Here is a 72,089-nt window from a genome sequence, read left to right on the forward strand (position 1 = left end):
CATTGATTTGAGATAGAATTCCTGGAGTTGCTGGAGATGCATAGAGCCTGGGAATGCCTGGTCTATGCAAAGGATCTATATCCGAGAATTCTATACACGCTCTTTGGAATTCGTCCCGAACCTCAGCGGAAACCTCAGCTGGACGGTGGAGAAGAGTGCTTCGGCGAGTACTGAACCTGTTGCCTGCAGTACGGCGTGATGTTGTTGATGCCGCCGCCTCTGCCCCCATCGACTCTCGGTCACCAGTTTCCCCGATGACTTCAAGTCGAACACGTTCCCTGATGGTGGCCGGGATTGTGTCGCTGCGAGTAATAAAGCGGTACTGGTCTGCGACTCACTGCACAGTCACGTGCGCGAATTGCGGGAAACGCTCGACGAATCTCTGGTGCAGCAAGGGGCGGTAAGATGTTGTACCCGCCCCCGCCGTTATTTCGTAGTAGGAGCGGATGATGAAGAGGTTCATTTCTTCAGTCCATTTCATCCGCTTCCTACGCGAACCTGCTGAAGTGGTCGCCACAGGTTGTGGCGAAACAGCTGCAGCAGGCGGAGCTGTGCTCCTGGTCGTCGTGGCGCCTAGACGTCGAACCGTCCCACGACTAGCGGTTTCGACGCCGTGCTGTCCATTACGAGAGCCCGACCCAGTCATCAAGTCAGACGACTCCCGCCGGTTATCCGTACCGGACCTTAAATTTCTCCTTCTTCTCATTTTTGGTGGTGCATTTTATCCCTAGCTGCCAGGTGTGTAGATAGCTTCCTTAGTGAGTAATCTGCAAGTCTGCAAAGTTCCTGCACTTTCCTCACCTACCCCCTGAGACGCTGCGGTGGCGTACAGCCATTCAGACTGAAGCTATCCATCCCTCCTCCTTTCACAACCGGGCTTGGGACCGGCTTCGGCGGAGTTTATTATTATTATTATTACTATTATAAAATTGAAATTTCTTCAAGGAAGTTGAGTGTTACTAATAGCAGGTTTTGCACCAAACTTTCCAAAATAATTCTCAATCTGTTGTATTCCTTACACGAACTTAGGGGCATTCCAAGTAAATTCGGAGAGTATTTTGGAGCCTAGGTATCAATTAGTGGGTCGTCATGATTTTTTGCAGATTTTACAGATTTGACCTTTTTTAAACGCCCCACTCAACACAATTAGTATCAAAGCTACTTCGGAAAGTTATGTCAACCCACGTATGACCTCCTTGTTCGTATAGACAATCACGGGAATCATTTAAGACGAATGAACTTTCTATCAGAGATAGTGGCTTGCGGCTAGGACCCAAACTAAAATAACAAAAATATCAATAACAAATATGGCGACACAACCGGCTATAGTCAAAATTTTAAGAAGAAGCTATAATCCACCACACTCACCGCATCTGGAAGCTAAAATGGGAGATTCCACTATAAATCCCTTTGCAAAACGCGCAAAGCTAAGACAATCACCTACTGAAAAAATAGAAAGGCCCACTGCCCCAAAGGTGAAGACGACTGGAAGTAGAAAAGGGTAGTAGACGCTAAGAGTCCTCTTGGCTAAAAAGAAAAGACGCCATTGAATTTAAGTTCGGAAAATGCGCCATGAGAAAAGATGACAAACTCCGAGCTGCGTGACATCGCTTTTTCGGGAAAAAAAGGGTGACGAACTCCCCAATCGGGCGGAAATGGAAGTCATCTCTCCTTGGATGTCAAAAATGGTATAACGGAGATGGAAGAACCTTATTGCAGACCAGCGAAACTCCTGGATGACAGCCGAAGGGGAGCAGGATGGAGGTAAAAGCACATCGCTAGTGCACCCTCTAGTTGCACAAAACGCAGTGCCCTCTGCCCACCAGGAGGCGAGGAGAAAACATCGTCGATCTGCCAATGAAGACGCAGCAGGAGGAATTCCACGAGGTGGTAACCAAACGGATCAAACAGCGTCGAAAACAATAGAAAATTCAGCAACAACAACCTAAGTTGAATAGCACCGTAGTGGCTCCACTGCAGCAAAGTCGAAGTCTACTATCACGGCAACATCAGCGCCAACGAAAAAGAGAAGGGGAAAACCACGGTCAGAGGTCATTCTCATCAAACCGAACAGAAAGGGATCTTTCACGAAAGTTCTTCGAGAAGCCCGTAGCAGCGCCAAACCAGAAGACTGTAGGGTAGATGTCAAATTTATCCGGTGGACTCGAACCGGCGATATATTATACTTGTTGAGCTTAGACCGAAGATCTATAAGAAAAGTACATTCTTCAAGGCAGTTCAGAGCGTTCTAGGTACAAAAGCAATAGTTACCAACCTAGAAGCCATGTGAATCCAAGGCATCCAAGGCATCTAGATTATCTCACTAATACGGAGGAGGCAATAAAAATTATCCCGATGTGAACAACAACAAGGTGGGTGTTACCTCTGTCAACTCCAGAGGACAGAAATTGGCGATTGTCAAACTTGGCTTGTCCCTTCTCAGCGAACAGCTTCGAGATAGGAGCTCACCGTCGTGGTATGCCAATATATCTGGCACTGCTGCCATCTGGGTGAAAGGTGCGATTAACTTGCTAGAGCGGGCCCATGGTCGAGGATACCGCTTCGATTGGGTTCGTTGTGCGGAAGTGACTTTCGTTCGGCGTTTACTTCACACCGAACGAATCAATACAAGCTTTTCGGAATAGGCTCGCCACCTTGAACGACAAGATTAAAAACACGGAAGGGAAAATTCTAGTCGGAGGAGATTTTAACGCCAGAGCCCTCGAATGCGGTATGCATCAACCAGATTCTCGAGGCACACAAATTCTGGAGATGGGTGCCAGAACAGGACCTATGGTTTTAAATACCGGTAGAACTCCGACATTCCAACCCCTTGGTTGCGAAATCACTGTCTCTGATGGACAGAATCGCTAGATCATTCAACCATGAGGCTTATCACCGCATATTTTAATGCATCGGCCCCCAAAAGGAAATTACATTCCGGGAAATTGCCGTGCACGGATGGACGGCTGAAATTGAAAACCTAAAAAGGAACTGCCTCAGACTTCGGCGGATTGCTGAGCGCGCAAGAGGCCAAGACGAAGGGACGCTTAGATCCGCAGAGTATAAGCGGGGGAAAAGGAACTTTGTCATGAAATCAACAGGGAGAAGACACGCTGCAGGAGCTAATCAAGGATGTAGACAGAGAGCTAGGGACCTCGGGTATAAGCTGGTTACCAACACTTTTTCCTGTTCACCCCATACGCACTAACGCTGCCGATGATGGAGTGAGCACTGAGGAATACCAACTCTTCACTGCAAACGAACTAGAGGAGTCGGTCCTGTCCATGAAGGGCAAAAAAGCAGCAAAAGCGGACGGTATTCCCAGCGAAGTATTGAAACTAGTATGTAAATACAAGCCGAACATGCAATTCGACCCATTTGACGCATTTCTGACAGTGGGTATTTTTTGCTCTCGCTGGAAGATTGCGAAACCTTTGCTGGTAAGCAAGGGCAAAGGCGACCACGAGGTGCCATCACCGCATCGTCCGCTCAATATGTTGGACACAACGGGGAAACTGCTTTAGAACCTCATCAAGCCACGACTGACTGACGCAATATGCGCGGCGGGAGACTACTCACCGACTCAATATATCATAGTTTTAGAGCGGGACGATCGACAATTGTCATTAAGGAGCTGGTCCAAGCGGTAGCCGGTCCAAGCGAATGGTACTCCTTGTGACCCTCGACGTAAGAAAGGCCTTCAATTCCGCGAGGTGAGCGACATGCTTGAGTCACTAAGAAATCGTTTCCATACTCCATGCTACCTATTGTGGCTATTAAGGAACTTTTTAAAGGATCGTGCCCTACTCTTCGAGAGCCGGAAAGGACTTGCCGAATGAAGCTAACATCGGGGGCAACTGAGAGATGTACCTTTGGTCCGGATATTTGGAATGCCTTATACGATAGTCTTCTACGAGATGCCTGATAAATCGCATCTGAAACAATGATGTTGCGGCACTGATTACCGCACACACGCTTGAACAAGCCCAGCGCACACTGGCAATTGTAATGCGGCGAGAAAGCAGATGGAATGTGGATTCTCTCTACCTCTGGAAAAGACCGAAGTCGTTGTGCTGACCAAGGAGAGGGTTCCCACAGTACTCCCTGTTCAAGTGAGTAAAACCATGGTCTTATCGAAGCCGGCGGTGAAGTACCTGGACATGATGATAGACACGAAGATGAGCTCCTTCGAGCAGATTCGCAACGCAGCAGACGATTAGCTATGATATTAATTATAATAATCGTTGGCACAACAATCCATATTGGATCAGGGCCTTGAAGTGTGTTAGAGCACTTCATTCAAGACCGTAACGGTACGCTACAGTACACTGTAGGAGGCAATGTGGTCAGCATTGACGATTAGCTATTAGCCGGCTGAATTCCAATGTCGGAGGTCTCCTATCCAGCAGGCGATGCTAATTGAAAAGTGCGGTTCAGTCCGTCCTCCTCTACGGTTTCGAAGTATGGGCCGACTCCCTTGGTAAATATACCATAATCGCCTAGCTCAAGTACAAAGAAGAGGGCACTGCGAGTTGTGTCCGCCTATCCTACCGTCTCTGAGCCAGCTGAAATTGGCATCGCGGGAGTTATTCCGATCGCTCTCCATGCTGCCTATATTCCTCAGAAAAGGCGAGAGAAATAAAGAAACTATCTCTTGTGAAGATCGAGCTCGTACATGGCAGCAACCTCTCAAAAAAGAATCGAAAGGTAGATGGACCGCGCATCTCATAAAAGACGTGCGGCCCTGGTTCAATCCAAAACACGGTGAGGTTAACTATCACCTAACTAAGCTACTCAACGGACACAGGTATTTTTAATCCTACCTGAATATCATCGGAAAATCACGGTCGCCCAACTACATTTATTGCAAGGATGATGCTTGTCACACCTTTTCTTCTGCAGAAGGTGGCAGCACTGTCGCCGTTGCCGTTCGATGGAAGGGTACCATGCTGCAGAGCGAGGACACGTTAAGCCGAGTTTCAACGTTACACTCAAGGCATTCTTCAAGCGAAAAAGAGAGAGATGGATAGGAGTGATGCCAGGGTAGCTGAGGCTCCCACGGGGTTTTATTCCTATACTGAATAGACCTAACCTGAGGTTATGTGTCAAACGGTTGGGGGTTAAAGTCCTAGATGCTCCAGGGGGTGTTTTACCCGGTAGTCTCTCTGAGACAGGAGTCCGGCACTTTTTTACTTCCCTAATCAAAAAAAAGCTCGATCCTTGGATTCACCAGTTGCAGAATTCAACCTCATTATCTACACGAAAAAGATGGAATTCTCGCCGGCAGATTTTTTAAAGTGACTCACAATTAGTTTTTTTCAAATCACTTCGTTCCTCGGTCAAATCCTTAATACGTAAGTCCAGAAACGAATATTTGTCCAGCGTGGAAGACTCACTAAAGCGCGGAAACCTGAAACCTTTCTGGTCCCACATTCGCAACTCCCGCTGCCCTGCCCAGTTATCCCCTCCGTCCATTAAATTCTCTGGCTTCTCAGCTAACTCCCCCCAACTATCTTGTGATTTACTCTGCCGCCACTTTTCGTCAGTCTGTGTTCCCCCTCCTTCCTCCGAATCCCTCCCGATAGTGGATGTAGCCTGCACCGCATCGCCTACTATTCCCCTTCTTACCCCTATCCTTGTCGAATACCTCACTGGCAAACTTGATGCCAATGTTGGACCTGGCTACGATGGTCTTCCAAACCTCTTTTTGCTCAAAACTGGTAAGTCCATCTCTCTTCCCTTATCTCTTATTTTCAAGAAAAGCCTCGGAGAGAATCATTTTCCCAGCTTGTGGAAAGAGGCTCTCATTATCCCCATTCACAAAAGTGGCGATCGTTCGCTTGCCGAGAATTACCGTCCCATTTCCCTCCTCTCCTCCTGTTCCAAAATCCTGGAAAGATATGTCAGCAACTGGTTGTCCGCCCACTTTGGCCAATACATAATGAAAGAGCAACACGGCTTCGTTAAACATAGGTCCACTACCTCCAACCTGCTTGGCTTTACCAACTTTGTCGCCAAATGCCAAAATTCACGGCAAGAAGTGCATACCATTTACACTGACTTCGCGAAAGCCTTCGATACTGTAAATCACAAGATACAAGAACGTTCCCATACAAATTGTTTTATGCTGTATCCTGCCGCGTCTCTTTTGACGGTTGTACTTCCCGCTCCTTCTCCCCCTTTTCTGGCGTCCCACAGGGATTTATTCTGGGTCCTTTGTTATTTTTATTTTGTATTAACGACCTTCTCCCCCTCCTTACTTGTCCTTGTTTGCTCTATGCAGACGACCTTAAACTGTTTTCCGCTATATCGTCGCCTATGGACTGTGTTTCCCTTCAATCTATCCTGGACACTCTGGTTCATTGGTGTTCGACTAATGGTTTAGCGCTAAACGTCAGAAAGTGTCACTCTATGTGCTACTCCCTAAAATCCTCACCCACTTCTTTCTCCTACTGTCTTAACGGACATTCCTTATCCTGCTTAAATTCCACTCAAGACCTCGGAGTCACTTTCGACAATAAGCTCCGCTTTGACACCCACTGCCTCGATGTCATCAATCGAGCAGCAAAATTGTCAGGTTTTATACTTCGCTCCTCCTCTGATTTTGAATCCATCCAACCCTCCGTAGCTCTCTTCAATTGCCTCGTGAGGAATACCCTCGAGTATAGCTCCGTGATCTGGTCACCCTCCCGTAACTGTGATTGTCTTGCAATTGAAAATGTGCAACGTAAATTCACCCGTTCCCCCTTCTTTAAGAAAAGCTTCCCTCGTGTGGATTATCCCTCCCGCCTCCGCTTTCTAAACCTTCCCTTCCTACAACAGCGTAGATCCTATCTGGATCTATGTACATTCTTTAAACTTTCCTCGGGTCTGATGGACTGCTCCGCCGCTGACGAGATCACCTGACGTCCTGCGTCTTATAACACACGTAACACAGACATTTTCAACGCGTCCTTCGCAGAGCTTGAAGTCTACTTTCATTCCCCGATTCCTAGGCTTTGCCGAAATTATAATGCAGAACAGCTTGGTCCTTTTAACTTCCCTACTTTAAGTAGTTTTAAACGTAGGATAAGTTTTTTGCTTTCTCCTCCTTCTGAGGGCAATAATTAATTGGAATTTACTCTGTTTGTTGTCCGTTAAATTAAATAAATAAATAAATAAATTAGCCCTAATTAGCCCCGAATTGTTAGCGACTGTTTCAAAGTCCTGGCTAATTCCTGAAAATCAACTATTTGCCGAGCTGTCAGGCGCAGCAGGATTTGAAGGCATACAACTACCTAGAAAGAAAAAAATTCACCCTCTTCTTCCCCCGGGCGTCTCCCAACTTATTTTTGTCTTCCATTCAAAATAAGGGAAACTCAGTGTTAATTTTTTTACGTAACTTTTTATTTTCTTTGTTTTCTTTTTTAAAAAAAATAATAACATTAACACTTTTCAGTTTTTTTCTTTATCTTTACATAAATCTTTCTTAATCATATCATAGATATCACTTAACGATTTATAGTAGAACTTAAAAATCATCCCCTCGCACTTTACAATAGTCGGATCGTCTCCTCACACTTTAGTTGGCATTCATAGATACTATTCTGATATTGGGGAATGGGAGGACCCACCAGAAGTAGGGTTTAGAACAGTTGGCGAGAAGAGGAAAGCTGTGAGGAAGTCGTGGAGTAGTTAGGAAAAAAGGATCGGAATTAACAGGTACCGATGACCCGAAGGTTGGGTTGGAAGATACACAATAGGATGTGGATACGAAAAGTGGATAATTGTACGGGATCAGTGTTGTCTTACATAAGAGAAAAAGATATAAATATCTTTTGAATGTTAATTAGTCAGACTCTCGGTGGAACACGAGGGTACCTCTCGATACCTTCGTTATTATTCTGAAGGTTTCGCTCCTTATTTGACTGAGAATCCATCACCAGTTGGATCCAAGATCCATGGGTAGTTGTTGGGGCATTCCATACACGTGAAGAGACGCAGGGTCTCACCTGGTAATTCCCTGGTGGTCAGAGGGCAGGCATTTGGCAACGAGCAGTAGGGTTGTCCTTTGACGTCGCACTTTTCTTTCCATTCTTGGAAGTCACGCAATGAGTTCAATTCAGTTGGGTTTTGCATCCATTGGATGACTTGGAGCATGGTAACAAAGAAGACATCGTTGCGTCCCAACATTTCTTCAATGAATTTGATCAATTCTTCGCGGTATTCCTTCTTTGATTTCAACCATGAGGCGTGGAAGTGCAATCCCAATGGAGCACGGTTGCTATTGTAGTGACGGTTGAAGTTGTGACGCAGAAGACGTCCGAATTGTTCACCACTTTGGATATTCGAGCAAGAGTCTACCATGTGACAACCAGGAAGCGATTCGTCGAAGGTTGGGTCATCACGACGATCCAATTCATTCATGACCATTTCCCAAACAGGGTGGCTACGGGACGGGCAGTTGTGGGCGTTGCCGTTACACTTGTGTGGCATACGGAAGTAGAGGGTGTATGGCCAGATTGGCACACGACCCAATGAGGCAGTGATGGAAGCATCATAGACGAAGAATTGGTCAGCCATCATTTCGAATTGTTTGTTGCCACCGACACGCAAGTATGGAGCACGCATGCCAATGATGGAACCATCGGTAATGTTAGCGAAACGTTCAATAATCAAACGAGCTCCAGCCATTTCAGCAAGCCAGTCGTCATAGGTACCCTGACTCCAGTAGTTTGGATCGTCCTTGTGGGTAAGTGAGAAGATGGAAATTTCATGACCACGACGATGCAAGTCCTGAACAGCTGAGTAGTTGGTGTACTTGTGGGATACAAAGAAGGTTCCCTTGATGGAACAACCGTTGGGGTTCTGTCGTTGTCCGTTGAAGATTTCTTCGTACAGATCAATGTTGTCTACGTTAACGGCTCCGTTGAAGGTGATGGTGATCATCTGTGGTACTTGTTGTGGTTCAATAGCTCCGGGAATTCGGGTACCGTCAGCTGAGCAGAAGCAATCAGGAAGTACGCACTGAGTAGGGTCGCATTCAGGAGCGCGGTTTGGATCATCATCGACAGCTGCAAGGAGACGAATATGATTATATACACTCGTTCATTAGGAGTAAGGAGTTCAATACTTACAGCAAGCATTTTCATCGGATTCGTCCTTGCAGTCGGGTTTTCCGTTACAGAACACTTCCTTCTCCAGACATTCACCATCTCCACAGGAAAGTTTGCCTTCTGGACAGATGGGTTCATCGGTCTTCAGAATTGGCAGTGCTTTGCGTGGCTCTAAGTTTTTTTTGTTGAAGGATAGAAATATTAGATTAGTGTCCTTTGGTTCGTTTAAGGGTGGAAAATTTGATGCAGTGTATGGTTTGTGTACAGGTGGAGGTATGTATGGAAGTGATGGAAAAGGAGCATGCAGAATGTGATTAATTACATGAAGTGTTTTCAAAGCTGAGTTTGTCCTTTTATTTGCGGTTTATGGTAGAGTTTGTTGGGTTTATTGTGTAAAGTGACTTCTTCAATGTATTTTTCAGGTTATTCTAAACAGAGTTTCCAAGGATGTTTGCTTCCTTTACACAATAGAGCCATTTGTTAATATTTAACACAGAAAGCCTTTATTAGGATTAGTGGTTTTTGCAAAGTTTGGTGACTTTTAAAAGGAGCGTAGTCGCAAATGCCGCTTTTGTGTAGAAATATTGGTAATCGGCGGAACTAGGACTTTCATTAGGACCACATTTTGGGTCCTACATACAACATAGATCTCGAACTTTGTTTTGAAGTCGACATTTGGAACCTTGCTCCGGGAGTTCTAGTATCTACGTCTTACTGTAAGTTGTTCTGTCTGAAAGTGTATTGTCTGTTGGATTTGTGTGCGATTTCAAAGGATTCACTTCTGTATAGTGTTGTCATAATGTTTCGTTTCTCTGCATTTGTAAACCTCTACCAACTTGTCTTCAGTTTTGTGAAAGCTACTTGGATCAAAGCTGAGATTTGCTGATTTTCTGCTTCTTTACAGAGTTACTTGTGGCTTCAACTGATTAGGCTTTAAGCATGAGGAGTGGGGAGGAACAGCAACGCACTGCTGGTGTCGGGGAAGGGATTGACAAGGTATAGGGATACATGTCAGAAGAATTATCTTCCATGGGGAACTTAGGGACTGTGAGTGCATAGTAGTTCTCTCTTCTCTGTTTTGATTCTCAGCGAGTCCTACCTGTCAGTAGACGGTAGGCATGGAGCAAGTAAGGAGTATTCGTTTGAAGCAGATTTGAAGCCAACAAGATACAGCAATGTCATAATGTGCCTCTAGGTATTGAATTTGTAATCCCAAACCAATTTTCGTAATTTCAGGTTTAGCTTTTAGTGCAGAAAATTTCAAGTTCAAACTAGTGAGTCTTAAAAAATTTTGACGAAACGTCCACTTCAAAGTCCAAACTCCAGGGGATCGTCAAATCTCCTGAGCTTGTCCTTAAAGGGATCCTTTCGAATCATGTTAATACCAAACCAATTTCTAATCTAGTTCAAAACTCAAGCAAATTTTCTGAATAAATTTATGTTTATCTGAATCTTTTTTGTATGATTTTTGTATATTTTTTTTTTTTTTTTAATTTTTAAAGTCTTTGGCTGTTGGTTTGAGACTTACTTTCTTTCTGATCGCAATTCGTTACTTTTGCTTTCCAGTCACATGTCTGTTTTTCAATGTCGAATGATAAGCCCGAGGGGCATGTAATCTGTTTCAGTCCGGATTTTGTACATCTTTTTTTTTTTTTATAAATCATTGGATTTTTAAGATTTTGGATTTCATTTTAATGAAGGATACATTCCGCATTCGTATGATATTTGGATATAAATATGTTGGATACATGCATTTTGGAGTAAGATATTTGTATTAAACACAGATGGAGGACATTTTTTGGTTTAAATCGACGAACGATGAATGATATTTTTTGATCGAATTTTTTTTTGAAAAGAGAAAATAGAAAAAGATACATTTAGAAATTATAGCTAGAACAGTCAATTGATAGTAAGTTAAATAAAGATAGTAAGAGTAGAATAATGATAATAAGATATTATGTTCCCTGGTAAAGAGTTCGAATCAAATTGCTGTTCAGTGGAATAGAAACGTCGAAAAATCGTTGGTCCAAAACATGCCAAAAATATCTAGAACCAATGAAAGCTATGAATGATTGGGCCCTTACTACTCAGCAACTCAATAAAAAAAATTTTGATTTTTAATCACTGAACAGCAATCACATCCCCTACGCCTTATCCTGAGCGATACCTCCTGCCAAAACTTTTGACATTACCAAAATCTCTAGAGAACATGACTTTCTTGTTAGTCACAAAATTATTTTTTTTTTTTTAATTTTGGTCATTCCGTTGACGTGCAAATCCCTCGAAAGAAGTAAAGTAGACATAAAATAGGACATTCCAAGTACAAAGATGTCGTTAGAGACATACTGACGAAACCAAATAATGAAATGAAGTAGAAGAGGAAGGTTGAAGGATTTTTATGCGATCGAACGATTTTTAATATTTCACTGATCCCTTTGCTGCACACTTACTTTCCACTGTATCACAGTTCTTTACGTTTGCCTTCCAATCGCATGTTTGACGCAATATATCGAATGACAAACCAAGTGGACAACGGACAGATGCCAATCGAACTACTCCATTTTCACCTGCGTTATCGCACCTATTTTTATTTGGTGAAAAATATTTATTTTTTGTTGTTTGTTTTATTTGATTATTTGTTGACATTTTGTCAATATTCCTATGTATGAAAATCCTTAATTAAACTAAAACTACGGAAAATATTCCAAATAATCTGACAAAGCCATGCTTTCAGGGAAAATTTGAAGCAAATGATGGGACCCTTGCGGAACACCAAATTAAGAGTGTTAAATTATTCAATTTAGGATGAAAAGAAAGGAAATTTATTGAACTAAGAGGGACCCTTTACTCCAATGCTTAGTGTCTATTACAGTAGGTCAAAATTCTGACCCTGAAAACTGAGCGAATAGTGTAACCAAATGTTCAACAGAATTGCACTTCGGTAAGGGACCAACCCTGGGGATAAAAGTGCGGAGGAAATATACATGCATAAGAAAAGGATGCCGACAAGACCTATCTAACACATTGAAAATAAGGGCCCTGAATAATGTTTTCTTTCATGCTATTTTTTCCCTTGTTGACCGGTAATGAGACTCCGATGCGATTACCTTATCATCAATAGGAGTAACTGCAAAACTAGGAACAAGCCCAATGACTGAAACAGTTGACGAAATTACAAGCCAAACACTCTGGCTGTTAATTGCCCTGAATTTATCTCGAGAGTGACCTTACTGTCCTGAAAACCCGGGAACTACCATCTAGCAAAAGGGGATTCCTCCCAGCCCCGAAGTTTCCTCAATGGGCCGAAATAGAAGTTTAAATGAAAAAAGGATAATAAGTGAGGTCTTCATTAAGTTCTACTTCGAACCGAGATTTTCCGCACGGATTTTCATCCCAGGCCCAGATTTTCTTCCAGCAGTCCTGCTGAAGGAAAAATATAAGGACTAATAACTTCTCTGGAGAAAGACATATATCTCATCGGACTCGATTTCAATTCCGCCCTGAGAGTAGCATGACAGAAAGTGATTCTCATGCGCTGGATTAGTTGGACCAAGAGAGCTCTCTAAATATCCCGAAATATTCGGAAACGGCAATGGAGTTCACTTTGGAGAGCAGAAGTCTAACCTTGAAGCCCTAGAATTACTTCTTTACCGGGTAACGTAGTCCACGTGGGTAACACCCGACACGCCGATATTAGTGTTTCCTGTTCACTCCTTAGTAGAGTATAGGGAATCGACACAGTCAGACTGTGCTTCAGTTCGAGTATTATCATACTTAACGCTGTGCTAGTGACAGACCTTCAACCATCGCGCCGTCACACATCGATATCCTCGCAAATAATAGGAGAAACAAGAAGATTCAGGAAAGGAAAGGAGAACAGCCAGAAAACCCACTAGGAGGGGGGAGGGGGGGGGGGGGGGAGAAGGGCGCTGGCACTACCAAAGGAACTGATGTCCAATCAAAAAGCACATGACAGCTGGAGTAAGGTTGAGCCATGAACGGCTTAAAACAGGAGGAGAAAATGAGGTTCTGCCCCATCGCGATCATCATCTCTAGCACTAGTGGTAGATCCCACGCAGACATACTAAGAGAGGTGAAGCTGGTTTTGACCTTAGATACTTGGGGGGGAATATTAGCAGGGTCTGGAACACTGGAGTTGAAAAGATTCGACAAGAGCAAAGCTTCTCCAGCCGAGTCAAATGCCACTAGTTGAGAGTGCTGTAGGGCGTCCTCAAAAGCATAAAATCGCTATAGAGCACAAAGACCCAGACGAGGTCACTTCTTAGGCAGCAATCTGCATGCAGTCAAAGCTGCACAACTCACAGCAGGCATCCATTGTGAGTCCCAAAGAGGCATATATATGTACATAGGCGGTGACCATCTGCAGCAGAAGCAGCGCGCAGGCTGCTGGACGTTGGAAAGATCGATGGGTTGTTTGTCACCTTAGAAAACAGATTTCTTTGAAAAGGTGCTTTAAGTGTCTCATGTCGGGACACCTGGCATAGTAATCCGGGCACACATAAGTGAGGTTGATCGATCTAACCTTTGCAAACTGTGTGGGGAAAAGGGTCATACCGCCCAGCAATGTAACAAAGATCAAAAGTGCATACTATGCGACAGAAAAGAATGCCGAGACAGCAGGGTTCAAAAATGCACTAACTACGGTGGGAAAATGAAGTTGAAATCACCTAGAGATCGGACGTGCAAGTCGCTTTAATAAACGAAGTTCATAAAAACTCGGTAAGGCATGAGTTGCCGATGTTACAGGTGGAGCGTCTGAGACAAGTAGCTTCGTGTGGGCAGAAATATACGGTATATACGTCTATACTGTAGCTGCTATGCTCCTACAAGCCAGGCTTTGGCTGAGTTCAAGGACACTTTGGAGAGATCGATCTTATATACGAAAGGAGGGAAACCAAGAGCCATTGCCGGTGACTTGAACGCGTGGGCTACAGAATGGGGAAGTTCACTGACTAATATAAGGGCGTTCAGACCTGACTTTCGTTAATCCTTGACTAGCTCACGACATGTCTTGGGACGTGAGTGAACACTATACCCACAGTGATCACCAGGCAGTTGTCTTTGAGTTAAAAAAGAATCCAAACGATAGGGGACCTGCACCTCTTAGAGTGAAGGGAATGTCAGGTGTGATTGGACCAGCACCCTAGATCAGGCATACCCTGGGAGGAAGCCGTTCCTATCACATCTAAGAGAGCATGTGTACGATCTTTTACTGAAAATTGTTCGAGATTTGTTTCCTCAGCAGCTAAGCTGAACTCGGAACATGTCGTCTTCCATTATCCTAGATTCCCAGAGGAAAGGAAGAATCTAGACGAGATATTGGGAAGAACAGCAACACCAGAAAGTCCAGTAGGAGAGATGCATGCATTTCAGGGTACCTAAAATACAGTCAACCCCATGCCGACTCAGTGCAGGTTGAGAGAGGCGAAGGAGGCAAGAAAGGCACAGTTGTGAACGCAGCGAATGGACAAAAGGAAAGGCTAGAGTCATGTCCACTCCGCGAGGTAATCCTTTGCTTTGGTTCTGCAAGGAAAAGGACAAAACTTGAGGAGGGTGGATTTGTGGATGAAAATCCCGCACGCTGTAACGCATCAGCAATTTCTCAAGATTTCCACCTGTGAAAAGAAAGGGTACTGAATACTCCCTTATATTCATTTGTGAGCGCCGAATAAGTTCGAGCATCATTTAAAGAAAACCACCTGGTTTATGCCTAATTTGGCGGAAGCAAGGATAATTTAATTTTGGATTGAGAGAGACCTGAGTAAGGCACAATCTGCTGAAATATCTCAGGCCTCGGCAAGCAGTAAATAATTGCATTGTCTTGTCAACTATAAGCTGAAAGGAGTGAAAAAGCCCATCGTCACGAGAATTCGGACTTAGACTTACTCAGGCCAAATTAAAAATGAATAGTGACGGAGGGAATTGCGTCCATTCCTTAGACAAGAAAGGAAGTGTCCATGACTATGAGCCCATTTCTCCTGTCATTGTCGGTCACGGCAAAAGCATTGATTTCATATCTGCTATAGAATAATCCAATCCAATTATCCCATGAATCCCACGTTGGTCACCTTCTAATTTACGGATACATAGCTGACCTACATTTATAAAATTCAAACGATGAACAATTGACGGTTCGATTTCCTAGAATGCAACCCTAACTTAGGCTTAGTTGCCATGAATAAGCGTAGATTTTTTAGCCTGGTCAAGGATATTAAAACCCCAACTAAAAAAGTAGGTTGACCAATTTGTAATAAAATTATCTGTACTCTTATGAATGTGCCTTCCCGCGAACCCGAGGAGGGTTATCAAACCTGAGTCGTCAAGGGATTCGTCTGAAGTGCCTCTTGCCATCAGAGGTGATCTTGGACCATAGGAACCGGAATCACCCTCTGAGAGCATATACTCCTAAGAAATTCTGACGAATGTGCCTTATTTGCGGTTGGTCCTTTCGTAGGAGTGTCATGGTGGGTATGATTAACGATTATGATATTACGGGTAGGGCTTCTTGTGGCCTCAAGCGTGGAGTTGCGCCTTAAACCCGAGGCTTTACTCCTTAAATGCGGCATGGGTGTTAGATAGGCCTCGCATCCACTGGCATGAATGCAGAGCCTGTCCTCTATATAAATCAGTACCGTGGTGCTGGACTGGGCTCTGATTGCGGTCCCAAAATTATGGAATTATGCTTATACGGCACTCACGTCAAACCAACCCATACCTTCATGCACTCTTATAAAATCAATTTTGACTTCCAATAATTCCCACTACTTTTTACTAATTTCTTAGTTATTATTTGAGAAAGCAAACATGCCGGATCTGAATTGTCTATTTGTGAATCTTTCCAGCACTGTTGAGGAATTTCAAGTCCTTACAAAATTCTTTGAATAATTCCGAACTCATTTAAAAGTAATATTGTCAATAAGATTTTTCCTGATCCCGGTAGTACCACTATCTTTTTTGCTATGGGAACTAACCGATGCTGTGACAGAATTTGGTGCTTATTTAACAAAGAACCGCCCACAATTTTAGATATTTACCTGTTTCCTCTCAAAATCTACTATTTTTCCCTCATAATCCCCAACATTTATCTAAAAAAAAAAAGTCAAGCGACGACGGCTTTACGGTTTCTTACCAGGGCAGAGCAGCGTGACCGTAGCGGCTACGGTCACGCTGCTCCCAGGGCAGAGGTGAGGCAGCGTCTGACGATTTGCCTCTGCCCTGGTAAGAAACCGTAAAGCCGTCGTCGCTTGACTTTTTTTTTTTTTAAAAAGTTTGGGTGCAAGCCCTAGCGAGGGGTCCGTGGACCAGAAAAGAAGGAGTAAGTTGCTCCTCAATTGGTCCGGTCCTGCATTAAGTTGATGCGGACTTAGGACCCCCTTCATTCTCAAAACGAATTTATCTAAACTTTTTAAACTTAAGCGGTTTGTGGTTCCTTTTTATCTGCCCATGGTATTATAAACGAGCAAAATAACTTAAACTAGATTTGATCAATTTCTGCTTGAAAGAAAAGACTTTAATCACTTTATCTAAAATTTTTTAAGGTCAGGAGGGCTATTGATTCTTACCTGACTACATCACGGCAATCGCCCTCAGTGCTCAATCTGAAATACTCATCTCCTGGCCGATCCTGGCACAGTTCGTCGACATTTGGAGCATCTGAATTTTCATCATCATCTTGACGTTTAACACGTACCGATGCGGTTGCTAAAATTTAAAATAAAATAATAATATTTTAATAAAATAATTCCGATTTCATTTAGACAAAGGATATCACTTGAAAAATGTGCAAATTATTGAAAAAATGTCTCCTTAAAAAGTGAGCAAATTTTGACAGTTTAAACTGAAATTACTTGAAAGTGCCAATCAATCCAGAGTGCTAGGAATCTCAAAAAGGGGGTGGGGAGGCTAGTGAAGAGCAATTCTCCCGGGGTCGAAATTTTCCAGGGCACTCAGATAGGGACTAAGAAAATTAGGTTTTGTGGGTAATGCCATAAAACGCCAGCACCCCTAGTGGACAATCCCCCTTTACCCTAGGTTTCGCCAATTGCCGAAATCCCGGCCACGCCATGTAAAACTTTTTTTGAACTTCGCAACACCAACTTTCGATTTTTCTCAGCTCTGGAACATTTCCTTAAAATTGACTATTTTCTGTAACTTAGCTTCAGAGTCAAAAAAAAGGAAATACCCAGTGGGACGAAAAACCGAAGAGGAAAGAAGAGGATTTGTTGCAAGCTGACTCCCCAGTTGCTTGAATATTTAAAAGTGGTTTGTTTTTCGGAAGCCATCTTAAATCTGTTACCGCAATTCAAACCGAGAGAATCGAAGAAAAGGGTTTGTCACCTAATGACCTGACTCTATCGCTCATAAAAAGCTCGATAATAAGAAAGGAGGGACATCCCCTAGTATCTTTCCATACCGACGTGAACTTACTGCTCATGCAAGAACAACTTTGACATTTATACTAGCGAACGCAAGGTCTTCCTGAAGTCTCTACCGTCTTTCACTAACCATCGTTCAGTTCAAAAATATCGCAACTGAACGCCAAGTTTGAAGAGCTAATTTTACTAATTCTACCACTTACGAGGTCTAGTCAAAAAGTTTCAGAACTTTTCAAATTGTAGGTTAACATTGACAGCTTAAACCCTAACTGACGACCTTCATGTGGGCAGAGTGAATGCCCTTGTGCGTTCGTTTGACGATTAGGGAGATGGCAGAAGAGTGCGGCATCTCATTTGGGGTATGTCAGGAGATTTTAACCCAAAAATTGGGGACGCAACCAAGTTCATTCCACGACTGATGACAGCGAATCAAAAAGCGCATCGCCTGGAGGACTATCAGGAGCACTTGCAAATGGCCAATGCTAGTGGAAACTGCTTGAGAACCATCATTACATGTGATCAGTCTTTGGTTTATGGCTACGACGTAGAAACCAAGGTGCAGTCGTCCCAGTGGAAGTCAAAAAATTCACCAAAACCAAAAAAAGTTTGCCTGATCAGATCAGCCAGCAAGTGATGCTCAGTTTTTCCTTTGATTTGAAGGGTGTCATCCACCATGAATTCCTCCCACAAGATAAGACAATCAATCGTTATCGATACCTCCAAACAATCATTGGTTATCGATAACTCCAAACCCTTTACGCCAAAAGATTCGTCGGAAGAGGTCAGAATTGTGGGCTACAGGCGAGTGGTTTTTCCACTACGGCAAGGCGCTTTGTCACATCGCGTTCTGAATTTGGAAGCTTCTTGTCAAAAACTCGATAATAATCCTGCCCCATTCTCCTGACCTGGCTTCGTGTGACTTCTGGCTGTTCCCGAAAGGACAACGTTTTCATACGATAGAGAAAATCAAGGAAAAAATGGATCATGAAAATCGCGATGAGAGAAGTGTATTCGCCTCCAAAGGGGGAGTATTTCGAAGAGTTATCGAGAAAGTCTTGGAACTTTTTGAGCAGATCTTGTACATCAAACAAAACTATAATGAAAATCAGAACTCCTTGCAAGAAACCAACACCAACAACACAAATTAGGAAACCGCTTATCGCCTATGTTCCAGTCCAAAAGATGATACCATACTCCATCAACAACATCATTCGCGCCATCTCACTTGCCAATAATCGCAATCTTATTGGCTATAACCATGAAAAATGAAAACCACCCAAATACAGATTACCTCATAAAATAAATAATACACCCAACAATTACATTACCTAAGAAAACCAGACACCTCTTCTGACCATTACGTCACTCACTTTTTCCTTACTTTATAGGGAAATAATCTTTTAATTTCCTCTTAAAACTTCTTGGCTACCATTTAATGGGAGCTTAGCTACCAGTTAGCACCGTCACTTAGTAACACTTAAGAGAATCATTACCCTCAGGAAATTTTTACCATACAATGCGTGGACTGGTATTAAGCTAGATTGAATTTCTTTGATTTTATTTGTGCGGTAAAATCTTGAAACCATTTATAATAGTAGCTTAAAGATACATAGATGAAGATAGATACAAACATGCTGGCATAGTACATATGAAACCTGTCTCTATAACTCCATCTTTACAGATTTTTCTCCTGGAATTGAAGTCAAGATACGAGTACTTTGCGTATCGAAAGTGAATCTGAGTTTTCCATCAGTGGCAGATTAGCATTGTGGCTCTAAGGCGATATGGGCATAAACATGGCATACTTGTTTCCATTGCCACATGCTCGTAAGTATCTTGAATGGTTACTGAGAAATGTTAAATGTACTTAGTACATTTGGTTGGATAGTTGAATGTGCGTTTCAATAAGCCGTAAGAGCTGGATTTAGTGGTTATACTGGTTTTAATGGATTCCTTAGAAATTTGCCTAAGTTGGACCGATTGGAGTTGGTTAAAGATACGTCGATAGAGTATTTATATCTGATGCAGGTCTATGAATTTGAATTCGCTATAAGGAGAAACGGGTACTTATTTGTAGCGTGCACGAGTACATGAATCGTGAGGTCTTGAAATTTATTGCAGGCAAATAAGGTCTCTCGTTGGTATCACTGATTTGACAAATTCTTTAGCCACAATTCCCGATTCGGCCCTTTCGTCACCCCAGCTCTAAGGGTCTAAGGTACACCCTTGACTAACTTAAGTAATTAATCCGATGTACCACCTAAAAAAAGATCTCAATTTCTCAGGGTAGTAAGCGATGGGTTGATGTTCTCTGTATACAGACGCTGTCATTCGAGTATACCCAGAAATTTTATAGAAGAAGCCAGTACAACTCCATAATCACCAGCAATAACATTAAGCAAATCGGTTCATTTTCTTTCAATGTCAGCCTGAAGAATGCAAAAATCATCTACATATAAGCTTCCTCCCACGATTTCGTGAGATCCCTGCACCCCTTTTCTACTTTTTTACGCCAAGTGACCTTTGGGTGACCCACTCGTCAGCCATTTTGGCAGTGTAATTTCGACTGCAATGTCATTGTTGCGTGCCCTATCCACTGCCAATTCTGCCTTCCAATCACAGAGCGTACAAGTGGCAAGTCTGTGTGCCAACCAAGTTCTTCGTTTTTGATAGTATAGGGCCAGCTTAAGATGATATGACGCAGACAGAAGTTAGCGAAGGCTTGGAGCTTTTGAGTAACAGTGGAGTTCACTCTCAATGTTCTGCTCCCATATGGCAACACAGAAAGAACAAGAGCACAGAAGAGTCTCAACTTGATCTTACTGTTAACTGCATTTCCAGATTTTAGACAAGACATCAAAAGGGGTCTAGCCCTGTTAATGCGTCAGACAATACCTAATTCGGTGCCACCGTCGGCAGAAACCCCGCTTCATAGATATACAAATTGCTCGACACCTTCGACGCTTTGTCCATTAATGCTAGAGTGCGATGGCCCGTCAAACTGAGAACCTTGGTTTTGTTGGTGTTCATCTTCAGTCCAACTCTACTTGCCTCTATTTCCAAATTTAGAGCCATTTGGCCAAGGTCCATGACCCGACGAGAAAGTAAATAGATGTCATCAGCATAGTTGAGTTGTTTGAGGAGAGATGTCATCAACCATTGAATTCTCGTCTCAGCATAAAGAACGTCTCCGACAAAAATGAAAAAATAATATCAGTGACAAGATCCAACCCTGGCAGACTCCGCTTTGGATCTCAAAATGCTCTGAAATTTTACCTCGATTCAGCACGTGATATTGTGCACAATCAAATGTCGCTCTGTTAATAGCTATTAGTTTCTCCGGAACCTTAACGATCATCCACTTCTTCCACTCTCTGGAAAAGGTCTCAAATTCCGAAGATTTCGTGATGAGTGAAAGTAGGAGCAGCGATAAACAACTGTGCGTGGAGATCGTTGTCAACCCCAGCGGCTTTATTCCGTTTGAATGCATTGATTGCCGAAATGGAAGAACAGTTCGTATCCGCATGCTAGGGTTACTAGCCATTTCATCCACAATAGGAAGAACCTCACCGGATGTAATACGGTTCAGAATCATGGTCAAGTGTTCTTTCCACATCTTCAGTTGTTCATCACCCTGGATGAGAAGTTGACTGTTGACGCCTTTCACAGGACTGTCGAAAGATTTACGACCACATGCAAGCTCTTTCGTGATGCGACCTTGATAGCTGCTCGACCGAAATCAAAATGTTGTATTCAAGTAGTTCTACCGTCTAACATTATGTTTTCCAGGAATTTCATAACCTAGGGCACATCAAAGTTTCAGTTTTCCATCTTTTCACGAATCCTTCCTTGAGGAGTCTTTTTTACACAACTTGGCACTCATACGTCTCATTTCAAATAAGTCAGCTAATTGTATCAACCAATAATGACCCTTCAAAAGAACAAAACCAAAACGAAGCTCTATTAACCACACCAGCTCACTCCCCTCCCCCCCCCCCCTCGCCTTTCCGAGAAGCTTGCTTGTACTTCCAAAGGACATTGGGGGTAGTTGGTTCAGTCGGATGGTATTGCCAATGACCATAGACCCAGAATGTCCAGTAGATGGGGTCGAAATTTGTGACCAAGTTGCCAAAAACGAACACTTTTGAGACCCTTACCTTTATGCGAAGGTCATAACATTAAAGGCGCTGGCATACCAGGCGATTTTATTCCCCGCGATAGTCCCGGACAAACTGGCTTAAAAATAAATTTTGCGGCTGCCATGTAATTAGCTCTCGAGTAGTTTTGTTCTGCACCCTGGGGGAAGGGTGGGGCACAATGCAACAGTCGGTGCACCGAACGAACCGAAAGGCACAATGAAACACTCGTAGGGCTCCATGAGACTTGTGTTTTGCATTACGCAGTGCTTTTTTCGTTTTATTTAAAAATGATGCGAAATCGAAAGCGGAAAACCAGTAAGGGACTCTTTTATTTAAGGGGGGATCTTTAAGGGATGACATAAAGGCTGCAGTGGAGATAGTCTTGGGCGGATGCAGTGAGACATGCTGCTTTTCTAAAGGATGCGAATCACATCAGTCACGTTATCAAAATATGTGAAGAAAAGACGTCTAATTACCCAGTTAAGAGGGTTTTCACAGCAAATAAAAAGGGGAAACTGAATAACTTCTTAATTATCTCCTCTAAAATGTACTATGGTCTATCAGGCCGAAGATATGCATATGAAATAGCAGTGATGAATAAAAAACCATGTCTTCCATCATAGGGAACGAGAGTTCTGGGGGTTTTACGTGAGTACCTGTCTCGTGGACATAATTCCACGGTCTTCTTCAGACACGGATTGATTTTGTGACCACAATCAGAGCCCCACCGCAGCAAGCTACAACGATACCAGTCTACACCGAGTGCATGGCTCAGTATTCATACTGGTGGATGCAAGACCTACCAAAATCTCCACCAAACTAAGGAGCACGGCACCCGTGTTGAAACGCAACACCACGCTGAGACTCGAAGGTCTCTGTTCGCTTGAACACAACCACAACCCCCATGAAGCTCGCACTAGGGGGCCAACCGCAAACAACCGAGCTAAACGCACATACAACAGGAATTCTCTTTAAATATGTGAGTCCAGGGGCTATCCCGATTTCCATGGTACCAGTATACCCCTAGTAAGGTTTCGTGACCAATTATCACTTCAGATGAGTCCCCGTGCAGACTCGGGTCTGATCGCTCTAATTAGGCCTTTGGAGCATTCGCCTACTGTATCACGGCCGACAAACCAATGCGACACAGCGTCTCCCGGTGCCACCACTATGGAGGTTCTGCTCGGCCACTTGGTTTTGGTTCGGCCGACAGGGTTGCCGCGCGCCCCGTCTTCCTTCCTGCCACTTCTGAGCACCAACCATCATAGGGAAAGAAAAAAGTAGCAAACATTGACTAGTTTTATAATTTTTTGAAAAGGCACCCCAAACCCTCCCAAAGAACCTTGCAGTTTGTCTGGCGCCACTTCTTTAGTGGCCGTAAAAGCCGTCAAGCAATTGTGCAAGGCCACAGTTGGAGAAAAAGGCACTAACGTCACCACAGTATCCATAAGTTCAACATCTAGCAGCACTATTCCTCCGGTCATGATTTTTCCACGTATATGACTCAAGGAGCATTTCCAGGCCTACTTGGCTTAGCCACCCCTGCCGGTTGGATGACTTCAAAACTATTTGTCGAAGTTATTAAGCATTTCATTCGACAGACCTGCAGTTCTGGAAAGGACCCTACTTCATTGGAGAGGTATTCACGGGATACATCTATTTGATCAATATGTTTTTACCGAAGCAGGCTTCATATGCAATTGAGTGACTGATCGACCACTTGCTGGCACTGCGGATAATCAACCACCCATGGGTATCCTGTGCCAAGAGAGTCGCCCAATGGCACAAATAGAGGAAGGAGAAGCTTAAAGTCATACAGAAATCAGTGGCCATGATCCAGGAGCTGGTCCAAGTCAAGCTTTCCTCTCTGCAGAAGATTTTCGTGGTCATCCAAAAAAAGCAGAAGGACGAAAAACTGAACGAGAGTCAAGGAAGAAAGTATGATAGCTGCAGCCACTCCAGAAATGAAAACCATTGCAGAAAAGAAGAAGCCGATTCCACTTTCCAAGAAGAAGGCCACCAAAAGGAAGTTGTGTGGGCCGAAGATGGCCAAATTTAAAATGATTTTATGTTTGTGGCTTAATAGGACCAGTTTAATTTATTTTTTACTCCAGATACCCTGCTATGGGTGAAACCAACTTTTGTATTTCATTGAGCCCCAGCCTCCCCTACGCCCTGATCTGAGTAGTGGATAACCTTTCATTATATTTGTGTGATTGCAAAATTTCCAGGCTACTGATCCAGATTATTTAGCAGAGAGAGAAAGGACCGCAAAAATACATTAGAATCCAAAAGGTAGCAAACAGGAGACAGAAGGAGAATTGGATCTGGTTGACCCACTAATCCAGCCATTTAAAAAAAAGTTAAGATGAAAGAATTTAATTTTATTAAGCCCAAATTGTAATCAATAATCAATCCAATCTAAAACTTCAAACTCCAACCGAAAACTATCTAACTCCGCCTTCAAAATCTCTTCCAAAAAAACCACTCCATGTTACCAACTTTCCCATTATACAACGGCCCAGCTCACCTAATCCAAAATTATCTAATCCAAAAACTTAAAGCGCCACTGAACAAATCAATCTGCATTCATAATCATAATAATTTATGTATCTTATTTGTGTATCTTTTCAACTGAACAAATATTAGATTAAAAAGATTGCCTCCGTAACTAATACCCGCTGATAGATACTCGTACTTTCCAGATAGTCCATAAGCAGCACATGAAGGTGAAAATTGTTATTTAATTTTCTTTTCGATTGAAAGTGAAATTTTTCCGCTTTTTTTTCGGTACAAGTGTTTGGATTTTCACATTTCTTGTACGTTTATGATATTAACGATTTATTTTTGTATCTTTCAATGGTAGTAATTGCGAAGATATTAAATGTGCGGTGTAAGATGGGAGTGAAGTTTGAGGTGTAAATGTTTATTTAATTGTTTTACGGATAATTTCATGATACTACAGAGATTTCTCCGTTTCGTTTGTGGTTGCTGGTGATAGACATTGATTAGCAGAATTATAAATTTATTGGGTAGTTTTGCGGGTTTTATTATCTTATCAATGTTTTGACTTGGCGAGAGTGGTGAGATTTAGAAATCTGCAAATGAACTCTTCGACACCAGATTGGATTTGGGTTATTCTAGCCTTTTGTGATAACTTGGAGATTCATATTGACTAACATGTTACCAACTGCATACTTTGGCAAGACCTATCTTTAGCAAAAACTATGAAAGTAACGTCAAAAGATAAAATATGCGAAGGGAGAATTATAGCTGGATATATTGCCTCCTTTTTCAAGGGAATTCCAGATTGCGGAAATCTCCGTCCAGCAGCGATAAAGGCCAACGCAAATATTCATAGCACAACCCGGATTCGAACCCAAGGCCTGGGATAGAAATGCTAACGCTTAAGAGACTTGCCCGCCATACAGTCATTGTAGATAAAAAAGCGAAGAAAACGAAGAAAGGAGCCTTCAAACCGAATTGCCCGCCACTGAGCGACACGTGGACGCAAGCAACGTTCCCTGTACTGACGGATGGAAAATGGTACCTATACGTCAATATGAGCCAAAAATCCACCCAAAGAGCACTATGTTGCGTTAGGTGAAACCAAAAGAGTAGAACGTATTGGGGACCGGACCAACACGGTCAACCCATACTGATTCATGACAGCAATAAGCCCAATGATACTTCAGTCGTGAAAGTCCGACTCCAAGAGTTTAGATGGCTGGTTTTTCTGCATCCACTATAGTCTCTAGACCCTGTGACAACGGATTTCCATCTTTCCAATCCTTGTTGGAACAAATGAGAAGCGTACGTAGTATTTTGCGACTTAGATGTCATATAGAATCATCACCCTGACTTTTTTCAAAATTTTCACTGGAAAATTTCTGAAAAGAGCCCCTTAATTTAAGTGTTCCCTTTCTGACCCCTCTTCTCTCTCCTTTTGGGAGCTGAGGGGAAAACTAAGATCTGGCCCGGAAAGTACTGATCGAGTCTTTTCAATTGGTACCCTTCGTCACTTCGTCATGAACAGGAAATGTACACTCCTTTTGCACATACGAATATCAAACCCCCCCCCCCTTAAAACAAAACAAGGGTTTTCTTGCACTCCATTGATGACTTTCATTTATTTATGTACTTTAATTTGTTCCTTGGCTAGTTTATTTGATGGAGACAGAATGTCAGCCAAATTATTTGGAATTGCCGATTGCCAGTTTCAATATCGACCACGACCTTTTCATTCGGCGGACGTAGGAGTTCTTCCTGGTCTTCAGTAAAGGTTTCTGTGGATTTATTAACTACGGAGTCCGAAAATGTATGGTCTATCAGAAGTAACTGTCTCACCCAAAGTCATAATTAAGAGGTTTAGTTTTTCTCCCCAAGGGTTGTGTTTTCAAGTATTGGAAAGCCATCTGAATCTGGATTTCGGAGTTAGTCTCATATCTCATTTTTTACCGCGAATTCTATGACGAGTCTCAGACGGAAGACTTTTGCCATCAGGGTCATCCCGGCTAGCTACCCCTCAAGACATTTAAGCCAGTTTTTCATTTAAAATCAGTTTATCGAGGTTTCTTTTTTGCTCGAGTCTGATTACCCTGGTTGTACCTTTACCCGGTACGATTTTGGTATAACCTTGTATTTTGAACAAAAGTGAAGTAACCGGGGAACCTGCCACTGCATTTTTCCCTGCAGCTCATTTCTTGAAAACGTTGGAACAGCCAGGAATTTGAAGGCATCGCATATCTGCAATTCAACGAACTTGTTCATGCTCTTCCTAACGTCAGCAATCAATTGTTAATAGCCCGCAATAAGGAAAACCTGTGCTTTTCTCTGCCGCTGAGGAATCCTTCCCAAATAGATGCGTTATAATAACTGAAAACCCCGTAAACTTTGGCGAACCTATCATGAAGATCTGGCTGATTCATAAACTATCTTAACGAAGCTTGGGCAATTATCGCGTTGCGACCCGTTCAGCCAAAAGCATCGGAGTGAAAGACGTGAAAAAACTGATTTTTTTGACGGCTTTATTCATTAATCGCAATGCACCTTGCATTGTAGCGTGCAAATGGCATGCCCTCGAACTACATCCTCATAGTTTAATGTGACTACCCGTCGTTTAGACCTCACCCCATAGCCTTTTTAAGACACAGATCACACAATTAGAGACCCACTGTAACAAGCAGCAACGGGACCAGTCTATACCGAGTGCATGGCTCAACATTCATACTCTAAATCTCTACCGATTTAAAGAGTTCGGCAGCCGAGTTGTAAGCGCAACTCCACGCATGAGATCCAAAGGTCTTTTGTCCATTTGGACATAATCACAACCCCCATGAAACTCCCACTATGGGGTTCACCGCAAATGACCGGGGCGAGAACACATTCCCAGGAATTCTCCTGAGACATATGAACTCCAAGTGCTATCCCGGTAGTCTTATCCTTAATGGTGTTATCCAGAGGAATTCACCAGAACGGGTTCTTCAAGTCTAAACTCGGAATGAATTGAAGATACAAGATATGCTGATCACCCTGCGCGTATGAATGCAATGACGCACTTTCCTAGCTTTCGCCGTAAAGTCCATTGACTAAAACCAGACGCCTGGTAACTCCTCGGTACCTCCTTATTACAGCAGCTTTCCAATTTTCCCCACTTCTATAGGGTATTTGAAATAGTTGACCAAACTCAATCCGGATCATCATCATCAACGGCGCAACAACCGGTATCCGGTCTAGGCCTGCCTTAATAAGGAACTCCAGACATCCCGGTTTTGCGCCGAGGTCCACCAATTCGATATCCCTAAAAGCTATCTGGCGTCCTGGCCCACGCCATCGCTCCATCTTAGGCAGGGTCTGCCTCGTCTTCTTTTTCTACCATAGATATTGCCCTTATAGACTTTCCGGGCTGGATCATCCTCATCCATACGGATTAAGTGAGCCGCCCACCGTAACCTATTGAGCCGGATTTTATCCACAACCGGACGGTCATGGTATCGCTCATAGATTTCGTCATTGTGTAGGCTACGGAATCGTCCATCCTCATGTTGGGGGCCAAAAATTCTTCGGAGGATTCTTCTCTCGAACGCGGCCAAGAGTTCGCAATTTTTCTTGCTAAGAACCCAAGTTTCCGAGGAATACATGAGCACTGGCAAGATCATAGTCTTGTACAGTAAGAGCTTTGACCCTATGGTGAGACGTTTCGAGCGGAACAGTCTTTGTAAGCTGAAATAAGCTCTGTTGGCTGACAACAACCGTGCGCGGATTTCATCATCGCAGTTGTTATCGGTTGTGATTTTCGACCCTAGATAGGAGAAATTGTCAACGGTCTCAAAGTTGTATTCTCCTATCCTTATTCTTGTTCGTGTTTGTGTTTGACCAGTGCGGTCAATCCGGATACTCAATTTAAATATCCCTAACTCCTCGGTCAGTTATAAACTTATGGAGTCATGAGATTCCATAAGCGAACAAATCTGGAAATTAATTGGAGGCTCAGAAGCTAACGTTTTACAAATGGCCACATGGTATCTCGAGCTTGGCGGCATGGTCCCCTATGGGCCAGTGCCCCGTGCAGACCACCGTGTCCAGAGACAGATAGAAATTTAAATGTTGGCCTTCCAGTGAAAAATATTTATTGTAAGCAAGTGCTAACTGGTCATTCTTTATGGGAGTCACGCCCCTATAGCTTTTCAACATTTTCGCCTGGCATCTTTTTGAAGTTTGGAGGAGCTTGATTCCAAAATACAGGTTCAGATAAAAAATCAAATCCGAACTAAAGTTAATTCAGCCCCACAACCAAAATGCAGAACTTTCCTTTTGCAACCAATATCAAAATTAATATTCGCTTCAAAAAGTACTTTCCGAGAACTTCCTTTTGATACCCCACGTGACTATTTGATTAAAAAACTGAACCTTCCCTACCTAACAGCAGAACCCAGAGGTGTGGACAAGTGTCGAGGCCAGGCACTCAGAGATAATCATCGAGCTTCCCCTTCTGTAAAGGCGAATACAAGAGATTCATCCACCGCGACGATCCTTGTCAGGTGGTCGGGTAGTCCCAATGTTATAGCATGCGAGGACCGATTCTTCAGCAACTTTCTTGGTTCATGCGCTGCTTAAATCACCGGCGCTTGGGAAGGCGTAAAGTTCAATATAATCGCATACGATGTGATCCCCAGAAGATTGGTCCCGATTGTCAAAAATTCACTTAGACGAGCTCGTCCAATCCTTGCGCGTTCAAGACCCGAAGGCATGGACTTCATGGATAACTGGGTTGTTACTAAGAAGTAGGTACCCCAGATGAATAGCCAAACTTTTCTGCTCCGCATAAATGAAAAGTGTCTGTAGGTGCAGGGAAATGTGGTTTATAAAATGCGGTTTTGGGTTAGGAACGGAAACGTGAAAGTGTTTCGTTCCATGATCTGGACCCAGTGGACGCTACCAACAAGTTGTTGGAGGAGATAAAAGTCAATGGACCGACGCGGACTGACAAACCCCAAGCAAATCATACAAAAGGTACCGCAGATAAATCCGCAGCACTCGAAGTGCACCTGATCTTCCTCCTGGAGGGAGGCATCGATGTCGCACTAATGTAGGGACCCTTAAATCGACGCCGAACAATTAAAGAGCTCGAAAGCAACGCAGTACACCAACCTTCCATTTCCCTTTGGTCTTTATCCAATTAACACAATTAACACAAAAAACTATGACGGTTGGGAGAGGGCGTTGATATCACTCTACTAACCGACAATGTGACTGTTAGAGTGGAGAACTAGATAGTATCTAACGAGAGATCTTTCCGAGATAGAAGATATCCAGAGAGGGAGGTCCTCGCCATCCGCTACAGGCACAAATATTGGAAGTGATACAAGGACTGCCTAACGAAGTACAAGTCTACCATCAAGACTCGCGAGGAGGTCCTGGTTGGACTATTGCCAGAACATTGAAAGTACCTGCAAATCTGCGGGGATCAGTAAAATTCTGTCTAAGGAGCATTGGAAGCCATTCTTATTTAAAAAGTCGCAAGGTTCCTCGTGTGGTAAAACCCTGGAGCTATTGACATCTTTCTCCGCATATAACACCCGAAGTAAGCTACGACGTCAAGATGGTTACCAATTATGCAATATTCTGAAGATGCCTTCCTTGAGATGTTCCAATTCCTGGTTTGTCATGTAGGCTTATCACCTACCCAGCTTTAAATGTGAAGTAATAAAATTGAAGCACAATCTCATTGAAAGCTGGGGCTCTGCGGATGCCTTATCCTTCGCAAAGGAGTTAGGTTAAATCTCAATGGTAGTGGATGGATGGATTACATCGTAAGCCGAATATTGGACATCAATCAACTCCGGGCAGACGCATGCTGACCACTTTGTTCCCGTCTACTTCCTTCCAAACAGCTGTGAATCTCCAGACAACAATTCACAGAAACACCCCGATAAGCTGCGCCTTTAGCTTCAATCGCGATAGATTCCAGAAATATACGCTTCCTAGAATGAATAGATGACTCTATTTCGGTCTCAGACCATTTTTTTCACAGTAGTCAAAGATAAATCCATCAACAGATAAGATAAATCCATTCATATGCCGTATTAAGGCGTATCTGTTATTATGTAACCTAAATATCTGTTATATCCGGTATTGACAAAGCATTTTAATCGTAAATGCATAATAGGAAATCAGCTTACAGGTCTTGCCCAGCAAGTTTTGCTACCTTCATCCGTTTGAAAGCAAAATCAATTCAAAACCGGTTCCCGATATTCAGTATCCAACAATTAAAATTTAAGTAAGAAAAAGTAGTCCAACAGTACTTAGTAATCAATCCAAGGAAAAATAGTTTAATAATTATTAATGACGATGGAAAAATGTTGCACAATCCGCTACCCGAGCTTACAATTGCAGCAATCTTCCTGCATTAGATTAAACAGTAAAAGTTACTCACTATAAAGTTGCTAACCTCGGTATGTGTGGAAATTTTCGTGAATATAAGAACAAACAACAATCCCATGTAGCGTAACTTTTATGCATGAGAATCTTTGTATCTGTACTCATATGTATATGAGCAGGGTAGCCAAGAAGTACAACGGTCAATCGTCTTGTTACCAACTTCTAACTACTCTCCATCTAAGAAATCAAGGTTAGCCGGTATCTTAACTAAACCTGATTCCACCCAACTATCCATCTGCTAATATATTGTACACACCGCTGTGCATTTACGTCGGTAGTCAAGTAATCTTTTCCTATTGTACCTACTCGACCGGAGAATTGACGAAAGATAGATATGCATAAATAGATAAAAGATAGATATATGCATAAATAAAATAGAAGAAATAATAATGAAAAGAACGGACGTGGCAGTGACAAGAAAAGACCTGGTAAAAATTATAAATAACACAATTCACGGACCTGTGGTCGAGTAGAGCAAGAAATTATGGAATTCCTCAAGGTTCTCTTCTAGATACTTTAGTGGTTTTTATTCAGAAGTTAGTGGTGGAAACAATGCTTGAATATTGATTGACACCGCGAAAGATGTTTTTAGTTTTTATGATTTTTACGGATTATTCGAAAGATGTTTAACCTTTTCTTTACTCTTGGACAGTGATAAATGAATTAATTTAATACCAAAAAATGAAAAAATATCAAAATCTAAAAACATAAATTCTGAATAAATAATTCTAATGTGATCATAAATAATATCTAAATATCAAATTCTAATCCTGTCATAAACTATTTTGTTAAAAATAATTTCAACATCATCAACCAAAAGATGTCATCGGAATTCATTGACATTTAGGTACCATCATTATCATATTTCAACATAAATTTAACCTTTTGCCACTAAAAATAAATGGAATTTGTGAAATTTTATCTTTGAATCTTGAAACCCAGTCGATCTGAAATTCTTTCATAAAAAAAAAGTTCACGGTTTCCAAGATACAATCATATAGATAAAAGGATGGAATAGAAAAATACCACTTAGGTTGGAGCTACCTTGACTTATCAATCAGTACTACTCCGTGCCAGTTGGACGACTTTTACTTTTCAGAAGGTGTTTCACATGTCTATAGTACACACGAGCAGAATATGCTAATTGACGGTGGTTTTTCTGGTTTAACTTTATATCTCATGGATAAGTTCTGAGAAGATACGAACTACTAACCACCAAACCTATTTTCAATAACTACCGGCTTTTTTTCAGAATGCCTTTTTTGACGGTCAACTGCTTGGTTCTCGCCGAACTTGTACGGTATCTGAGGAGAAAATATCTAGTTCTAGAGTAGAACAAGATTATTTTTGTCTGGAAAGCGAGATACCAACAGAAATCCGTTTTAGGAACCGAAAAAGCTACTGGACAAGTTAACGGATATTTGTGTAGAATGAGATATGGTCTTCCGGGAGAAAGGAACTAAAAATCTGAAAATCACGCGAGTTAGGGGACGAGAATATAGATAGAATTGGAAGAGGATAACAAGGTCGTTCTTTGGTAAGTAACCCTGGGTTAGTAGATTTACTAGCGGTTACTGAAACTTGACAATTCATTCAGGAGTTCGGAGAACGTGTCAAAAGCTGTTTTCTTGATACAAGTGTGATAGTTATCAACGGAGTTACTTCAGCGGCTGGTAGTATCGATGTAGTTGGTTCGGTAGGTACCAATGGTTTACCGTCAATGCATTTCTTAGAAGAAATGTTGTTACCAAGGTAGACTACTTGGACTTCCGGAATAAAGCATGAATAAATGTAGAAGCCCCCCAAATTATCGCTGGTTCAAAAATATAGAGATGAATTGTGTTCGCTCCAAGTTTGAGGTATCAACCATGTTTGTTTTCCAGATTTATTAGATCTTTACCATTATCAAGGCATTCTTCGCTAACTGTCATCAAGAAGTCCATCTCAGAGAACGGCTTCAAAGTAGGGGCAAATGAGAAGCCTAGAAAGCGGGACATGGAGTCTGTGCAGGGTGCCTGAACGTTTCGGCCGTACCCGTCCCCCTCCCTTTCGGAATGGCTTGTTTTTTCGCTTTGCCAGATGGTAGATTTCTTGCAAAGATGCGTCCTTACAAGTTCCTCACCGGGGGTTGCGATTCTAGCTTATCGAGTTATTTAACATCACAACCTCATCTAATTGGCCCAATATTTGTGTCACTCGTGAATGCTGCCCATCTTACCGCTCCATACGTTAGGACGGGAACCGACAATCCTTTATACGTGATGGTTTTGGCCCTATGACGTAATCTCCAATCAGCTTTAGCAAGTCCAACAAGGTTGCTGAATATCCTTTTGACTTTGCCTGCTATCTCCATCATATGCTGGTGATGGTTTGTGCTAGCACTCAACCATAACCTCTGGTATTTTAAGTCTGATAGACTCGTATCATATTACCCTGGATCCTTAATGTAGGCCTTCTGGCCAATTTTCCCTTCAACAGGATTGCCTCCGTTTTATTCGCCAAGAGCTTCAGCTTCATTTTCTTGCACCAGGTCTTAACGTATTCCGTGGTGGTGTAATCGACTCCTGCCCTCAATGAGGATGAGGATGTCATCCGCATATGCAGTCGGAGTAATCTGCGCTGCAATGTCGGATAATCTATTTATTAGCCCGTCAAACACCAGTTTCCACAAACTTCCTAGTATGAACCCCTGTGGGCAACCCTTGTTGGTCATTTTCTCTTCCAGGAGCTTACTAGTCCCAGAAAGCTGAAAACTCTATTGAAGTTTCCACGGAGTAGAGAAGCCGCATTTCAAACCCTAATCATAGCTCTCATAAGCGGCATAATGGTTATGATATCCTGGATAAAAGATGTGACAGCAGAGGAAGTCTACGTCTTCCATCAAAAAATTTTCCAGGGAGACTTTTTATCGAAACCACTTACCGAATGCCCCCAAAGCAGGCCCCAGACTTAACATACGTTGGAAGAAGGGGTGTGGGAATTGGGGGGTTGGCAGACTAGGAAGTGGTCGTTTATTTTAGGGATCCATTCTCAGAAGTCATCCAAGCCCATATATAAGTGGATACAAAGTTCGTGGAACCACCCTGTCACCCTGATTAAACTTTCATTAAGAAATTAGGAGAATAAGAAACTACGTCACTTCCCTGAGTAGGACCTCGATTGAGTGTTCATTAAAATTGACTTTTTACAATGAAAGCGAGCCAGCTCCCTAATATTGAAACGAAAATTGCTGTTGAGGCGACAAAATAACACTCTTCGGGAAGGACTTTGACTATCTGAACTCAACATAGTTCGCCTTCCTGATCCACTGCTATTCAAAAGTAGGGAAACTAAGCTGCCGACCAAACGGCAGATATCCTGGACCGTCATCAAAAATATTCCATTCTTTGGCGTAAGTAAGTAGGGTTTGGCCTTTCCCCGAAGGAACGTCGTCGCATGCTGGAAGCTTGGAAGCGGATCGACGAGCATATGGATTAAAGTGTCCCTTTTACCGCTGGGAGTGGTCACAAACGTGATCCCTTTTTAGCTCCGCTAACGCGGTGAATCTAGGAACGTGCAGCGTAGCATGGGCCATGGCAAAAAGGAATTCATTATTGCGGTTTCTCAAATAACAATGACCTAAGAAACGTATACCAGAATCACGAAAAGATTTATAGCTGATCGCAAGTTTTTCGATGATCTAAACAGTGAAGCCAACTGCTCACTCCTCAACCCCAATGATGGGCATTCTAAGAGATTGAGCGAGCATTTCACAGCGGTTTTCAACCATATGTTATCCGGTGAAATACCACCCCATGAGGATCGGTGCTCTGAGATGGCGAGGAGGTAGGCGGGGAAGCAAATCTGTCGTCTGAATCAACATCAAGTTTCTGACAAGAACCTCGACGTTCCGCATCAGGAAATGGTATTTTCACATTGAATTGCTGGTCGTAATGGAGAAGGCGAACGTTTTAAGGCTTAGCTAGGGTGATCAGACTCGAGTCTGCATAAATTCTCATATAAAGTGGCTGAAACCTCACCAGTGGTTGTCTAGTACCATGAGAATCGGCGTAGCCCTCTGAATTCACATATCTCAGGAGAATTCGGGGGATATGTGTTTTCATCCGATTACTATTAGCGGTTGGCCCCTTAATAGAAGTTTAATGGGGGTTCAAGTTACGTCCAGGCGAATAAGAAACCTTCGGGCCTCAAAATTGGAGTCGCCCTTACAACTCGGTAGCCATCCTCCTTATTTCGACAGAGATCTTGCATAGACCAGTATGAATGCTGAGTCAGGCACTCAATATAGATTGACACCGTTGTTGCTTGTGATATCGGAGCTCCGATTGTGGTCACAAAACCATTCTGAGTCTTAAGAAGACCATGGGGTAAGGTTTAAACGACCGTTAGTCACGTAAAATCACCAGGACTTACCCTCACACGGATGAAAGGGTTAATCACCTTAACACACGGAAACCGGCTTTTCCTCAAAACAGAAGTGAAACCAACAAGGCTACTGAACTTGACATCTTACTTGCTCCCAGTCATCCGTCAATCCTGGGAATATGGGACATTTCCCGGAGAGTGGAAGAAGGAGAAGATTGTTCAGATTCCCAAAAAGGAGCCTATCTTCAGGACCGCAATTGGAGAGGTATTTGTGCACTCCCTACCGTTGCAGAGATAATATCTAATATTATTCTGGAACGCATCAAGAAACAACATCTCGAAAATAAAGTCCCCAAGGAGCTGGCTGCATTGTCCTTGCGGATCATTTCGGAGCAAGCGGTGAGTTCAAAATCCTGCTTCATCTGCTCTTCACAGATTTCTAGAAACTTTCAACAGCAACAGAAAGTGTATCTGGAATGCTCTGCTCAGGTGGGGAACACTCTGAAGAAGCTTATATGATAGCTATTAACAGAACGACATGCGAGTATGTTGGAACGAAGTGTCCTATGCTGCACTGAGATAAAATCTCAGAGGAATGTGAGGTCGAAAATGGAATCCCGCAAGGTTAAATCATGTTGCCGATATTACTCCTTTTTGTTATCGGTTCTAAATGCTGCTTTTAATAAATAGCATGGAGGAGTCCAAAAGACCAAGTCATCTTTGTTCCATCCAACCTGGACTATTTTGATGACATCTATTTGCCCCTTTCACCGAGTCTAGGACCTTGACCAAATTGCTCTTGTTTTTGATGACGGTGGCACCGAATCCAATTTGCACGACACCAGCTCGGTCTTTGCTATTTTATTTAAAATATGAAAACGCAAATATCTGAATACCAGCATCAAGTTGGGTCTGTTTCGTTCTAACACTCTCTCTCTGTAAAGGAATGCTATCTAGGAATGCCGGTAAATTTGTTGATTAGAAGGGAGAGGTGACAATGGATAGACTTCTTTTTATTTAAGAAGGGACGATAACACTATTGCTAGGTATACTATGCAATGGAATCCCAGAGTGGTCTACGAGTAGGGCACTGTTTTGCTCTTACAACAAGTCCTGACAGTGATAGTTTTTGGCCCAGACGCGTACAAATGCTTACAGGATTATGGCCATCTAGACAGGGCGCTGACCTGTAGAGGGACCATCCCGCCAGACACAGCTTACCTACATTTTGCATTGCCAAAGTCGTGGACAAGAGGAAGAAAACCTCAGGTATTTTCTTCATGATTTACCAGTTCTAGCTAGAATCAGGCTGCAGACATTAGATACATAATTCTTTGGAGACCTCCAAGGTATCTCTGCCTACAAGGCGGAGAAGCTGCTTTGGAAAGTATCTGAATTAATAAATGTAGTTCTGGAAACGAGGGCTATGAAATTGTCTCCAAACCACCAGTTTTTACCCAAAAGTTATGGTCTTGTGACTAGTTTGACACTTTTGAGGGAAGCAGCTAAGTAACCTTGAATCGTTTTTGAAAAAAGAAGAGAAAGTTGTTGTTTGGTTGAGGATGCTGGGAGTCCCGTCCCCCGAAATCGTTAGTCAACTTTTTAGAGAAAGTATTGAGGAAAAGTGAGCTAACAAGCTTAGGATACCAGTCACTGACTTTTGGAGATCTGTTCTTAAAAAAAGTTTGGAACTTAAATCTCCAGAAATAATCAAGTCATCCCAAATTTTTAACATATCCAAACATACGAGGGCCGTTTGGAAAGTCCGTGCATAGTCAAAGAAATGGCACTGCTGACCCGACATGAGAATGGACGATTCTTAACCTACATAAGGACAAAATCTATGAGGGGTACCACGACCGTCTGGTTGTGGATAAAATCCGGCTCAATAGGTTACCGTGGTTGACCCTTCCAGCCCGGAAAGTCTATAAGGGCAATATCGACGGTAGAAAAATAAGACGAGGCACAGCCTGTCTGAGATGGAGCGATGGCGTAGGTCAGAATGCCAGATAGCTTTTAGGGATATCGAATTGGTCGACCTCGGTGCAAAACGGGTTATCTGGAGTTAATTACTAAGGCACGCCTAGACCGGACACCAGTTGTTCCGCCGTGGATGATGATGAAAACGCCCCAGGAGACTAAAGAGAAGCTAGATAAACACTATGGTGACTATGCATCTTCGATTAAAGCAGTTTATGAGTGGTTTCGAAATTTTCGGAGTGTTCATATGGGCGCAAGTGACGCTGATCGTTCTGCATACCCTGTTGAGGTTACTACTTAAAAAGTCATTGAAAAAATCCATGATACGATGATGGATGACAAGATTGAAGGTGCCTGAGATTGTCAGCGCTGTGGACATCTCGAGTGAACGACTACATAATATTTTGGATACACACTTGGACAAGGAAAGACTAGCCGCAAGATGATTGCCGCGATTGCTCACGCTTGACCAAAAATCGTGTGAAATGTTGCGAGGACGGCTTGCAGCTGTTCCAGAAGAACCCGTCGTCAATGTCCAATGAAACTTGGATCCACCAGTACACTCCTGAGACCAAGGAACAATCTAAACAGTGGGTCATTAAGAGGGAATCTCCGCCAAAAAAAGGCGAAGACACTTCCACCGACCGGAAAGATTATGTCGACGGTCTTTTGGGATTCACAAGGAATAGGATGAAGGTCATCGACTATCTGAAAGAGGGTACAACTATTAGAGGTGCATATTATTCATTGTTATAGAACCGTTTGAAAGCCGAGCTGCAAGAAAAACGCCCACAATTGGCCCACAAAAAATGTCCTTTTCCATCACGACAACGCAAGAGCCCACCTGTCAGCAGTTGTGGTCACAAAATTAATGGAGACAGGATTCCAACTCGTTTCACAAACTCAGACTTGGGTCCCTTGGACTACTATTTGGTTTCAAATTTCAAATTTGAAGAAATGGCTGGCGTGAAAAAGATTTTATTCAAGCGAATGCAGAAACGAATGACTTGAACAAACCCTATTATTCGGAAGGATTCATCAAACTAAAGCAGCGTTGGACGAAGCATATAAGCCTAAAAGGAGACTATGTAAAAGAGGTTTACCCCAAACAATTTAACAGTTTTTATTTTTGAAAGGACTTGTCAAACGACCCCCGTATTCGTATGAATTGTTTGTTATACAAGAAAAAGGAGTGACAGGAGGAATGGCAAAATATGGACCTGTAAAGCAGGTGTAAGCTGCTAAATAGATTTTATGAAAGAGGGATACCTTCTTAAAGATAACGATAACTCTTAGGAAAGACCAAACATTGAAAAGTGAATAGTTCCCCTTGACATAACCCGATAAGGATCATAATTCTACTATGTACTTCTCAAAAACCAGAGTTGAAATTGTCCCCCCTGGATTACAAGGGATGGGCAATCTTCAGTTATGTGTAGAGGTTACGGTCAATGGACGTCATACACATACAGAGAGGAGTGTAGAAAACATAAGCCAGAGGATGCGGGATGCTTCCTCAGCTGAATTACTTAGTGTCATCTATGACCTCATTTTCCGGAGCTAGGCAAGTGAATGAATTCTTCGTTATACAAAAAAAAAAGGATGACAGAAGGAATGAGAAAATATTGACCTGGAAAACAGATGTAAAATGCTGAATATAAATTTTATGAAAGAGGGATACCTTCTTAACGATAACTCTTAGAAAAGACCAGACATTGAAAAGTGAGTGGTTGCCCCTGCATAACGCGATAAGAATCTTAATTCTACCACTTCTACGAAACCAGGGTTGAAATTGTCCCCCCTGGATTACAAGCGAGGGACAATGGGCGCCATACACAAAGTGTAGGAGTGTAGAAAAAATAAGCCAAAGGATACAGGCTATACATGAACGCCCTAAAATTACCAGTGTTAGCAACAAACCGCAATCGGGTGTCTATGGATGAGGTTTATAAAGCAAGGTCAGGTCCCTGACAACGCAGTACCTGGGACACTAGAGATGCTGCAGTTCCATGTCTTCTCTGAGGAAGGACGATGTAAAATAAAGTCATAGGTAATCTAGGGAGAGAACTAGCTTCCTCAGCTGAATTACTTAGTGTTAGCCATGACCTCATTTTCCAGTGTCAGGTAAGCGAGTGTAATGGTTGTGAAAAATCAGCACTGTAAGGACACAGTGGAACAACAAAATCTTAAACCGCAAATGCCATTTGAATAGATTGAGGAGTCAAGCGAATGTGTCAAGGTTTTCTCTTTATAATCTCGCCACCTTTAGCAAAGTAATAGGCCATTCAGCGCAACCACTCATCATCACTTCATTCTAGTGTTATATCGAGAAGAGACTGTATTCTAAAAAAAAACTACAAGTCCCACTTCTGTAGAATAAACACCTCGCATCACACTAAGGCGAAATAAATATGGAGAACAAAAAATGTGGCAAAAAATAGTAGAATATTGAGGTATGCCTAAAAGCTCTCGTAAGTATCCTTGATGGCTTCATCATTATTAATTGCAACGTTGGAGTCGTTCGCTGCTTCTCAAGCACAATATGAAATCTACGACACTTTTATTTATATATGTATATCGACGTGTGAGTAGTATTCCACCTGAGCGACAACCAAGCAATCTCAGCGTTAAAAAGAAGCAATGGTGACCGTACTTGTCAGCCTTGAGGTACTCCACTTAATTTATGCATGAATTTCTTTTCTACGTGGACACTTTCGAATAGTCTTGGACTAGACATGTTCGGAATCTGGCAAGCCACTCATGGACAAGGTCTTCTGATCCTGGGGATGGATTTTCAGTTCGAACCACACCATTGACTGACCACACTATTCCGGATAGGACCAAAGAACTCCTCGCATCCGTGAGGGTGTAAGGTTCAGCGGGTTCGCTTGGTTGGTCCCAGTATCCGATTTGATTGCGAGTTACCGAGAAGGATCACTTTTTTTCGAAGCACAGATTTGATTCGTTGATTGACTTCACTTTGCACATTTTCAATAACTATTATTTTTTTTAATTAAATTACTTACCAATCGCGATACAAAGAACAGTAACGCCAACAATTTGCAACACACGCGCCATATTGATGCGAATGTGTTACAGAAGCTCTACGAAAAGGATTTTTGTTTCCAACTTGATCAAACTACACTTATTATCCTTTTTTTGCTGAATTATCTTCCAAATAAAAGAAAAAAAAATCACAGCTAGTACGGCATGTGCTGCTGTAGCTGCGAAACTGTGTCTAGAAAATCCAGTGCGCAAGCAGTATTTTAAAACACAGCCACTCTTACACTAGGTGTTGGCTACCGCGTCTGGGTCCTATTTATTAAGACTTTCACTGGCATGGTGGGGCTCCGTACGGGTTTCTGTTGAATTAGTTTCGTTTTTTTCTCTTGTACCCACTCGAAGCCTCTACTACCCATTTTTAACCATCTTTTCTTACTACCAACCAACACTTGCTTCTGGTGGCGGCGACATCGGCCAGAAAACAATAAAAAAAAAACGTAACAAACTTGTCACCTCTTACATATTGAATACAGAATGCTGTTTGACTGGAAATTTTCGTATATGTTGTTGTTGCGTATCTTTTCCTCCACATTTTCGCACCAAGCAAGAGTGCAAGAAATACCGAGGAATGGTAGAAGCAACACCAACATCGCCAACAGCAACAACAACAACAACAACAACGATGGTAGAAGTAACAGCCGAAGTCGGGGCAAGCTTCGCGAGATGTTGTCCCAGAGGTAGCAGTAGTGGGTGGTAGTGATGGCGGTGGTGGTGACGGGGCTCACATTGAAGATTTTAGCGAATTGGGGAATTATCAAGGAAGTGGGGACCCCCAAATTGGCTGAACTGAGAAGCGACATGCATTGAACGTATGTCGAAGATAATTTCAGCCAGACCGGCAAAGAAAACTTTTTTTTCCTCGTATCTGAAGTTGATGGATACCAAAAAGATGCAACAGATCGAAAGAAATTCCATGAAAAACGCAACACTTGCTTGGGATTTGCATAGAATTATCTGAACATGAGCATTTGGGTAAGATGGATTACACATTTACATATTTATGGCAATAATTCCTTGTATTCGAAGTTAAAGTTACTAAAGATACATCCAGAGTTACTAAAGATACACCCAGAGTTACTTAAGATACATCCATCTATATATGATTTTTTTTTTTGTGCGTACACGGAGGTGGAAAATCCTAGAAAGACACATCCGCCGCTCGAACGCCGGAACTACAGCGGGCGCGTGTGGGATTCACACCCACTAAAAACCACCCCCAGTCTGTCCAGCCCCAGCCCCGCGGGACCACCATTAAGGTATTACTTCGCGGGGTAGGTTTGCGCTTAGGCACTCATCCTTCTCCTATTTGCAGCTTTCCTCCTTCTTTGTTCCTTCAGCAACTCCTCCTGCATATGGATGATTGCGGAGCCAACCGCAAGCCACTTGTCCTCGGACTCCAGCATCTCAGTAACTAAGCTCTCCGGGGTCCCGCTCCTGCCCAGCACCTGGTTTAAGCTCCTTCTCTCCATCGCAAATCGTGGGCAGTGAAACATCATATGCTCTGGATCTTCCGGGATGCCATTGCATCTGGGACAGTTCGGAGAATCATCCAACCCAAAGCGGTGCAGATACTGCCTGTAGCAACCACCGTGTCCCGTGAGGAACTAGGTAATGTAGTAGTTGGTCTCCCCATGTTTTCGCTCAAGCCGCACCCTAATGTTGGGAATGAGCCTGTGCATCCACCGACCTTTCGTAGACTCGTCCCATCTCCGTTGCCATAGATCAAGCGACTCTGACCTTGCCGCATTTCTAAGCTGTGCATGCCCCTCCATACGTCTTGCATTGTACAGAACACTCATTTCTTTGGCCAGAACGTCAACCGGAATCATGCCTGCCACCACCAATACTGTCTCATCTGATGTGGTTCTAAAAGCACTGCAAACCCTCAAAGCCATCCGCCGGTAAATCGAGTTCACCTGCTTCCGTCTCTGAGAGTTTGCAAGCGCCTCTGCCCACACAGGCAACGAGCAGAGCAGAATGGAGCGCACCACTCCGGCTAGCACCAACCTCCGGCAATGTTTCGGTCCACTAATATTTAGTAACATTTTTGCAAGTGCCGTGGTGGCACTGGCTGCCTTTTGGCATGCATACCCTAGGTGCTCCCTAAAACTCAATTAGGTGTCAATTATTACCCCCAGGTATTTGATAGCCGGCTTTGATACGACCGTATGTCCACCGACCTCCACTTTTACAGTGTTATTTTTTCTGCGGTTCGTTATTATGACCGCTTCCGTTTTCGCGTCCGCCAAGATCAGCCCGGCCTTTTCTAGCCAGGACTTTACCGCTCCCACTGTTTCCGTCGCGTAAACCTCCACATCTTCTGTGTGTTTTGCTGCAACAACCAGAGCTAGGCCATCAGCAAAGCCGACGATCGTAGTCCCCTCTGGGACGGGAAGAGCAAGCACCTCATTATACATGATATTCCACAACAGGGGACCAAGTACCGATCCCTGTGGTATCCCGGCTGTGACAATGTACTCTTTGGGGCCCTCATCCGTCCCGTACCAGAGAGTCCTCTCTGAGAGGTAGTTTTCCTCCAAATTCGCTAAATATCCGGGGACGCCTATCTCAGCCAACGCCCCTTTAATTCTATTCCACTTGGCCGAGTTGAATGCATTTTTGACACCCAACACCACCACGGCACAGCAGCCACCAGAAATCAGTGCACCTTTTGCCAGGTTTACCACCATGCCAATTGCGTCCACCGTAGAGTGGGCACGTCGGAAACCAAACTGGCGTTCAGACAAACCATTGCTGGCTTCGACGATGGGCAGGAGTCTGTTGTAGATGACTCTCTCCATCATCTTTCTCATCGTATCCAACAGGCAGATAGGACGATACGACGATGGGTTTCCAGGTGGCTTGCCAGGCTTCGGAAGCAACACCAGCTTTTGCTGTTTCCACTAGGCAGGGAATATTCCTTCTTTTAGGCACACCTCGAAAGTGTTGGCGAAAAGCTCGAGCCTAGTCTTCACTGCCAGTTTCAAAGCTTGGTTGGGAATGCCATCCAAACCTGGGGCTTTGTTGTCACCGAACCTACCACATATTTCCCGCAGCTCCTCCACAGTTACAGGCGTTATTATGCCGTCATTTAGCTGGACAAAAATTTGCCTTTCCCTATTTTCGTGGTGAGGGAACAGAGCGGTAACAATCTGTTTCAGGAGGCGCGGACAGGTCACCTGGGGTGATTTCCGCAGCCTTTTCATCACCACTCTGTAAGCCTCGCCCCAAGGGTTTATGTCGGCATGGTCGCACAGCTGTTTGAAGCAGTTCTTTTTGCTCCTCCGAATGGCTTCCTTTAGGCGGCCACGCAATTGCTTGTCTGCCTCCTCTCGGAGGTCGCCACCAGGTTTTCCCCTGAGCCTCTGGCCAAGCCTCCTTGCCCGAAAACATGCGACTCGCAAACTTGCGATTTCGTTGTTCCACCAGTAGTTGGGTTGCCTACTGGGGAGCAATCGCCTTCTGAGCATAGTAGCATCGCATGCTTCAGTCACCCATCGAGTGATCTGGGTGGCTTTCTCTCCAGGCGTACCGGTCAGGGATATGTCGGATTTGAGCACCGCGGAAAACGTGTCCCCCTCGAAAACTTTCACTGTCCAACCAAGCATACCACTCGGCATTCTGCGAAAATTCTTTTTCGAGCTCGATCCGCCCTTGATCTCTATGCAGATTGCCTGGTGGTCGCTGTGAGTATAGTCCTCACTGACATGCCAAGCGATTCTACTGGCTAAAGTGGCACTCACATATGTCAGGTCGACTATAGACCCCAGGCCCCTTCCCCGGAAAGTGTACGAAGACCCAACATTCGCCAGTACCACGTCTAGCTCCGCGAATGCTTCGAGGAGAACACGTCCCCTGACATTAGTTATCCGGCTACCCCATTCAAGAGCCCACGCATTGAAATCGCCTCCTATTATGATCGGCCAACGTCCTCTTGCATCCAAAACAAGAGCAGCAAGCATCCGCTCATACTCGACGAGTGTAGCGCTGGGTGGAGCATAGCAACTGTAGATGTGATGATGAAGCCCTCCTCCGGGTGCTCCATTATTTTCTCAAAGGCTTTTACTCCACAAGTCCACAGCGCTGCTTGGCTCGTTTGGTCTTTGACCCAAACGCTACCACCGTGGTTTCGGTATCGTTCACTTAGTATGGCCACATCGATGTTTTTCTCGCGGATGGTTTGCGCGAGTAAATCCTGCGCCGCCTCGCAGTGGTTGAGGTTGATTTGTATCAACCTCATCTGCGATTTGTACTAAGGGCTCTCCTGTATTCCGGGCACCTGCTGCTGCCTGCAATGTGCCGATAGTCCACACCCTACTTTCCTTTGCACAGTAGACAATTTGGGTCAGCTCCGCAGTCCTTGCTGATATGGCCTTCCACTCCGCATCTCCTGCATTGCTTTGACCTGTAATTTAGGCTAGTGCATGACTTCGCAATGTGACCAAAGCCAAGGCATCTAAAGCACCGTTTTAACGCCACCTGTTCCCTGCTGCCCTAAAGTCTTCCCGATTTGGCTTAAGAATTTGTCCGCTCCAACATAAGATCTCCCTTCTGGGACCGTCTAATGCGGCTGACGTTGTCTCCCAAATTGGTGAGTTCGGAGCCTGCCTTCACTTTCCTGAGAATGTCGGTGTATGACCCTTCCCTTCCGTCTTATCTTCCTCCGATCATTTCTTTTCCGCGGTTTTACCTTTCCCCAAGCTTCCGCATTCGCCTTTGAAGGTTCGATCCCTTTTCTCGAGGTAGCCACTGCAGTATTTTCCCTGGTAGCTTCAAACGTACTTTTCATGAACTCCGCCTTTTTGGGAGTTGATTCCTTTTTTCTTTTCGGGGTTTGCTGGCCTGTTGAGTCATTCAGCTTCTCGCGCAGCCTCTTCCCCGGTTTCTCCCCTTTTGTGTTTTGAACCGGCGTTACTTGAGCTGCCTGGTTCACTTTTCCAATCGGCGACTTCCTTACTCGTTCATCCTGGGCCTTGCCGTACGTCAAACGAATGCCTCTTATTATGGACCTTATATTTTGGTGAATGTTCCTGTCCTCCTTTATAAACTCACACAGCTCCATGATCTTTTAACCGAGGGCAGTAAAGGCAGCTCCAGACTGATCATTGCCCAAAACATCGCTCAGGCGTCAGCGATTCTTCCTGCTATACGCTTCCCACTGGGGTAGCGATCGTGGGGGCTTGTGCCCGTGTGGAAGGGGATCTGCGAAAAATCGAGCTCCTTCTGAACAGGTCCGTCACTGGAGCCAGTTCAAGTTCCTCCCGTACGCTTGTAACAATGCCACAGCAGCCAAGGTTCCCACTACTGAGGCACTGCGGTCGTTGGATATCGACGGCCGGGAGCCCGCTTGCTCACTCCCAAAAACCACCGGTACTGGGTTTCCGAAGCCCTGCACCATAACTTTATTCTTCTTCTGCTCCTCCATGTTTGGTTTTATTTCCGGGTATCCTTCCCATAACCAATTTTTAACCACGGGTGGGCGTTTACTTCCCACCTACCTGGCCTGCGCATAAACATGCCCATACACGCACATCTCCGGATGCCCGCATGTGCACGGCCATCACACATTCGCCGAGCATTCCCTTATCCGCACGAAGGGACGCGCCTGATGGGAGATTTGGCAACTCCACACAGACTATATATGAGATTAATTTGAACTAGAATTCTAAGCCCTACCCCCTATGAGCTATATGCCCTTGGAACAATCATAGATACCAAAGATACCAAAAGATACTTTGAACCCTTTATCAAAGAAAAGATTGGATATCATTAGCTACAACTTTCTAACAAGGACAGCATCGTCCTTCACCAACGAAATCTCATCAGTTAATCTCATGAATAAATTAGGACTTCACCATTGACGAAATTGACATACTTTCGCCACTCAACACTAATGGCAAAGTTGAAATCAGATCCTCTAAAATTATCTTTATTAAATCATCTATTTCTTCCCTGAACGCATCAAACATCAAATTCCCTCAAAAAAAAAGATATTTTGCAAATTTTTCAGTCGGCATATCTCTGCAAGAGAATTATCTTTTCACAAAAGATTTCCATATTAAAATCATATTTTTGATACTTAACGTGACCTTATCATCTAAGATTTGATGCCAAAGGTTAATTGCATTGACAAATTTACCGGTTTTTGTTACGTACATACAAGATATTTCCTTATAGAGTTTTCCTTCTATATAATCTTTGAATTTCATCGCCCTGTTCGGTTAAGCCTAGAGGTCATAAATTTAGTTAGCACGTTTTGAATAATTATGCAAAACTATGCGTAGTGGTCCACCTTCGACTAATTACTGTCACCTCATATTCCTATGCAATATCTAACGTATGTTTTCAGATTGATTAGCAATTTTCTGGCCATACGTCACGCGTGGTTCATGCATGGTTGGGATATAAGTGGTTGTGACTGGTAAGATTTTAATGCGACGAAGTGAAATGGGCAACAAATAAGGCAGGTATTCTGTGCGTCTGAATCTAATTCCTTGAGTATCGGTAGCAAGGATAAAAATTTGTGGGCCAGCAACCTGCAAATTTTGAAATTTTATTGTTGTCCAAACGTCAATAATGCCTCGGATAAAGATTGACCCAACGGCTACAACCTTCGGCTATCGAAAACGGAGTATGATTGGTTTCTGGAATCTGCGTACGCTCCTCCACAACGGTAGCGGAAGTCCTCGGAATTTACGCTTCCTCCAACCTGAACGGGAATTCCAACGATATAAGCTGGACATTCTGGGCCTAAGCAAAGTAAGATTGTGCGACTCTGGAGAGTCCTCCTCTCCCTCTTGCCAGACTTACGACAATGTGCTCTCGTACTCTGAAAAGCCAAGTGGTAGAAAATGCGAATTGAGTGTAAGATTGTTTCGGGCGGCTACCGCAATGGTCAGTTGGGTTTCAACTGACCGACGTGGTACGATCAATATAATAATTAATTAATAATTTCAAATAATAAATTTCAAAAAATCGCTAGAAACACAGCAAAATTACACTTAAATAATATTGGCCTTCGGCAGGCTTTACGAAAATCGGCCGAAATAAATGGTCTAGGTCCCTTGTCTGAGGTTTGGCAGAGGAAAGGCGATTGCCGTATAATCGACCGCGGCGGAGGCTGCCACCTCCGAGATTCGAGGCAAAGAGTCCGAAACGGCGTTGACTCTTCCAGACACATGTTGGATGTCGGAAGTAGACTGGCTGATAGGTTCAGTTGCCGAAGGAGAGGCTTTGTCGGGCTTCTGTTTAAGCCTGAAAGTAAGGTGGTCCGTGAACACGGTGAAGGTTCTTCCCTTAAAGAACAAGCGGAATGGTGTCAATTCACTTAAAAAATTTCAAAATTTATATCGGCTTTGGTTTTGTTACAAAGTATTGTTGTACTAAATATCAATTAATTCAAAAAATGGATAGACGATAAACGCTTCCGCCCTCCTCGGCGGTCAAAACCAGAAGAAGGAAGAATCGTGTACCGCCTCTGTGCCAAGCCGCGAACTGCGTCGACGGCAGTTCAGTGCGCCCACGGGGGTGATTTCACCACCCGCAATGAAATCGTGGTTCTTGCCTCCGATGTGCCGCCGCATCTTCCTGCATCACTAACAACCCTTAATCTAGAATTGGTAGACCGGTAGCTTACTCCAAACTGCAGTTTTATTTTATTATGTATATATATATTTCGGGAGCAACTTCCTCCCTTCATCAGTACAAAGCTACCTAGTTTGGGGTGAGCTACTGGTCTATCAATTTTAGACCTAACTACAAATAGAAGACAATATCTAACCCTTTTTTTTTGTGCGTACACGGAGGTGGAAAATCTTAGAAAGACACGTCCGACGCAGCTCCGCCGCCCGAACGGTGGAACTACTGCGGGCGCGTGTGGGATTCACACCCACTAAAAACCACCCCCGGTCTCTCCAGCCCCAGCCCCGCGGGACCACCATTGAGATATTACTTCGCCGGGTAGGTTTGCTCTTAGGCACTCATCTTTCTCCTATTTGCAGCTTTCCTCCTTCTTTGTTCCTTCAGCAACTCCTCTTGCATTTGGATGATTACGGAACCAACCGAAAGCCATTTCTCCTCGGACTCCAGCATCTCAGTAACCAAGCTCTCCGGGGTCCCACTCCTGTCTAGCACCTGGCTTAAGCTCCTTCTCTCCATCGCAAATCCTGGGCAGTGAAACATCACATGCTCTGGATCCTCCGGTATGCCATCGCATCTGGGACAGTTCGGAAAATCATCCAACCCAAAGCGGTAGAGATACTGCCTGTAGCAACCACTGTGTCCCATGAGGAACTGGGTAATGTGGTAGTTGGTCTCCCCATGTTTTCGCTCAAGCCACACCCTAATGTTGGGAATGAGCCTGTGCGTCCACCGACCTTTCGTTGACTCGTCCCATCTGCGTTGCCAGAGATCAAGCGACTCTGACCTTACCGCATTTCTACGCTGTGCATGCCCCTCCATATGTCTTGCATTGTACAGGACACTCATTTCTTTGGTCATCCAATCCAGTTTGGATTCTATCACATAGGGTATCTTCATATTTGCCCCCACAGACTAAAACAATGTCACTCGGGTTACCCTGAACCTGTATTTCAGTATTTGTTAGCTCTCGCTTGGTCTGAAAAATTTAGGGTGAAAAGGATCCGTTTTACCCGCTTTCGGAATAAAGACAACTTTTGCTCGTCTGCATACGCTTGATATATATCCCAGGGCTATTCTGGCCCTTACTAACCTCAGGAGAGGCTCTAGGTTGATTCCTAGGCCTTTCTTGATTAGTGCTGGGAAGATGTCATCTACTCCGGGTGATTCCAGTGGTTAAGAAGTTCCCACTGTCCACCTTACCCTAGCTTCCGAGCATACGTCTATAGCTAGTTTCCAGTTCTCCTTTCTTCCCCTTTTATTCGTTGTTGGGGTATCAGGCAGGATGTTGTCGCCTGGCGCCGTGGAGCAAAACTCCGGAAAATGAGTCCTGAGTCCTCCTCATTCTTGGTAAACGTCTCATCCCCTTCTTTAGACAGACAGAAAATATTGCCAAATCTATGTCTACAGCTTTGTATAGTCTCGTCGCTTCTGTGGTTTGTTCGATCCCTTCACAAAACTCCCTGAAGCTGTTTCATTCTGCTTCCCTGATCGTGCTGTAATACGCAGCCAGTGCATTTCGTACCTTTGCTCTGCTTCTGGTTAGGTTTCTATTCCACCAGGGAAGACTTAACCGTCTTAGTCGGAAAGCTGGCCTCATGTGCGTCAATGACGACTGTATTGAGGTTTTCCATCACTGTTTTTAGTTCCAGTTCGATCCTGATGTCACTGCCCCTTTGAAGGTTAACTATGTTGTTGCTCAGATGCGTTGTATAGGAACCTCAATCCGTTCTATTGGGATATCATTCTTTTTATTTCGGAGTTGCCCTTAATGTCGAATCTGATTATTCTGTGATCAGACATTGAGGGCTCATCAGACACTCTCCAATTTCCGACCAGCCCGTTCATCAGAGTATTCCCTATAGTTATGTCACGAATGTTATAGTGTTGCCTATGTTATATATCTCCAAGTTATTGCTAAGAATAAGTTCAAAACGGTACTCAGCTCTGCAATTGGTGTCGCTGCTTCCCAGACTTCGTGATAGGGGTTGGCATCGCAGCCGATTAGAAGGAGGAGCTCTGAAAGAAGATGATGCAAGCTATTGGTTTTTTCCTAGAGAAATCCCAAAATACCTGCATGCTTCCGCTTTGTGGACCGCGAATCTGCTCCCGGTACACTCACTTTTCCACCCGATATCTCCTTCGAAGTATCTTTCCTCAGGTTTTCTCTGTTCACGTGCACCGGTATATTGCAAAACCTATAGTTTATGTGGTAACTCCGTTGTACATCTGCTTGACAAGAAGGTCTGCGATAGTTTCCTGGTCCACACAAGTGAGTATTTGCTCGGGACACGTTTCTGGCTATGGCTAGTCGAATGCCCTTGACCGTTTCTCCCCTATTGGGTTCAGGTTTGGGTTTTTGGGAGCATTCTCCTCATGTGGTCTAATCTCCGCTGCTCCCCGCTTTCATGGCTCCGATAAAGATGCTTGGGTCTGTCCCTCTTAAGGGCCTCTTCTGGTTTCAGGCCTTCCTTCAGATAACGCAGGTACCATTTAGCGCCTGTGCTACTGAGGCCTGTTTCCTTCCTGACGTCTGATACATTGTCCCCAGCTTGCTGCTTTTGTTTGTCCCTGCTTTTTGAACAGTAGATTTTGTTGTTTATTAACCTTGGATCCATTGCTTGACGTTCGAACTTCTCCCTGTTTGGATTTAATCACCCGGAGATGCGCCTGTGTCTGGTTGGCCAGTTTGTGTGCGGTACGGGGTCCCGCTTGTTTGGTTGTAGTTTTCTTTTTTTTATACGTGTACTTAGGGTTAGGAGGTCCTCCATGACATAGCCCCCGTAGCACGGTAGGTTCAAACTTACTCACTGAGGCGAGCATGTATCAGTGAGGCTCCGTTCGAACACCATCAGTTATTCCCGACTGCAAACTATGCAGTGGGAATGGTTCTCATGACACCCTGGATTGAGAGAAGTGTTTTAGGCTCTCCAGTCTAGACCCGTAGCATTTTGTTAATAGTAGGGTCAACTCGTACAGGGTGTGGCTATCTCCACTCACTAGCGGTCTTGGTAGACGACAGGCTTGGCTCTGAGAGAGGAGTAACAATTATAATACTTTCATCTACCAAACCAATAGCATCAGCTTTCCACGAGCACCAGTGTATCTCTACTAAAGATGTGTATAATGAAATCCCTGTTACATACTAGTCATCCTTGAGGAAAGAGCATATGCCGAAGGATCCATAACCCAATAATGTGGAATTACCAAAATTTCAAGTGTTCAGGTGCTCCGTCGACACGTACTTGCACACGACTGTGCTAGCCAGGCTCGGGAATGCAGGCGTGTCCTTTGAGCACTGCGATCCCCCACATGTCATTTCTGAAAAATTCGCGTCTTCTTTGCGGTGCGTGGTTCTCGAAAAATTACTCAAACTTGAAGATTCGCGTGCACCCAATGAAATAAACACACGCGAACTAAACCTGAAAATAAAATAAAAAACGCTTAACCGCGCGCGTGGAGTCGTAAAAGTCCGGACCCGAGTGCCGCAATCGAACGGACGGATCACATCTTCGATTGATTTTTCCCCTATCCCCACGCAATCCGGGTAGCGCCCAACGTGAGGCCATTTCTCATGACCAAATGGGATTGCGATGGTCCAAAAACCATCCTGAGTAGCCCAAGACGATCAAAAGGGTGGAGCTATCCCAAAATAATGAAAAAATGGCGCCCAACGTGGGGCTCAACATTTCCTAGATTCAGGTCCGAAATTTCCTAAGATCTGGTTACGTGAATCAGTGGAAGTTGTGGGAGGGGTTTTGTTGTGCCGGATATAGAAACAATAGTTTCTCAACATTTTTCCTAACTAGGCTCCACGTACACTTGACTTCGTATTTCAAGCTTTAGGGTTTCACGCTTTTTCCTCAAAAGCGAGTGTTCCTTAGCCTCGATTTTCCTTTCCCACCTTGTAGAGTAGAATTTCCTGTCCTATTCTTGGTAGTATACCATAAAACTGGTCATTTGTGGTGTTGTGTGACTTAACGTCTCGTATTTGACTGCCTTCCAGAAGTCTCCGGATGTACAGCCTTTTTGCCTATATGTTGAAAGGTAGTGCCGCCCGAATTCTGTGGAGTGTCCTTCCTTACCTTTATATGAAATGGGTATCTCTTCGTTTTAGAAATTGGAAATTTAATATTCTTTCTTCTTCGCAAGAAAGAAGTGAGGGTTGAGATGAATTTTAGACGCTTAGCTCTCTGATCTCAAATGAGGAAGACTGCATTATCGCCTTCCCATTTAGTAATTGCACACAACCCAGGCTTAGTACCATATTTGTTGGTTACGTGGACCATGTGTGCCTCCTCAGAATCGCCACTGTCACTTCTCACAATCGCCGCAAAGCTCCACGCCGTTAAACCCGCCGTGGAGGACCCGTGGGGCTGAACGCACCCTTTAGAACAATAGAAGAAGACCCACTGGACCATGGTCATTAGCAAGTACCGCACGACAGTGCAAATTACGCAATGTGATGCGCGCAAATTACCGAGACGATTCGTTGGCTAGCTCGAGATACAGAAGACTAAATAAATCCCCGAGCCACCCCCGAAAAGACCGTCATTTTCCTTGCCCTTATCAGGCCTGCTAGAGTAAATCGCTCATCTACCAACGATAGCTTGGAATGTGAGCACTCTTTTTCCAGAGTCTCGACCATATTGCCCCAACTTACAAAATTGAAGACGTTGCTTTCAACGTTACGAAATGCACCACTCATCAAGATTGAGATCTGAGTACCACAGGTTGTCTGGCCACTTTGATTGGTGCTTTAGAGTGGCGGGAAGGAAAATGAGGCAAAAACCCCGTCGGCCGAACCAAACCAACTGGCCGAAGAGAATCCCCACGTGGTGACATCGGGAAACGCTGTACTCACTTTGACTTGCTGGTCGTGTTTCTAGCCAGGATAATCATCCCAACGAGATAATAATCCAAGCATATATCGACTGGGAGGTGGCATCGTTCGATTAATACCATATCTGGTCAATTTGGTTGAAACTGTTTTCTTCTGGAGAGTCCCAAGTTTGTTTGTGGGTCTTTTTCTGCACAAACCAGGTACTTTCGACAACAATTTTTTGTGACATTTTTAATCGGATAATTCGCAATTCAATGTCACTAATTGATTTGTACAAGCTATGAGGGCTGATGTATGGTCTGAAAAGGGCTCTGTCCCTGCTTGACTGTTGAAATCTAAAGTCATGATTCTCATGCAGACTTCGATGGTTTGTTTCATTGCCTCGTGGAAGGTATTGCGCTCTCGAGTCCTTAGGTATGGCATACGCCAATGATGACAAAACTCAGCACTTGAAAAAGTAACAACAACGGTTTTATTTTAGCGAAAAAGAATTTAACAAGTTTAACGAACTGTAGGTTAGGTGTTAACCGGATGGCTACTTCAGCTCCACTAGTCAATACGTACGACGTTGCCAAAAATCTCGTGCCCCTGGTGGTGAACGCCGCAAGTAGAAGGCCTTTGCCACGGAGTCTACAGTCTGGTCAGCTATTGAAATCGCCTTAGGCCACCTAAAGAATCGGCCGATACAGTCAAACAATACCTGAAACCTTGTGAAACAGTCAAGGGTTCTACGATATCTAGATCATCGGTCGCGGTACCGGAAATATCTTGAATGGGTTTGTTTAATGGCGAGGGATCTTCGAGCATGATATATAAGCACGGGCCCAAATGGTGACGTCCGTTTTCATTCCAGTCCAGACGAACTTTTTTGCGATGGTTTTACACATGGAACGGCCGTTCGGATGCGCCGGTAGATGGAAGACGTCGAATATCTTCCTGCATAACAATGCGGGGACGAAAGGGCGCAAATATCCAAGAGACACATCGCAGACGATCTCCTTGTCTGAACCGTAGCGTTTCCATATTAGCTTCAACGATGTGGTGATGTCACGAAGCGTTGATAAAAGTTAGTGGTCCCGAGGAATCGTCGGAGGTTCCTGACGGATTGCATCTACCCGAGGCGTAGATGACCAGGAACCTTTTTCGCTAATAACATGCCCGAGATACACCACCTGGTTCACACCGAAAACGCATTTGGAAACGTTGATGACGATACCAAACTTTGTGAGACATTCGAAAATAAGACGTAAGTGATCCATGTGCGCTTTCGGCGATGGGTATTTGATGGAAGGACTTCCACAAGTCGATTTTGGAATATACACGTTTGCCAGCAAGGTTCATGATGGCATCCTCGATGTATCGCATCGGATGTTTATCCGGGGTGGTCACAGCATTGAGGTGGCGATAGAGTCCGCACAGGCGCTAGGAACCGTCTTTCTTTGGTACGAGGTGTAGGGGGCTTCTGGAAGGTCGGGAGTAACCTTTGTTTATCATGAACTGGAACGCGACTTTCAACTTTTCATGGTTAAGCGTGCGAGACCGATTTGATACCGGTGGGCCGACGGTCGTGATCCAGTCTCTTGTGCCGTCAGTAGGGGCAGCTGTGCTTAACGCAGGGTTCGTAAACCCTGGGAAATTCTTCAACAACGCCGAGTACGGGGAGTACCTGCTAACAGTCGATACAGTCTAGTGGGCATGTTGGCTGACCTTACCTAATGTGGAGGCGTGTGTGGCAAAGTCCAAAAGTTTCCGATTTTTTATGACGACGAGTAGTCCAAAATGCTTGAGAAAATCGACGCCTAAGATTGGGTGCGACAGCTTGGTGATGCAAAGCTGCTAGCGGAATGGACACGTGAGGGCCCAGCGAGAGGGTGAGGATTTGAGTACCATACGTGCTGATGGAGGTTCCGTTGGCTGCAAACAACTTGTACGAAGACGCCTTCTGAGCATTGCATGCGAAGAAGGCTGGAACGATGGAACATCTGCGCCCGTATCCACTAGGAACTTCAGTCGCGACGTTAGGTCATAGACCTCCAGGCGATTCCTCAAGAAACCACTAGTTTTCACCTGCTCGGCTTGTGGTTCGATGCGTTTTTCGACTACCGCTTCAGAAATGGACACGGTGAGTGGCACCGTCTCGCCGCGATGCTAATTCGTCTGTGAAAATAGCAAACTTGGCTGCTAATCTCAATTTCAGGCCAGAGGGCGCTTGCCGTGCCACACATTTGATGAGTTGCCCGGGTGAAATCACGTGCTGTTGCGGCTTAATTCCAACCACAGCGATTTCACCAAAGACTAAAGCACGGAAGGAATTGCGGTGGGCGCTGTCCGTCCAGCTCCAGATCGAAGAAGAATTGGTGCGTCCTCTCGTCTTCGGTGACGCCAAACACGGTGAGCAGCCTTTGCTTAAGCGCCTTGTATCTATCAGTATTGGCTGGCTTCTATAGGAAACAAGTGTATCTCATGCATTGCGGTGATATCAACCTCCTATTGGGAGCTGTTTAGCAGCTCCTATTCTGTATAGAGAACACACGTTCTACAAAAAAATGCCCAAATTATTTGTCGTTTTTCTTAGTCAAGTCTGTCGCTGCATATTCAATCCAGTGCAAGGCTCGTTTCGTGGTTTCGTAATAAATAGTTATTCCAGGAAGGGTTGTCAGTCCTATGCCAACCCTCAAACTGGATGGCCAGTTGGCACAATTTGCCCCGTTTTCAAGCGAAGGAGGCTCGCTTTCATTCTTCTCCCTCAGTAGTTTTTCGGCAAAAATGAGCTTCTTTTGATAGTAGAGTTGTTGGTTTTGGTTCATCAGTGGTTCTCCAGGTTCCGTGCTTAATTGTAGGTGTGAATCCACCTGGTAGCTGTACTAGTCTTTGGTCGCCTATTTGTAGGTATATTTTCAGGACATCTTGGGACATTGTAGAGTCGCTGAGAAGCAGAAATGTAAAACGGGTTACTTTGTCTTTTGGACTTCTTTCACGAACAGATCCCATAGACCCTCTTTCCTAAAATACGACTATTAACGACCATTATTTCGCTGATATGCTGTAGGAACACATCAGACCTCAAAAAATATGTTAGTATGGAAAACAAGGTTCCATCCAAGTTATGCATTTACCACCATGGTTGATGATTTTTGCGATCAACTGGACAGATGCCGTGCCGTATTCACTTTAGAGAAGGAAAAACTCGAAAATGCCCCTCATCCTCAGCCATTAGTCCCTGAGTAATTGCTTTATTATACAACCTTCAATCAAAATAAAGTTGAACTGAAATCAAACACCCACAATTTAAACAATTTTCTATCAAAAAGTCACACTTTCAATGCAATTTTCATTGAAATCAATCTTGCATAGTAAAAGCAATTTCACACTTTCAAAAAGATATTTTACGAATCGGCGATCAATCAATTATTTGATTTGTCGTTATTTTCATTTGATTATTGTATTATTGTGTTGATTTTATGGTACATACGAGCCAAAGAGAAATTTTGGTCAGGGCTACGTGTATTCGCCAGATCCGTCAGAAACTCGAACCAATAATCACTAGAGTTGGCTAGAAAAGATACATCTAACGCACAAGTTTATAGTTTTCGATGTCATTATTGTTGGTATCGATGATGAAGGTCATATGCCAACGACCGCACCTCTAAATCGTTGTTTTCGTTGATTATAGGTCAAATATTTCTGAGCACAGTCATGCCGACTTGGCTGGTGCTGGATTCGTAAGTGATACTGGCTTCGGCGAGTGTGTCAGTTACGAAATATGCACTTTTGTTTCACATACGTAAGTACTTGGATGGAATAAATCACACGAGGTTCATACCAACCGCCCAGTTCCTTTTCTTCTCGCTTTTCTGGCGTGACGTGATGGAAACTATTAGACAAGTGGGTGGTAATGAATAATGCCGTTTTCTGACTCTTGCATGGTGGCCATGTAAGGGGGTTCAAAATTTAGGTTTGAACTTGACTAGTAACGAGATACGATGCGTTAGTCATGCATAGTGAAATCTTTTGGAGCTAGGTCTGGAGAGGTCAAGAACAAACTGAACCCAAGGTTCCCTGTCTTGAAGAGCCTAAGCCATTGGAAATGCCATGGTTCTGCCATCCCTGATTAGACCATATTTGGACGACCCCCCATGTTCTTCATGGATTGAAGAAAAATAGGAGATATGAAACGCTGGCATAGATCTATAATTTTCAGCCCCCAAAGCCTTCAAGTCTACTGACTTTCTTAAAAATCCAATTCTACTAAAAGTCCTGTGGTTAACCCAGGGCTGACACCAGCTTAAATTGGAATGAAAATGAATTGGAAGTAATCCATTTGTGAACAAAACCAACTTAGCCAATTGCCAATGGCATGAATGACGGAACCTGCTTCTTGCTGTGAACTTGATTCCAGCAACTGGGAGCCTGGCCCGGTTCCAGCAGAGTCAGCAACAAAGTAGCCAAGCAACCATTGAAGAACTTACAAAATCTGAGTTACTTGAGTGGTAATTTGCATGATATAAATGCAATATCCGGTCTGCCATGTTTCATTGGGACGTATTGGAAAATTTAAATGATTTACATAATCACTTACCCTACACACAACAATATTATTTATTATATCAACATTTTTTTTAAAGTCTTTCAAAATGTGTCAAAATTTAATTAGCATAAACAAGTATGCAAATACTCGTTTTCTGTGCGTCTTATTCAATAATTTCCCTGAGGTGGTAATGCAACGCACAAGTTTGCTAGAAGAAAGTGAAGAAAAGAAGAAGCTGAAAAACGCATGAATAAAAAACCTATCAAGGCACACTTAAGAGCGCGAAATACACCTCCTGGGTATTTTCACGAATTTGCAAATTTGATAATGGCTGATTGGGGGCAAATTAGTAATTTCGGGCCCATGTCATTTGGTTGCTGTTGAAATATTGAAGATTGCATTGGAAATATGCACAGATATTGCAGGCCTATTAAGAGCTGTGCAGCAGCGTAGTATGCACAGACCCTTCTTGGAAATTCAGGTGGTACTGCTGCATGAAAAGAGGATTATAGGAGCGGAAAATGGTGGCTCATTGTGTCTAATTGAAGGTTGCTGGCTGTGTCTTAATAATTGATGAACGTGACTTTGGTCAAGCAGCATCGAAATACTGAACATCTACCCTCATGAGGGTGCGAGTGGGGATTTTGTGAGGTGAAAGGGCAATTTGTGGCTTCTGAGAACGAGTCGCACTCTTCTCCTTTGCAACCAATGTGAAAACTAATACCGGCTTCGGAAAGTATTTGCCAAAACCTTTAATTTGATTCCCCACATGACTATATTCGGTGAAAAAAATATTACCTCCCCCCCCCCCCCCCCTTTAGCTTTTGAGGCCCTTAGATTCAGCGTAGAACTATGTCACTCATTAGAAGCGAGGGGATACATGGGACCCACCTTTCTACCAAATTTCGTGTCAACAGGAACAACCGCTTCTGTGAAAATAGGTGTGACAGACAGACAAACCTGTGAGGACCATAATGCCCAAGGTCGACGGCAAGAAAAGAGATCGTGCGCAAGCAGGGCGTGGCAGGAGCGTTGAGGTAATTCTCACAAGGAGAGGTGAACGTAGTGGCTGATTTCATATAACCGCTTGACCAGTTTCTAACAGAGGGTGGCGGATACCCTAGGTATAGACATCGTTTTGGACATGATGACTCTCCCTTCTGTCCTGAGTTCATAAACGAGTACCAGGCCCGAGAGTGCATACCCTTTGTATGACCGAGATTTGCAAATGAGAGGGAACAGCTTCAACTTCTCTTGACAAGAGCCTTACAACTGCAAATGCTCGAATCCCAAGAAGTGAGGAATGCAGTTAGTGACACCATAAACTGTTCCCAGAAGGAGCTTCGAAAAAGCGGCAGGGATGGAACACATTCCCGAGCCTGGTTAGCTCAGAGGCATGCAAGAATATGTCAACTGAACACTTTGATGGAGCTACAGTATTTGCGGGCGGATCTTCAACTTTCAAGGTTTTTGGGATAGCTCGTCTTTCTAGGTCGTCCTTGGTCGTCCGTTTAATCATCCTATTTCCGTTAGATTTGTTATAGACGGTGTCCAATCTTTAGAGAGGAACTGGAATGGGCATTTCACAAATTAACATGCACTGGAGTGCAACCGCTCACCCGTTGCAAGTGCAGATCGCTTCGAGGTAAAAGCAAATCCAGTGCAAATCAGCGAGCAATACCGAAATAGGGACCCTGCTTCATGGCATCTCGACTTATCGGGTACTTTTTACTTAGGTTCTTGCTTAAAGCCGAGGGAACGGCTTTGTCTGGATTCGGTGTTTAGGAATAACGTTTTTAGCGTTCACCTGCCGGACTTTCGGCGCCGGCTTGATGCTCAGAAGAACGCCATTTCAGGCACGGAGGGGCCAATCCTGATAGGCTGTGATTTAAATCTTAGGATTCTTGAATGGGGCATGCCTCAGCTAGACTCCAGAAGGAAACGGATTCTGGAAATGGCGGCGAGAACCGAGCTCGTAGTTTTAAACACCGGATCCACGCCAAAATTTCGGTTTCCCGGCTACGAAGGAAGCATCCCTGACATCACTTTTGCGTCGGAATCTCTGGCAACATTGGTGGGCGGGTGGTGAGTTCTGAAAAGGTTCTCGGTAAGTGATCACCAGTACATCAGAAAATTCGTCGAAGCTCTTAGAGCAGACGTAGCTGCGGTTGAGAGCCCTCCAGGGGAGGGAGGGATGCGTTGCAGCTGACACGGCCGTAAATTCAGTGATGAACCTAATAACGGCAGTGTGTGAGAGGGCCCCAGCGGTGGTGTACTGGTGGACACTGGTACAAAGATCAGCCGTTTCGCACAACGTTTAAATGCCAACGAGGAGACATGCGCCATTGAAGAAAAGTATATATCAGCCAATAGGAAACTACGCAGCGCGATAAATAAAAGCAAAGCTCGCTGCTAGCAGAACCTGGTCAACAAGGTGAATAAGGACTCGTGGTGACTTGGCTATAAGCTTGTCACCCGGGAAATCTGCGGAAACCCTGCTTACTAAGTACCACCCAGATGGACTGCATACGTACGAACGCTATTCCCCAGATATCTTGTGCAGGGTAAAACGGCTTTCGCAAGCATCTTTATGCAAACACAGGGGAGCATTGTAAGAAAGATCCTGAAGAGCGCCAGCAGATGGAGTCGTGTTGCGCATTACGTTCGAATTCTTCCTGTTGCGAGGAAGATTGAACTCAATCGGCAAAGGGACCGGAATTTCTCCTTTCGCCTCCCGTTGGTGAAAAAAATTTCCTGACCTGAAGGCTCTCAAAGCCGGGAGAACGCAAAGCTAGCCTAAAATAATGTGTCAAACAGTTCCAGGCTAGTTCTCTTATGACAGGGAGGCTTTAGTTGATAGTCCGAAAGCGTACTGTTGCGGGAGTTCAACACTCTGTGCGTAAACGCATTCGCTTACCCTACTCCCAAAAAACCCTCAAACGAAAAAGTGTTGATATAGGCTTAGAACAGCTAAGCTCTGTACCGGCGATGTTTCGTTTGATATGATTCATACCCATGTCGGTCTTTAAATCAACATACTTTGAACCAACAATACCTGTAGGCAGAGATGAGGCAGCGTCGGAAAGGTTAGCTCTGTTCTGACGACAAAATTGCAACTTTTATAAAAAGTGTGTATTTGCTCAAAAGCCAGTGGTCCCTGCACTAGCAGAACGATATAAGCTGCTCCTTGCAATGAATGCGAATCACTCAATCCTCAAAGAAATGTTGTTATAGGTTTTCAATGTTATATTATAAGCAACGTGGTGGTATCTTGGCCGAAGAGAACCAACTAGTACCATCCAGCTAGGAGGCAGTAGCCACCGAAGGCAATACCGTCAGTGCCCGAAGCAGCACCATTCCGCTAGAAACCACGGGAACGAGGCAACAGATGGAGTAGCGGCCTCTAATCCAGAAACTACCGTCTTCGAACTGGACATAGTGAGTACCAGCTACAATATTCCTACCATAAAACCGTCGACGTCCGAAGTTTTGCAAGGACCAAGAGCCGACAAGAATGTCGGCCACCAGAAGCTACTGAAGAAGCAGAGATCTGCTGGAGTCTTCCTCGGGAGCCAATACGAGAAGGCCTCCCATTTTCTGAAAAAGAGGCGGTCTACAAAAACACAAGAGGCAACAGGCAATAGCGGAGGACGTGTACATCTACTCGACCCACATGGCTCACTCTACTAACCGCCAATGGGACTTCCAGAGTAAAGAACAGGCGGCGATCTGACTGCGAGATAAAACCTTCGACGTCGAAAGTTTTGCAAGGAGCTAGTGAAAAAGCAGGGATCTGCTGGAGTGTTGCCAATACGGGAAGGCCAACCATTTTCTGAAAAAGAGGCACTTTAATCGAGAAGCGGGATAAAAAAGACCCCGATAAATACCAGACGATTGTGAAGGAATACTACAACACACACATTAGAAACCAGCAGAAAGCGAAACCTACCGTCTTCAGTTGCAATTGATCTCGGGATGGGATTGAAAAAGAAAATAAGCTCAGTAGAATGTCCAAGAGCACGGATTCCTGTAGAAGGAGTGAAGCTGCACTTCGAGATGAACCGTGGGTACCACATCATGGCATACGAGGACTAATTCTCCATAGAGTTTCTCCATTTGTGCCTCGCTCCAAGAAAGAAATGGATAATTAACATCAGGCTGCTGAAAATCCATGCAACCCGTAGCTCGTTCAATCCCCAATAGACGACTAGGTGGTGAACACGGAGAAGAAAACCCAGGTAAACGGTGAAACTTTTCTACTCTGCATATATGGAGAATGCCTAGAAGCGCTGGAAAAGATGGACTATAGAGTGTAGCTCGTTGTAAAACCCAAAAGTGAACGTCTCTTACTCCGCTAAACCGGACAAAAACGTTGGCTCAGTCGACATTGCGAAGATCAAAAGTCCGACGGTGACGGACGATCCCTTTACATAAACAGATAATTCTGAAGGTAGCGTAGATAAATCAGCAGTAATCGAAGTGGGCCTCAACATATGTGTTGGTCTCTCTCAGAAAGGCAGACATCACCATTGCATTAATACATGAGCCCTGGATAGGAGAAGGCGAAGCGATTAAGGGAATCCAAAGTAAATATTACAGTTTATTCCACAGCACAAGGGATATTGACCAGGGGAGACCTAGGGCATCCTTTCCGGAGGAAGTCTAGTTGAGTTTGTATCGAAAGTTGAGTTCCAGTGATCTACCCGTGGTCAAAGTAGAACAGGCAAGAAAAGAAAACGAGTATATCTACTCGACTTACATGGCTCACTCTACTAATCGACAGCGGGATCTCCAGGGTGGCGAACAGGTGAGGGGACTGGAGATCCTTAAATACTTTTTAGTGTACATCACCCTGTAGGGGTGTCCTCTGCATTCAGAATCCCCAAGACTAACGACTGGAAGAAGTTTCATCAAAATATCAGGAACGAACTCTCCAGTGCACGCAGTGATAATATGAACACAACAGACGAACTGGGGTTCGGAACTCTAGAGAAGACCATCGAAACCGCTTTGAAGGTCTCATGCCCTGCGAAAAGACATTGCTAACGTGGTGGAATCCAAATATGTTCAACTTCAGGAAGCTAACGAGTGAGGTCTTCATCATCTGCTAGAGACATATGTAAGTAAACATACAAGGACTGCCTAAAGAAGTAGAACCTGACCATCATGTGAGACTGAGACTGAAAGTGATCTTGACTGGACTATTGCCAGAATGTTGAAAGCATCAGCGGGTCTGCGAGACTTAGTAAGATTTTGAACGAGGAATTTAGGAACCCAACCTTACTTAAAAATTGGAAGGCTCCTGCATGGAGCCTTCTGGTAAGACTCTGGAGTCGCAGTTCTCCGCCACCGTGGAGGATAGTATACAATTCCAGTCTTGTGAGATAATTATATCGGTAATTGTCGGGGATACAACCAACTGATCTATTATAAAGAGTTTTCCCGCATTGAAATTATGATGCCTTCCTTCAACTCTCAGCGCGCCTACTTCAAAGGCAAATCAAAAGAAACCGCTCTTCATGAGATAGCTAATACTGTTGAAAAGTCACTACACTATAAGGAATATATCCTAGCTGCACTCTTGGAAATAAAGGGGGCATTCCACAATATTAGTACCAAGCCATCAGGTTCTAACCAGAGTAGGATTGGAGAGATGTTTTCCGCATTTGCGCATGCTCACAACCAGAATAATTCAATTGGACGGACGGACGGACGCTCCAGGAGTAACTCTAACTCTCCGGTCTCGGATTAATAGAGAAGAATGAAATTCGACGGATATTGGATGGAAGCGGGGTAAAGTCGATGCAGACCAACGAAATGGTGGTATTGATGTCAGGGATATTTCCCTCGTTAAGGGTAACATCGGTGTGACAACGATACCCCAATTTTACCTCCAGCGGCAAAATGGACAAATGTTCGCCCATTTCTCCAATGTAAAGAATTGTGGTCCTGGATCCTGAATTGAATTGGAGACTGAGTATGGAACTAAGGATTAAGAAGAACTTAGATCCTCCTACACCCGCCAGAGGGTCTTTGTAAGGAAATGAGGCTGGTTCTCTTGACGTATTCGAACGTGATTCATCCCATCCTAGTGTACGGTTCTTTTGTAGGGTAGTCGATGTTAAACAAAAAATGGCCTACGACCATAGTAACATCCTAGATCAAGCATCACTCTTGACATTTGCAACTGATTACATCGCACGCAAGCCGAGCTTCAAAGCAAATTTTGTGATAGAATTTGTAGCTAACCCAGGGTGAAAGATCAATGGGGTTACAACACAATACCGACGAGTGAAAATTGGTCCGTGGAATCGTAGCTAGAGTATTCTCGGATGTACATAGGATAGACGAATTGTGTGGTCTTCTAAGATACGCAAGTGTAATCCAAATAGAGATGCTGGTACCTCTGGAGTCCTCCCGATGACTGGTGCACTACCTATTCTGAACGACCACCATTATGGCCTTGCATTCAATATTGACTTCCTCCAAGTTGGTGAGACAGTGCGGATACGTCCTCTACAGTCTAGTCGTTACGCTTTCTCTTTGGTTTGCGGACCATTGGGACCATAGGAGGGGGCGAAGCGAGCCGACTCATTGGCTAGGCGAGGCTCTGCTCTTGACAATTCCTTGATAGCCTCGATCTACATACCACAAATGACTATGGACTATGGCGAAGGCTCACCACCTGCACTAAGTTAAGGAGTATCTGGTCACCCTACGACAGAACACCATTGCGAGAGCTTTTATGCGAGACACGTGCCATCACGGCAGTTTTCACGCGGCACTAGCCTATAGAAAGTCGTGTTTGCAGACTTCATATACCCAAAAATTCGCATTGCCAATGTTACAGAAGAAGAAAAAGCCCTTCAAGGTCTAACGAGATCTAACTAGAGTAGTCAGAGCTAAGAAATCTCTAATTGTAGAGTAGGGGAGCTACTATCATTCATGAATCCTATGGGTTGGCTCTGAACATCCAAGTACACATCATTCAAGCTACCTTCATTACACTTCAGGGAGAGGATACAATTCTGAAGCTGACCACATTGTTCACCTGCACTGCTGCTTTATCCACAAGTTCACCAAGTTTGTCCTTAAGTAAAACCAACTTTTTCGCTTCCAGGCGCAACTAACACCGCATTACTCGGGTTGAGACAAATCTGTGGTAATGTTGCCCATCCATATAAATCGTTCTGTGGTTCTACCAGAATCTGTCTATGTGATGCTGAAATTATTTAGAATGGAGAACTGAAAGCCGCTTTTCTGGATTTAAGACAGAAATGGCAATCAGTTCGCTTCTTTTATTTGAGTGATCCTGCCATAGTCGCACATAGTATATACCCATGCCTAGAGCTCAAAACTTACGTCAATCATCCATTCATTTGCAAATTCTTCTACTTTCGCAAAATCGAAAGTCCATTGTCGAATTTCAAAAGCCTCTATTTATAATAGTATTCCAATGGAGAATGTGTCTTTACGATAGCTTTTTATCTTTCTTCATCCACTAACTTTCAAGTCCACGGTCACGACCGTTTATGTGATTATTAAATTACGAGTATCTCCGCTGCATTATTAACAACTCAAAGTGACTATCACGCATTACTAATTCAAAAAATATGAAATACTGAAACGTCCTCCTGGTTATTACCTTAGGAAACGCTCGGAACGCAGAAGTTCAAAACAACCGTCGGACAACAGTTTGAACCCTCTTGTTATTGTACGCTCACGAAATAGTTCAGTACACTATGGAAGGTAGGTAATTGGTAGTCAGTCAACGTCTTGAATAGCATGAACAACGCATCACAACTATTAAACTTGGATTTTTCATAACGTAACGCAAGCGAACATATTGTGCTTCCAGAAAATTCGTGACTCTTTCACTTAATTGATCAGTACTCAGTATATTAGGTACAGACAACTAATTTCATCTAATGGTTTTTCTTCTCTGGAGGTCCAAATCTTCCGAAGGGCAGTGACCCCTATGTGATTATTCTGCGTCATTTCCAGCATGCCTGCTTTTCCGCTTTCTCCTGGAAAGAACCACAAAGTACTACATATCAGAATATTCTTAGACTTAGCTAATTGTCTTTTCTTGAATCCTTCTGACTTCCTTCAATCCTTCAGTCAACAGTCTAGCAAAATTGCATAACATTGATCTCACCCCAGTTTTTTTTTTCTTATTTCCCGATGCAGCTTCCACCAAATACAACCTCTAAGCTTCTTCTTTCGTCCTTAGATACCATCACAACCAGGACAATCAGAAAAGTAGTCCTAATTAAACCGTTCTAACTGTTTTTGCTTAGGGATTGAGCAGTCACAAGTCCGCACATCCTCTTGATGTCGGACCCAACGAAATGGAGAGCAACCCCTCTCTCTTTATGGTCCACGGACTCCTCTCTTTGAGTTTAACACCCAAAATTCAAAAATCAAAAGAGTGACGGCTACGGTTTCGTACGAGGGCAGAGGCAACTCATCAGACACTGCCTCACCTCTGCCCAGGAAGCAGCGGGACCAAAGGAGCTGGCAGTTGTTATATCCGACCCGACAACAAGTGGATGCAGACTTAGGACTTCTCAATTCCTAAACAAAAATTGTCTAGCTCCGGCTAAGCTTTGGTTCGAACTGTGGGCGGATTTACGTTGGGTATAATTCGCACCCTTGTCTTGGTTTACGAATTATAAAACACCTGCGAGCCGCTTCGGTCACACTGCTCTTAGGGAAGAGGTGGAGCAGTGTCTGATGAGTTGCCTCTGCCCTGGTACGAAACCGTAACCGTCTTCGTCCCTTTTTTGCCGTTCTAACTACTTGTGATATTCTGCCTTATTCGCCAATCTCTCCACGCGTTGGTCACTTCAAAGTGTGTCGAGGATTAACACTCTGTTTTTAAAATTTCGAATTTTTACAAAGTTCCCGGCTTTTAAATTTTTTCTTCAGGTTCGATTTATACCGTATCAGACAAACCCTGTGATCACAGATCCATGGCGGTTTCATGATTTCTATCCGAAATCCTGAAAAATTTCTAATTTAAACTAACATATCAAGCCACCTTCGATTTTGGGAAATTTTAATCACGTTCGAAGAGGTGAAGCGGGGAAGCGGAATGGGCTTACCGCGGGGTGGTCAAAATTAGAGCCATGTCTGGTCAGTTCGTCGTTCTACTCATTTCTCGTGCTCCTATGACAGGAATTCCAGAGATGAATAACTTTGGCAGTGCCTCCCCATCTGTCCAGCGCAGCCCTACACTGCCTCATTAGCCTTGAGGATGTCACCACTGAGTACAAAGCATTTATGGGCACTTGGCTATCGATCAAAATCACTACATTCCGGTTAAGACCATGCCCCGCCCATATACACGCTTTCAATGTCGCCGGTACCTCCGCTTGGAATACACTAACGAGTTGGGGAAGTCCTTACCACCACACTGTGTGTATTCGAGGGAATTTCCGCACCGACTCCACAGACCAGCTTTGATCCTTTGGTAGAGAATATTGCATCATAGCCTTGCAACACGTCCCCATTCGTCCACTCTGCTTTGGTTGGAAAGCCCACAATAAAAGTCTTCTCAGAACTCAGTCGGCATATGCCGTAATCCATTGGGAATGCCCAGAGTTCCCGAGGCGCTTCGTCAAACATCCCTACTCACGTAGTCTGATAGCACTGCGCCTATAGCGGGATAAAAAGGTGAGGAGTACATTGGGCAGGGTTGCTAAATTGCAGTGGCATCTGTGCGCGTGGTTCTTTGAGTCCTATTAAGCTTGGTTTCAGTATACTGTCTACCAGCGCCTATCACTATACATAGAATAGTGCGCTAGGATGGGACGAACTATCATTGTATACACCCAGAGAACCATTGTCGACCAAAGATCATATTTCCTCACAACAGAGGTCCTCTTGCAGGCGTTAAGGGTCACATGTTCGTTCTAGACTTTCAATTCTATGTTTACTCTCCAATTTACCTTAGACTCCAGGGTCATACTCAGATACTTTCCATAGGAGAAAAGTGTCAATTTTTATCCATTTATCCGCGTTATGTGAAATTTGACAACCCTTGCTTTGGTGGTAAATAGATGATTCCATGATTTCACTCTTAACGATGGGAAATATCGAATTGACAAACGCCACCATGTTCCTTGACGTCATCCTGGAGCGTTGTTCAATGCCCCTTCGACAGCTTCCTCTACAGTGGCAATGTCTTTGCGCTGTATCAAGCAGTGCACAGAACTTTGAAGGCGGTTTCAAATGCCTTCGTCAGAGCCACAACTCTTGCTAGTGTGTACTGCCAATATTACCGTAACGAGCACTGAAGATTCTATTGTTGATAACTTAACCAAACTTCCTCCAATTGATCCTAGTTGGCTTTGAAATGGTAGAAAACCTCCACAGCAAAATTTCTGGATTCTGGTCAGACACTCTCCAGTCCTCATTCAGCTAGTGGAGCGACATCAAGGAGCTCTGCCCGACGGTCACAGTTTTCTGAGCTTGGCAAGTAAAAAGTTGGTGTATTCCGCCCGTTACCCACCGATAGGTTTTTGTTAATAATAAAGACAAAGATGAACTCACCTCTTCCGTTGATTTTCAAACTACCACAAAACATATGCCACGCATTAGCGTCGTAACCTATCAACAGGTTGGCTTTTTCACTATGATTATGGATGTCGGGTTATAGTTCTTCTGGCAAAACTAATCGGTTATGAGCCATGTAACCCTAGAAGGTATACACGTTCTCCGCTCCTGCCGGATCCTCTTTGACCACAATTAGATCGTTGCAGCTCAAACTCCAGCACAGAGGACACAGACAGACTCTTTCTCAGGCAGGATCTACTTCGTCTTCTATTTCTACGATAGATATTCCCTTTACAGACTTTTCGGGTTGAATCATCCTCATCCAGACCGATTAAGTGGGACCACTCACCGTAACCTATTGAGCCGAATTTTGTCCACAGCCATTTACGGTAATATCCGTGTTTAAATTTTTTTTATATGAGGGATTCAGTATCATCATAATGAGCCACCTCAAACTATGATAGGTTTTGGCCAGTCTGGGGGATGATGACGGACTTCTTTTTTAAAATTCTGAATTATCGGCCTTAAAAATATTTCTTTGAAGGATCAGGGTAACTTCGGTAGACTACTTCTTGCGACCCTTAGACTTGATCATTGGAGTGTAGGCACCTGCACACGTGGTCCTTTGCGTCCTTTTAAGTTTGGTTCTAATGTACTTTCTACTCAGCGCACACCACCACAGAACAGAATACGTCCAGCAAACTATCCTCCGCCGAAAACCCAATTTTATCACAAAAGTCCTCTTTCAGACGAAGGTGATTATATATGTCTTCTTCATCTTCAGTTCGATGTTCACTCTCCAGTTTAGCTTAGAGTCCAGGATCACACCCGTAAAACCCGTAAAACTAGACTTGCCGTTTCTCTCAAGGCAAAGGCAACTCACCAGACGCTGCTCCACCTCTGCCCTTAGAGCAACATGACCGAAGTGGCTACACGCTGTTATTTGGTCCCTTATAAAAATTCCGCCATGTGTATAAATTATATTGAGGGCAAAACCGTCGAATAAACATTCAGGCCTAAGCCCGATCGAGGCTAGAATAAATTTTGTTTAGGAAATGAGGGAGACCTAAGTCCGCCACCCAATGCTAAACTTTATCCATTTAGCAACATTAGATGAAATTCGGCTACCCTTGCTTTGGTGGTAAATAGCATCAGCTCGATTTAGGTAGGCTTTTTACCAAGACCATGAGTCTTACGCATGAATCCCACCTTTCACAACGCGCCCTCCATGATTCGATGATTTTCCTCTTAACGCGGAAATACATCTTCTACATCTACATTCACTTCATCCACCACTATCAACCAAAACATCGGAGGGGATGCATCACCCTGGAGCGTCCCTATGCCCACAGTTCTGGTCAAGTAGCTATCTCTCAGGTCACATTTAATTATCCTGGTTTTTAGCATCGATATTATCCAATGCGTGAGACACCCCTCCAATCCTATTCTGACCACCTTGATGGCTCGATATTAACATTGCTTAATGCTCCCTCTATATCCAGGAAGGCATATTGCTTGCACTGCAGCAACCGCTAGTACCCTCTGGGCTAGTAACCTCGTGAAGAGGGCTTTTATTGAATTCGCCTTTGTGGTAGGCATACTGGGGCTCGGAGAATGGTGTTCCCTCCATAATAATAATAATGATCGTTGGCGCAACAATTCATATTGGATCAGGGCCTTGAAGTGTGTTAGAGCACTTCATTCAAAACCGTAACGATACACTACAGTAGACTGTAGGAAGCAATGTAGTCAGCATTGCGCTCGCCCGAGATTATTACCCTGATTTGACTCAGGTACTCATTCACAGCTGAGTCGACTGGTATCTGACGTCAAATCACGATACAAATCCCATTGCCACCAGTGAGATTTGAACCGCGACCCTCCGTAAGACAGCTTTGTGCTCTAACCACTCAGCTATCCGGACACGTTCCCTCCATGATTATCTTTAACTGGATGTCCAGGACGTGCTCTGAGGTTTTCCAACATAAAAGAGGTCAGGGTGGTGAGCCGAAATCCCTTCGTAGGACAGTTCATTTGTGTTCCCGATCCCACACCGCACTTTATAGTCCACATTTTCCATTGCCCCCAAGGACTCTACATATATCCGGAGTAGAAAAGGTATTCAAAGCGAAAGAGGCTCTAAGCCCGGAGATTTATGTGCAGAAAAGCTGTTTTTACACCAACTTCTTATATCCTCGGTAATTAACGATTTGATAGTCTCACACGACGCGGCTGCATACACTCCAAGCAAGGTTCTGACTGACAGTCTTCCTAGATGATGGAACGCGTGGGGACTAGCGGCTCCAGCTTCACAGGAGGGGCTCTTATGTACTTTGGCTATGATCTCGCTGAGTATCACAGACTCGCCGGTGATTTGCACGTATGGTAATAGACCAGTTAAGACCACAACCTGGCAGTCTTAACGATAGACTCATTCCTCTTGAGCCTTTTTATGGCTGCCAGTATTTGCAAGCTTTCTGTTGGAGGCAGATCTTCATTCCACTACACAAGTCTTTTCACTGTATTTCGCAGGCAGGAGATGCCTACACTCTAGTTTGTCTGTCGTGCCAATGTTACCATTGCAAACATGAAGAGTTTGTTGTTGATAACTTAACCGGACTTCCTACAATCGGTCCTCTTGGGGTCTCTAAAATAGTAGTAGAGTAGAGACTCACCTCTTCCGTTGATTTCCAAATTACCCTAAAGCATATGCCTCGCATTGGCGCGGAAACCTATCAATAGGTCGAACTTTTTCACTGCAGCAATGGACGTCAAATGTTGTAGTTCTTCGCATACTCTAAGTGTCTCTCGGTCAATGTCTCTTGTGTTGTAGAATAAATCGTAATATATTGCAATCTCGATAATTGTCCGTCGTCGTGGCTCCACACTGCAACTAGTAGTCCGCCTTTTCCAATGACTTCAGGCACTATCCATTTATGCCAGTAAAGAACATTGGCACACCTTGGACCCCTTCCCCTTGATTACCTCACAGTCGTTTATGGTGACCCTGGGGTTTGAAAACGAAGCGATTGAACAAATTTGACCTTATCCATGCGGAGTTTCAGCAACCAGATGGGAGCGAATTTCTCCTGTTTTTTTGTCGTATCGGACAAACTTCAACTTTACGGCCTCCCAGGCGTCACTGATCTTAGCAACACAGGAATCGAAAGGTTTGTTATGCATCCCTCTTCAATCATTTGGGTATTTAGCGAGGTCTTTTTCATCCCGGTCGTCAGCAATGTCGACCTTTTTATTTTTCGCAACTATGCCCACAATATGGTACCTCGGATGTCGACGTTTTCATGATAGGATTCCTGTGGCTGGTGCCTGTTACGACCAGTTCAAAGACAGTGATTTACAGGCTGGAAGTTTTAAGTGCGTTTACCACCTCGCTCTCGAAAGTCCCTGCTATTGGTTCCAGCAGAGCGATGTAAGGCTGGCACCGACTGCACTACCCTCACCGTCTACTTTTTCCTGTATGCCAGCACCTCGATCTCCGAGGATGTGCTTGTCAAGGATTTCTCCCTTCTTTTATAGTCGGTTTTTCGATAGTATCCGATAGCTTGGCATTAGCTATTCCGCTTTGGCTTGAGGTTCCATTAGCACCTTTTCTTGAACTTCCCCGGACTTTTTATTTCACCCCTCAGAATATCTGGTTGTCTCTAGAATATAACCAATAGGCAGTTTAATGAACCTACTCCCGACCAGACCCTGCGTACACTTGGCCCGTCCGAAAATGGTTTTCAGTGGCCTCTGCGGGAAAATCAGGTGCAAACTTACCGAATTATTCAGTATAATCAGACCAGATTGTTCATACTTTTTGCCTTGCTATGCATCCGAGTTATATCTCTATCTTTTCAAAAGCCTTGAATACTGACGTTTTGAACCTAACATATGGAATTTTTACTCTCTATGTTGGCTTTGTATTCTAAATAGCTTTTCTGAAGCCTACTTGCATTGAAGGTCCACCTTTTGAAGATAACTGGTAAACTACCTTAACGTATCTCCCCCTCGGACACCACCTTGCCGTGGTGGGGGAGCCTGTAGTAGTTTACTACTACACTAAGGGTGTCCAAAAATATGAATATGGAAACGATGGATTTAAACTCTCCAAGTGGTAAGAAGTCACAGACTTCGAATCCACCCGCGACCATGAGCAATCATGTCGCGGCCGAGGCGCGGATTTTGGAGGCCTCATCACATTCATACTCGCCTACAGATCAATCTGTAGTAGGCTTGCTTTCCGACTCAGTGGAAAGTTTGCACTTGGTGCCTACCGCGAAGTTAGCCAGAAAGGAAAGTACGGAAACTTTCAAATTGGGAGAAACTGGAAATCCGACTACGGCTGAATTCTGCCTGTCAGAACCTTCTCCTTCATCCTTACCAGGAAGAGCGGAAGAACGGGAAGCTGGTGACGTGGACGCTACTGGTTTAACGCCGGTGTGTGGAAATGGACCCAAGCGGTCCGGACACCGCGAACCTGGAAAGGCCCGAAGCCGACGGCAGAAGAGAGCACTGCGAAGGAAGATGAAGCACCTT

At 44.0% G+C, this 72,089-nt stretch overlaps 1 protein-coding gene across 2 annotated transcripts; it reads right to left on the reverse strand.

Moving 5' to 3' along the window:
• Positions 1–7,367: 7,367 nt before the first annotated feature.
• Positions 7,368–40,221, reverse strand: LOC119647627 (chitin deacetylase 1). Of its 2 annotated transcripts, none has more exons than XM_038048684.1 (5): positions 39,945–40,221; positions 16,682–16,820; positions 10,627–10,739; positions 9,120–9,269; positions 7,368–9,056 (listed from the first exon to the last, which is right to left on the reverse strand). In XM_038048684.1, the coding sequence occupies exons 1-5, from the start codon at positions 39,994–39,996 to the stop codon at positions 7,903–7,905; spliced, it is 1,608 nt and encodes a 535-aa protein (XP_037904612.1). In that variant the 5' UTR covers positions 39,997–40,221; the 3' UTR covers positions 7,368–7,902. The 2 variants fall into 2 exon arrangements, with proteins under 2 accessions (XP_037904612.1, XP_037904610.1); XM_038048682.1 differs by lacking the exon at positions 10,627–10,739 and adding an exon at positions 11,549–11,679 and having other exon boundaries at positions 39,945–40,220.
• Positions 40,222–72,089: the final 31,868 nt, after the last annotated feature.

Source organism: Hermetia illucens, chromosome 2 (assembly GCF_905115235.1).
Source record: "Hermetia illucens chromosome 2, iHerIll2.2.curated.20191125, whole genome shotgun sequence".
Lineage (NCBI taxonomy): Eukaryota > Metazoa > Arthropoda > Insecta > Diptera > Stratiomyidae > Hermetia > Hermetia illucens.

Excerpts from the sequence above, each read along its gene's own strand:
- LOC119647627 (XM_038048682.1), bottom strand. The coding sequence starts at position 39,996 with ATGGCGCGTGTGTTGCAAATTGTTGGCGTTACTGTTCTTTGTATCGCG. Across the intron at positions 16,821-39,944 it reads TGTTCTTTGTATCGCGATTG|CAACCGCATCGGTACGTGTT; the intron begins GTAAGTAATTTA and ends TTTAAATTTTAG. Across the intron at positions 11,680-16,681 it reads GATTGCCGTGATGTAGTCAG|GTGCGATAACGCAGGTGAAA; the intron begins GTAAGAATCAAT and ends AAATAAAAATAG.